Here is a 72,089-nt window from a genome sequence, read left to right as displayed (position 1 = left end):
AAAAGTAGTAAACTATAACGGCTACAACGGCTACAGCTCAAAAAACTATAAGCCTTTCCCTAAAAAATTATTTACCGTCTATTTATAGTGGCCGAAAATTCGCTGACAAAAATGGCCTTCGAGAGGTTCTGCGATCACACAATTCCATGTGCAGTCGACACTTTATTTGGTTTTGTAGGTTGAGGAATTCTGTAGCCACACAATTTGGTCTGCGGCTGCACTTCAGCTTCTACGGCCGCACTTTTCCTTCAGCAGCTGCACTTTTGGCAAGGCTTCACACTTGGTCATTTTGCACACTATCTGAACTTTTTGAATTCTTGTCAGTGCGACCATATTTTGTGGTTGCAAAAATTGTGTGCGGTCGCCACTTGCTTTCATCATCATCTTAGCTTCAACACTACAGCCGCAGAGATAATTCTGCGGTATGCGCTTTCTTCTGCAGCCGCAAAATTACTTCTGCGGACCGCACTTTTGGCCTGATGTACTCCTTCTTGCCTTATGAGCCGAAACACTCATTTTTTAGTTAGATTTCCTCATTAAGGTCCAATTCTCCATCATTTTTGCAATTTACATAATTTTATTTTAATATTTTCGGACTAAAACTAAAGCAAGAAGGTACTAATAAGTGGTTAAAATTCACACTTATCAACTCCCCTAAACTTAAGTCTTTGCTTGTCCTCAAGCAAATAGATTAGTTCCCACCTCCTCAGAGTGAATGGTTATTTCAGAGAGTCAATAATAAGTCATTCATACTCAGTTGGGACCAATAATTACCCACAATACTCATACATTTTCAACAATGTGACAAATCACATATTATGCATATATAGTTCTAATGTGGCATTTGAGCTTCAAGAATTGACTTTACTCATCAAGGACTCTTACTCTATCATGTAGATCATGATGGACTCCAAAATCTTCCTCCTCTACCTTCCATTTGCCAAGCTCACTTCAAGAGTTAGTACTCAATTTTTAGATCAATGAAACGTTCACTCTTCTCTTACAAAAGAATGTCACAAGTAAGGCTTCAAGTACCATAGGCTTTCCCCTCATGTAGATCACCACTAATGTAAGCTTACTTGGTTCAAAATCAAGTAGAACTTTTTTCGGGTTGTAATGAAGGCTTTTGAATTGGGGTAGGATCCCATATGGGTAAGTGGTTACACCCTTCCTTAAGCACTCCACATTTTCATTTCTTGGCTCGCATTTACCAACTCTTATAGGAATTTCCTTTTTCTTGAGGGCTAGAGAAACTTGACATCACTCTTTCTTGTTCATTTCATTCTTTTTTTCCCTTGATGCCCATACTAGAGATGGTTTCCTCTTTTTGATTTCATCAACCCTCCTTTTTATTCTCTTTTTGGCATTTTCTTTTTGTTCCTTTTCTTTTCTTGCCTTCTCTTTTCATAGAGATCATTTCTTTCCTCTTTTTGTTCCTTGATACCTCTTTCAAATTCCTCAACTCCCCCCCCCCAATACTTATGCCTTAAGCCACTTATTTCATAAGAGTGTTAAGGAAGATCCTGGTGCCAAGAGAAGATTACAACAAAACGAGTAAAGGCTTGTAACATGGTTACCAAGTAAGAAAGGCCAAATGCTCAAAAGGGTTTGACTAGGTATAATAACATTGGTTGGAAGTAGAAATATCAAATGGACCAAGGAAAGCCTACAATCATCTTCCAAACCAAGTAAAATTAGGATTTTGCCTTAGAGCTGTAACGACCCGATCGGTCGTTTTGAGAATCAGCGTCCCGTTTGGTGGCTTAAGGTTTCAAGTAGCTTTGTATTTTGTATTACGACTTACGTGCATGGTCGAGTTCGGATTTTGGACGATTCAGGATTGATTTGGAAGAACAATTCTTATCTTAGAAGCTTAAGTGAAAAGAGTTGACCGAAGTTTAAACCTTGTGTAGACGACTCCAGAATATTATTTTAATGATTCCAATAGCTTTTTATGGTGATTTTGGGCTTAGACGTGCGCTCGGATTTGAATTTGGAGGTCTGTAGGTTAATTTGATGCATTTTGGCGAAAATTGAAAAGTTGAAGGTTTGGAAGGTAGAGAGGTTTGACCGGGAGTTGACTTTGTTGATATAGGGTTTGGGCTTCAATTCTGAGAGTTGGAATAGATCCATTATATCATATGGGACTTGCCTGAAAAATTTGATGTCATTCTGGATTGATTCAGCGCGAGTTGTAGAAGTTGAGAGTTCATAGGTTCATTAAGTTCGATTTGTAGTGTGATTTGTAGTTTTGATATTGTTTGATGTGATTTAAGGCCTTGATCAGGTCCGCGTTATGTTATAGAACTTGTTGGTATGTTTGGACAGGGTCTTGGGGGCCCGGGGTGTGTTTCAGACGAGCTTCAAATGATTTGCATGCTTTTGGACAGGTCTGTTTCTGGTGTGTCGTACCTGCGTATTTTGGAGAGCAGGTGCAGGGCCGCTTCTGCGCATTTTGTTTTGTTTTTGTGACGTCGAGGCATGTCAGGAGATTCACTTCTACGTAATTAGGCATGCGGGTGCGATGGTCCTTTCTGCGGCTTAGTGATCGCAGACACGCATGTTTCCGCTTCTCTGGTTGGCTTGGGCACTTCTGTGCTGTCGCAAGTGCGACGATTCTTCCACAGATGTGGAACTTTGTCTGGTAAGCTGTCTTCGTAGATGTGAGCCATAGCTCGCAAATGCGGGCTCGCAGATGCGTGTTTTTGTCCGTAAATGCGGAAGTGCTTGGCAGAAAGGTTTAAATTCGAGGGTTTGATTTCGTTACTCATTTTTGGACCTAGGGAGCTTGGTTAGTGACGACTTTTCGTGGGTTTTTCAAGAAATTCATTGGTGTAAGTGTTCTTTACCCGAATCTTATTATATTTCATGAATTCATTGTTATTTTTATTATTTAATTAGTGATTTAAGTTGGAAATTTGGAAAAAATTAAGAAAACTTCTTAGACTAAACTTTGGAGATTTGAAAGGTGACTTGAGTAATTTTGTATGGTTGGACTCGTTATCAAATGAGTGTTCGTATTTTGTAATTTTGGTCGGGTTCCGAAATACGGGCCTGTGGTTGACTTTTTGAGTTGATTTCTTATTTTTCTTTCAAGATCGAAGCTTTATTATATGAAATTGTTTTCTATGATTTTTTTTATTTATGATGTTAAGTTATTTTAGCTAGATTAGAGCCGTCCGGAGGTTGTTTCACATGAGAAGGTCATTTTAGAGTGTCGTTCAGCTTCTTTGAGGTAAGTATCTTGCCTAACTTTGTGGGGGGGGGGGGAGGGGAAATTACCCCTTAGGATTTGAGTCATTTGTGCTAATTGTGTCATATGAAAACCGTGTACGCGAGGTGACGAGTACATACTCGGACTTATTTGTGGGAATTTGACCGTTTTAGGCTCTTAGGTTCTTATGTTCATTAAATATAAAGTTGTCTTATCATGTTAAATTTTCCATTTACTAAATTACCCTTACGTATCTTATTTGGAGTTGATTGATTCATATTCTACTCTTGTTGCCAAATAAACTCTTATGTGCTTTAATTGAAGTTGTTGCCTCTTTTATTGCCATGTTGTCTTTCCCGTATTTTCTTAATCCTAATTGAAGTTATTGCTATCTTTCCCATAATTTCTTAATCCTAATTGAAGTTATTGCTATCTTTCCCATAATTTCTTAATCCTAATTGAAGTTATTGCAATTTTTTCCGTAATTGTTTAACCTTAATTGAAGTTTTTGTTATCCCTTTCATTGTTGACTTATCCTTAATTAGAAACATTGCTACATGTTATCTCCCTTATCATCAAGTTGTACTTACGTGGAAACATTATTGTGTGTTATCCCTTCCATTGTTGAGCCACTCTTATTGGATATAGTCGTTACACATTATCTTTCCCCTTGTTGCGTTATTCTTGTTTGAAACCATTATTTCTTATTGTTGTTATTGTTGTATTCAGTGATGTTCAGCCGAGGGCTATACGTGGTTGTGGTATTGAAATTGTTTTGAGGAAATATTGTGGCATATGGGCACATGTGGTGAAAGTCATTATATTGTGTTGTTATGTTTTGGCACACGTGGTATTGTTGAGAGGATTATCGGGGTATTCGCACGTGAGTTATCCATGCTATCATTATTATTGATATTTGCACATGCGATATGACAATGTGGGTTATATATGTGGGTTTGTGCATGTGGCAAGACAAGGCGGGAATATTATTATGCGCGTGCGGCGAGACAAGACGGGCATTTACTTTATTGTTGCTCATGTGGCGAGACAAGGTGGGATATGTCGGGAATGATTTGAGATAACTTGTGATGGCTTGGGGGCATTGTTATTGATGATATTTGTGTGGTGGTGTGCCTACCTTGTATGGTTTATACATTGTACTTTTTGTGGTGATTGTTTCCTATGTGCCCTTCATTGTCTCCACTATTACTTGTTGACTTGAGTTGTGATAGAATACTTGCACAAGCATACATGCAATTAATCACCCATATCGGTTTAAGAAGATGAATCCTGATGTTATTGACCATTTACATGTACTCTAGTTTACTTGCCTTCTGTGTGAGAGTTGTCCGTGCGGATATGAGATAATGTCACTCCTTTGGCACGTGAGTCGTCCGTGCGGTTATGAATTGTAATGTGGGCACAAGATGCCAAGTGATTAGGGTTCATGAATTGGGACCCGTGAAATGTGACTATGAGGTGAAGTACATCGGGGAAAATCTTTGATCAAATCTTGTGTGGAAGCGGTTGCTCTTATTGAGTTGTTACTTGTTTTCTTTACTTGGTTTCACCGGACTTAAACTGTGTTCAGCTTACTCCATGACATTATTACCTTGTTGTTCCTTGTTGCTAATTGTTGTTTCTAGTGTTCTATTACGAGTGTTGTTTTGTTATCTTTACCATGCGTAACTTTATATTAACATTATTTCCCTGTTAGATCACATTCATACTTGTATAGTTTGTTTAGTCTGGTAGGTGTCATGACTGTCCCTCGTCACTACTCCATCGAGGTTATTCTTGATACTTACTGGGTACCGGTGTGGTGTACTCATGCGACGCTTTTTGCGCATTGTTTTGTGCCGATCCAGGTACTTCGGAGTCGGTTGATCACTAGCTAGTTGTTCGGGTTTTGCTGTGGAGGCTCAAGGTATACCTGTCGTTGTAATCGCAGGCCTCGGAGTCACATTCTGATATTGTACCTATACTGTTTATTTCTATTCTAGAACAGCTGTACTTAGAGATTTTCCTAGTAAACTTCGTAGAGCTTATTACTTGTACTACCGGTTTTGGGTATTGTATTGTACTCGGGAGTATTGGTTCACTATAGAAATTTTAATTTCATGCTTAATAGTTATTTCTTGTTAAATTCTGCCATTTAATTCAATAATTATTAGGCTTACCTAGTCCTAGTGACTAGGTTCTATCACGACATCCTACGGAGGGAAATTGGGGTCGTGATAGAAGCACATTCGGGGCAAGTTCTAGACCATTCGCACAGATACTTGGATTAGCAACGAAAAATCACCTCACCCCTCACGCAACTAGACCGTAAAAGAGGATAGTGTCTAGAGCCTACAACAATCACAATCAAGTTAAAGATTACTATGGTCCAATAAACAACTTAATGACTATCAAAGTCAACTCAAGAGTCTCAAAGTCACTAACTAAAGCTATTTTCTTTCATAAACCTTGTTTCAAACCATAAGCACGCAGTTAAGTGTGTTGGTGCTAAATGAAGCATGAATAACCTTTTTAGATAATGACTTGACTAAGGCTTTTATTCATTACTATTACTATTATTATTATCTAAACACAAAAACGGACTCATTCCCTTAAGAAGATTATCACACCATCCATCCTCGGGAAAACTCACTCCGTTCACACAAAAGACTACCCTTGGAAAGAACCATTGCATTAAGAAAACAAAGGCTTATTATCTATACTACTATGAAAAACATGAAAGCTACTAACATAAAAAGAAGCTACTAACAAAACAAAAATCAAAGTAAACAATTAAAAAAGCTAATGAAGGCAATAACTAACTAAAGATAGATAAACTAAAAAGAAACAGAATTATCCAATTATTACAGTCCAAATGTATCAAATAAACTCCACCCCCTGAATAAAAGTAAGCATTGTCCCCAATGCTTAACAAAATAAGAATGAGAAGAGAGCGCGAAGAAACTCCCTAAGCATCCTTGTACATCTCAGTGTCCCCAGCAGCATCAACTCTCATTGGCTCAGCCAACTGTATCTCATCGTCATCGTATCTGGGAGTGTCAGGAGTGGCAAACATCACATGCACTGTATCAGCAGTGTCAGCAACAAGGCATGGCTCATCAGATTAGCCAGTTGGTGCAACCTTGTGCGGATAGATCTGGGGCGGACTGGTCTGGTTCAAGCAGCATGGCAAATGGTAAATCCACAATTGTCGCTAATCGGGTCACCTCCTTCTTGAGCTTATCTACTAACTTCTTGCTGGCCTGGGACTTTCTCATCTTCTTCACCTTTTTGGTCAAGTCCTTAATAACTGACCCATATTATACCAAAGTGTCCAAGATCAACTTCTGGTTGTCCAGAATCTTGCGTAGCTTCTCATCAAGCTCAGTAGAATCCTGCAGTGCCTGTGTGGATGACTGCCCTACAATGGTACTAGATATCTCATACAACTTTGAAGTAGCTGCTTGCATCCAGTTTTTGAGACTCATCAATATCTAAGAGACTCGCAGAGCAGAAAGTGGGGTTGTAGGCATGTGCATCAAACTAAAAGCTGGAGTAAGGGCTCCCCTAGGAGCTGTGGATGGAGCTTAAGATGGTGGCGGAGGCATAGCAGCTGCACTAGTAGAGGGCTTAGCTGATGTAGATGGAATATCAGTTGTGTCAGAAACTACCACTGCCGGCTCATCAGACTGGCCTATAATAGTAGAAGGCTGAGCGCTCTTTCTCGGATTGGTCGGATCCTGCAGCGAGTATCACTTAAACAACTTCTTTGGATTTACCTTTGTATCAAATAGCTTTGGCTCTACCTTTGCATCAGCAAGGTACTCTGTGATAGTGTTGGGGCAGGGGTAAGCTGTGTTAGTCTGTTGCACTACCAATGTGATGTTGGCCGACATCACGGCACTCACATTGATCGGGTACCCAGCCATGATATTAGCCAAATGGTTTTAGGAACACTGAGGGGTAAGGTACCTCTACCTCAACCACTAGAAGATTCTCCTCTACCTTTGTTAGTTTAGACGTGGCCTCGCGATCGAACCATTGTCTGTATCAAAACAAAGAGGATTATTAGTTGTAAGTCATCATTCAACACAGTTAAGATTCATGTAGGCAAGGGAGAACATTGTGGACACAGTAGGGTTATAATAGAATAATATGCTGTAGGAAAATGAGAACTGCGATCCGCACAATTCTATTGTGTGGCCGCAGAATGGGAACTGCGGTCCGCACTTTTCTCATGTACGGCCGCACTTCTAACAAAGAAGATCAGAGGCTCTAGTGCCTTCTCTTTGAAGACAGTGCGATGGCCAAAGTGCAGCCGCAAAATTCATCTGCGGTCCACGAAATTATAAGTGCGGCCCGCACTTTTGATTTCTCAAGAGACAAGTATCTGATATCAGTGCGGACCCAAAATGCGGCCTCACCAAAAATTCTGCGGTCCGCACAATTAAAGTACGACCGCAGAATGCACTTGCCTTCACTAGTTACCAAACTCAGCTAACTGTGGACCACACAAATTCAAGTGTGGGCGTAAAATTCAAAAACTTGCGAGCAGTTGTGTTTTTACTAAGATTTTTGCAATTACTTGTTCAAATCTATATGGCAACATGGTATACATACAAAATTCAACTAACCTAACCCATTTGAGCATGTATTAACAACTACCCACTAAGATCTACCCCGCATGGACACGTGGATGAACTCTAATACCAGATGGCCTAAAAAAGAAACTAAATTTCAAAAATTAAACTAACATAAAGATTAACATGAAGTGAAGCATACCAGATAAAGTGAGTGCACTAGGTGTGTAAGCACATATAGGTGTGTGTGGTTGAAAGTGAAAATCTCTCTGTAAAGCTTGTAGAGCAACATTGAAACTCAAGAAGGTGAAAAGTGTAAAATAAGGCCAAAAGTCCTATTTATACTCAGAGTGAATGAGGGGGAAAAGGGTTGAGTGCGGCTGCACAATTCCAAGTGTGGTCTATACTCCTTCACCTGGGCAGCAATGTTCTATACCAACTATGCGCTCCGCATAATTTTGAGTGTTACCGTACAATTCCTTATATGATCGCATAATAGCTCTGCATTGACAGTCTCAAACTTCAGAGAGTTTGCATATTTGACACTTTGTCGAGCTTCCAATTGTGCGGTCCGTATGTGAAATATGCAGCCGCACAAGCTCATCTGTTATGGAACACTTAATTTTGCGGTCTGCACAATTAAGGTGCGGTCCACATTTACTTCAACACTTAGCCATTTTTATGTCCACCCTTCTTACATGTAACACTCAACCCTGTATCACACTTCAAATCAAGTTAGAACAATAAATAACACGTAACAACAAAAGAAAAAGGAAAAGAACATGGGTTGCCTCTCAAGAAACGTCTGATTTAACGTCGCGACACAACGCAATATCAAAGCATATTCAAGTGAAGTAAATGACCGCCACCACATGGCTATCTCCAACCTTTCCCAAGTAGTGCTTCACCTGGTGACCATTGACTCGGAATACTTCATTGTTCTTGTTCTTCAAATCTAATGCACTAAAAGGTGTCACACCAACAATTTCAAACGGACCACTCCACTTGGATTTTAGCTTTCCAGGAAATATCCTCAACCTTGAATTAAACAACAATACAAGATCTCCCACCTTGAACTCTCTGTTCCAAATGTATTTGCCATGAAGATATTTTATTTTTTCTTTGTACAAGGACGAACTCGTATATTCATGGTACCAGAACTCATCCAATTCATTCAAGTGTGCAACCCGCAAATTAGCGGCTACATCCCAATCAAGATTCAATTTCTTTAAAACCCACATTGCCTTGTGCTCTAGTTTCACCGAAAGATGACAAGCTTTCCCGAACACTAACCGGTATGGAGACATTCTGATAGGTGTTTTGTATGTCGTCCAATAAGCCCATAAGGCATCATCAAGTTTCTTGGACCAATCCGTCCTATTAGCATTCACCGTTTTAGATAAGATACTCTTTATCTCCCGGTTGGAGACTTCCACTTGCCCACTAGTTGTGGGTGATAGGGAGTCGTGACCTTGTGAGTAATACCATACTTGCTAAGTAAAGTGTCAAAAGCTTTGTTGCAAAAGTGTAACCCCCCATCGCTTATGATTGCACGTGGAGTACCAAATCTTGTAAAAATATTGTTCTTCAAGAAAACCACTACACTTCTCGCCTCATTGTTGGGTAAGGCGACAGCCTCAACCCATTTGGACACATAATCCACCGTGACCAAGATGTAAGTATTTTCACAAGAACTCACAAAAAGGGCCCATAAATTCAATGCCCCAAACATCGAAAATATCAATCTCCAAGATTATGGTGAGGGGCATCTCATTTTTCTTTGAGATTCCACCGGCCCGTTGATATTCATCATATCTTTTCACTAAATCACGTACATCCTTGTAAAGAGTAGGCCAATAGAAATCACAACTAAGAAATTTGGTCGTCGTTCTTGCTCCACCATGATGACCACCATATGGTGAAGAATGACAACCCCTAAGAATATTGCCTTGCTCTTCTTCCGGTAAATCTTCTAATCACCCCGTCCGTATAAATCCAAAAAATGTATGGTTCATCCCAATAATAATCTTGACAATCTCTCTTGAGCTTCTTCCTTTGGTTTTAAAAGGACTCATCCAGAATGATTCCTCTCACAAGAAAATTTGTGAAGTCCGCAAACCATGGCACACCTTTCGTTGAAATAGCCAAAAGTTGCTCATCAGGGAAGGAGTCATTGATTTCAAGGCCTCATGCGGCCTCCCCTCCTTCAAATGAGACAAGTGGTCCGCCACTTGATTTTCACTAACTTTCCTATCTTAAAAATTAATATCAAATTCTTGAAACAAGAGTACCCATCTCATCAACCGAGATTTAGAATCCTTTTTACTCACTCACATTATCAAATCTCACTCTCCAACAACATAGTCTAAAATCTCCTAAATTTCACCTTAAATTCATATAAACTAGGTGTAATAATCAATTGGTAATCAATATCTAACATCAAAAGTGATTAAACTTTACTTACCTCTTCAATTATGGCAAAGAGTCTCCCAAAAATCGCCATTAGCCGAGCTCCACAAATCCAAAATGAGAAAAATGACCAAACCCTCGTTTTAACACTTCTATCCAGCGACTCTCGCATCTGCGGCTCCCTCAGTCGCACCTGCGACGCTGCTTTTGCGGTAAAAATTTTGCATCTGCGGAAATCACTTATGTCCCGTCCATGCACACCTATGGTCCCCTCTCCGCACCTGCGGAATTACTTCTGTGACCAGCCATCCGCATCGGTGGACTCCCAGGCCTTCATCCAGCTTCGCTTCTGCGCACACTTGCCTGCATCTGCGGGCTTGTAGATGCGGAAAATCCCTCACACGTGCGCTCCTCCCCAGCTACCAACCTCGTTTCTGCGATCACCAGTGATGCAAGATCAAGAAAGCTAAAAATTCAAGAAATTCAAGAAGTCCAAGAATCCATTCAAGATTAGGATTTATTTTCCTTAAAGATTAAGATTTCTTAATTCTTATTTTAGTAGGATTATATTTATAGTTCTAGTCAAACTAGGATTGTTAGTTAGTAGTCCAATCCTACTAGAATTCTTTTTTGTATTTTAGTTAGGATAGGTTTTCTTAGCCTTATTCTAATACTAGTTTAATTAGAATTAGTTTTCCTTAACCTTACCAATTTTACTCATTGTAAAGTCTATTTAAAGGTCTAAATATGCTGAAAATAAATATTGGCGATTAGTTTTTTTTAGCATTAGCTTCAAAAACGTAATTGATCTTTTATTTCATTCTTCTTTCTTTATTCAATGCTTCTTGCAATCTTGCGGGATTGAGGAATGTGTGGGTGAGGTTTCTTTCCATCTTACATTCCTCTAACCTGAGTATGAAGAACACTTTTGCTAGTTTTGTGAAAAACTTTAGCGGGGTGCTTTTGTTTTTCTATCTTCTTGTACTTGAGAGATGCAAAACCTTGAAAGTACATGAATTTGGTATCGGAGCGCAAGTTCCAGGTCCAAATTCTTGATTTTCTACCTTGTTCATCGTATCACCAAACAAGAAAATACTAAGTTCAGGATTCTATTCAATTGATCTTCAATAAGAAGTTCATAAATTAAGAACTAGAATCCTTGAACAAGACAACGAAAAAATTAGAGTGCAGCTAGATGGATTTAAAGTGCAACTAGATGACTTGAAGGAATCAATAGAAAATCTGACTAAATTAGTTGAATGCTTGGTGCTTCAAAACCAGCTACCAAATCTATCACAATGCCTAAATTCTCCACCACCACTACCACCACATAATATACCAGGGCTACAACCACATCTACCACTTCAATATCCACCAATTCAACCGCATAGAGCATGATACATTGAGCAACCTGAAGAGGTTGAAGCTGACCAAGGCACAACAATACCAAGGCAACATGCCTAACATGATAAATATTCAGATAATCAAGGTCGTGAAGAGGACAGAATTGATGAAGGCCATTATCAAAGAGACGAGGAACATACATTGGATCCACAAGATGATGATTTACCACCAAAGTTTTATGATGATCCATTAGAGAACCCAACTATGTGTGTCATTGACTTTTCGCCTTTAAGAGATGCTCAACATAATATTGACTTGATTATTGACTTTATCATTCCAAACAAGTCAGTATATTGCGTTAATCTTAAAGTTCATAAAAATATGCATGTACAAGAGGAAAGATTACCTAAAAAGGAGTGGATAATAGACAGTTTGAAGTATATTGGAGAAACAATATGTCATCACGTCGTAAATATATATGATTTTGGTCAAAGTGACTGTTGGCATACAAGCGTTGCAATTGAAGCATTCTCAAGAAGATCGTTGAACTCCATGCTTAATTTAAAGCTAGACATGGAATTGGTTAAGTTCTATGAAGATCTAACATCAATAACTTCATATTGTAAGTTGAAGTTGGAGAGTCAATATAGAAAGATTTCATGGAGAAGGCTTGGTAGAAAGTTAAAACTTAGAAAGTGGGATTTAGTTCAACCACATGCTATATTTTCTTACAACGCGAATAAGTTCTATGATAAGCTAGCAAAATATAAATTGAAACCTGGTGAGCATTGGGTCCCTACTCTTTACTATAGCAAATCTTGCACCATCTATAGAAGCTATTGGACTCCGGGACAAGTCTTTTTTAATTAGTGGAGAATTATGCAAGATTAAGAAAGCTAAAAATCCAAGAAATTCAAGAAGACAAGAATCCATTCAAGATTAGGATTTCTTTTCCTTCAAGATAAGGATTTATTTTCCTTAAAGATTAGGATTTTTTTATACTTGTTTTAGTAGGATTATATTTATAATTCTAGTCAAATTAGGATTGTTAGTTAGTAGTCTAATCCTACTAGAATTCTTTTTCCTATTTTAGTTAGGAAAGGTTTTCTTAGCCTTATTCTTATCCTAGTTTAATTAGGATTAACTTTTCTTAACCTTATCAATTTTACTCATTGTAAGGCCTATTTAAAGGGCATAATATGCTAAAAATAAATATTGGTGTTTAATTTTTTTGAGCATTAGCAACGTGATTGATCTTTTATTTCATTCTTCTTCCTTTATTCAACGCTTCTTGCAATCTTGTGGGATTGCGGAATGTGTGGGTGAGGTTTCTTTCCATCTTGCATTCTTCTAACGTGAGTTGAAAAACACTTTCGCTAGTTTTGTGAAAATCTTTAGTGGGATACTTTTGTTTATCTCTCTTCTTTGTACTTGAGAGGTGCAAAACCTTGAAAGTAAATCAACCAGGCCGTTTCTGTGGCCTCGCACCTGCGGCCAAATCAGCAATTCCTCTAAGTCCAAACATGATCCGTCAACCATCTAAAATACCCCCGAGGCCCCATGGACCCTATCCAAATATACCAACAAGTCCTAAAATACAATACGATCTTACTCGAAGACTCAAATCACATAAAATAACGGCAAAATCATGAATTGTGAATTAATTCAAGCCTATTGAAACTAATTAACTTTCAACTTCCAAAACTCGTGCCGAACCGTATCAAATCAACTTTGAATGACCTCAAATTTTGCATGCAAATCCCAAATGATACAACGGATCTATTCCATTTCCCAGAACTAAAATTTAACCCGATATCAACAAAGTCAACTCTCGATCAAACCTCTCAACCTTCCAAACCTTCAATTTTCCTACTTTCGCCAAAAAAAAAAATACCAAATTAACCTCCAAACCTCCGAATCAAAATTCGGGCATATGCCTACGTCCAAAATCACCATACGAAGCTATTGAAATCATCAAAATACCATTCCGAAGTCGTCTACACAAAAAATTAAACCCCGTCCAACTCTTTCAACTTAAGTTTTCAACCTTGGAACTAAGTGTCCCAACTCACTCCGAAACTTCCCCGAAATCAATCCAACCACCCCCGTAAATCACATAACCACAAATGAACATAGAAGAGACAATAAATAGGAAAACGGGGCTACAATATACAAAACGGCCAGTTGAATCGTTACATAAACAATTAGCAAGTTATAATATGAGTTATCCCTTTTGAAACATCTGATTAATCCGAAGACACTAGGAATTTGTTATTGTTTATATGGTTCAAATTGCATTGCATAAAAGATGTTTTGGTCATAAATTAATTTACAACAAAAACAAAAACATATTCAGTGTGATCTCATAAGTGAAGCCTGGAGAGGATAGAGGGTATGCAACCTTACTCCTACCTTGTGTGAGGTAAAGAGGTTATTTTCAATCAACTCTTCGCTCAAAAAGATACTTTAATAGGGAAATTTTTATAAGGTAAATTAATAAAGTAATGACAAGTTTGCTGATTACCTAGAATTCATGGTCACTCAAGTGGAGTTGTCGACTTTGATCTAGAAGACTCTTTAAGAGCTTTAGTTAAAATATTGGAATTTCTGTCATGATACTTAACTATATAAATTAATGGCTATAGGTTTTATCTTTTATAGTTTTTTATTGAATTTGTTATTTTCTAAAAGGAAAATTTATAAGGAAAAATAGTAGATTATCTCTTTTTCTAACAGATAAAAAAATTTAAAAATAAATATTTGATCGAATTGTCTTTTCTTTTCAGAATTTGTACCACTTTATAATGTATATAAAATAAAATCGTGAATTATACCAAGGAAATTACTTTTTTTTAAATTTGAATACAAATGAAAGCGTTAGTCAAAATAAAAACATCAATAAAACCAAAAACAAAACTATATATATAACAAGAGAACTCTTCGCCAAATATAACTCTCTGTTGTCGAACAGCAGACCCTAAGAATTAGGGGGGAGGGGGGATGCCAACAATCTTAGAATAGGACAAGAGAGTTTGACAATCACTTATGAAGAGAATTTGGAATTCAACTAGATAAAATATAGTATACTGCAAACTACAAATACAAAGAAAATATATATTTAGAAGAATATGAATATAACACTCTATCAACGAAGGATCTATCATTCAACAATGGAAACTTGAGCAATACCATAGCTTCATTTAAAATTTATGTGAAGGTGACATGAATAAATTGGGCCCATAGTTCCAAACTCAAACATTGTGTAGGCTGATAGCCCAATTTTACTAATTAGAAATTAACCTAATAGTCGTTCATCCAACCACTTAAACTTAAAATAGCCAGTAAAGGTATAATATATGTATAATTTGTGTATTATATGCGTATAATTATGTATTATCAATGTATAATCTATATATGGGGCTAGAATAAGTAAACAATGAATATGACCGGCTATTTATGTAAAGTTTTCACTAATTGGGCTCCTCCGGTACATACCGTCAGGCCCATGAAGAGTACTATGGTTGTTCTCGGTTTCAGCTAGGGTAGTCAAATTTGGCCCAAGCCCAAATGATCCTTCCAATCGGTCCAAAGTTGGGCTAGTTGTTGGCCCACCCATTTATTGAATTCAGTCTATCTTGATCCAACTCATCTCAATTCATTTAAAGTTTGACTGATTTATAGCCCAAATTCATCCATGAGTAACTTTGCCAAAATATATAATATTTTTTGTTTGATATGCTAAAAAAGAAAGTCTTATTTAGTAGTTATATAATTCATAAGAAAATAACACATATTAATTAAAGTTTGGTAAGAGTTGAGCGGGTTAGACTATTACCTAAATTTTAGCTCATCTTGACCCAGTATCTATCTCAACCCAAATAACTTTTGAACGGGTCATTGACCTGACTATTTATTGATTCAATCCATTTTGACCCGTCCAAAATTGATCTAACATGCCCATTTGACACCCCTCGTTTTAGTTGGGGAAGATATCAATTAACAAGTGAAATGGGGGATTTTGTCGGTAGGAAGTTTAATTCCCCAGCAATGACTTTGTGTAGAAGAAAATTGAGTGACATTTTAGCCAGAATTAATACTGTTGAATATGCGGTATGGGGTCCTGGTCCAGAAGCCCTTCCACCAAAGTTGCAGGTCCGCTTCTCCACTAAGAAATTATGGTTGTATATAGGGCGATATCAGAATTTAAAGTTTAAATATTCGATTTATTATTAAATTCATAACTCATTTTAATTATTGAATTTGCAATTAATATTGTAGTTTCGCTCCTCACAAGAGGCGTCGGGTTGTCTCACAAAGTCAAAAACAAACACTCACAAAAAAAATAAACAAATAATTAAAAAAAAATAACAAAACAAAACAAAAGCAAAGCGTTAGTTTACTAATGCAATGACCACTTTTAAATTCAATAGCATTCTCAGACTCTCGAATGAGAGGCTCTGAAACAGTGAAATATAATTAGGGGGTTGGATATTTTCTATCTCCTTTGTTCGCACACTGTCCATATATACTATTGGTATTTATCTGAACAAACAAAATCAATTGGGATACAGCTAATTAGGTAGGTACAATGCGCAATAGTGATATATAGGGCTCTCCTATTTTTTGTCACTAAATTGAAACATGGCTTTGCACCACAACCGTGACCCAACTCCTAAGTGCCAATCCTTATAGATTTGAGAGGGTAGGGACCCCTAAACTGCTTATAATGCTACCACTACGGATGCTTCATTTCATAAAATGTCCCTAGACTTCCATTTCTTCTTTTGTTGCTAATTTTTACCACATAGAATAAATTCAGTGCTAAAGTATATAAATCTCGCGTACAATCAGATAAAACTGATTTACAACAATAGATTAATTTTCAAAACAAGGTAGACAACACACTATAACAAATTGAACGATACTAGTTTTTTTTTACACTATCAGTTAAACATAAGTTAATTATATCCATCCATGTATTAGATTACAATGTAGTATCCTGAAGGTCAGTTTCGTAAATGCAGCTCAAGATTAGGCCACACCTAACCACAGTATTTTCCTTGTGTCAATATTTATATGCATGTGATCATGCAAACATAAAGATAGTGCTTAGTTTTTCTAGTATTTTGGATAGAATTTTTTATATATTGTTGCACACTAGCAGTTCCAACTAAAGTTAAGCTCACTGGCTGCTATCCAATATGGCATCAGCTGCACTTATTCTGTTGCTTCTCCTTGTCGTGCAATTGCCATATTCGAGAAGCTTGTCTTTACAAAGCAGTAGCCCACTTGAAAATCAAGAAAAAGACAATGTTGGGAAGTTAGAGGAATGGATATCTTTGAATGTGAAGCACTACAACAGAAAGAGAGCAGCAAGTTTGAAATGGATGCAAGAATCAGTCAGAAACAGAAAACAACAAGTTCCAGCTAGTAGCCTGGATCCAAAGCTTAGAAATGCGGAGATGAACAAAATGATAATCAGTGTGAGTCAAGACGGAAGTGGCAACTTTAAGACTATTAAAGAAGCTCTTGCTAGCATTCCTGTTTATAACAAGCGTCGGGTCATATTGGACATCAAACATGGAGTTTATTGGTATGTATTTGCTAATTCCTACTCTATCACTGTCACTGACGGTGTAAAAGATATATATACAATCAGATAATTAATAATTGAACTGCATTTAGATACATACACTAAAATATGGATTAGTAATATGAAACTGTAAATTGTTTTTAACTATTACGTTACTTAAAAATTAAATATTGAAAATAACTTTTGATAATAAGCATGAAGTGGTAACATAAGAAAAAAGTGTAACTCGTTTGTTACTGGTGGTAATTAAAACGATATTGATGGTGTAAAACTCTTTTATACTAGTAGTGTATATAACATAAATCCATCGTAAAAATAAAATAACTTGCTATGACCTATTAACCTATACCATAGTAGTAACTAATATCTTTAACCACTCAGCAAATATCAAATTTAAAACTATATTATGACGACGGTAAGTGAATAATTATAGGGAAAAGATTAACATTCCAAGAAGTTTGCCATTTGTGACATTTCGGGGGGATAGTAGCGATCCGCCGAGGATCACAGGCAATGACACAGCTGCGGCTGCTGGAACCGACGGCAGGCCATTGAAGACATTCCAAAGCGCTACTGTTTCTGTGGATGCTGATTATTTTGTGGCCACTAACGTCATTTTTGAGGTAAATCTCTATATTCTTGTCTATGGGTACTGTTTTTTTAAAGCTGTTGACTAGACCAATACGCATATGAAATTATGAATTAAGATATAATTCCCTGTGCATACAATAGGTTCATGATACTGTTATAAGGTCCATTTGTCACATGGATTTTGTTGGGTTCAATCAGTCCAAAGATATTCATAACATCATGTAATACTGTCCGTTTTTTGTCAAGCTCGCATGATCTTTTCTAAGAGGCCTCACATCATTAAAATTATTCCTATGTCTTTTAGGTAGTTTTTTAATCTTTTCAAATACAAATATGAGACTTTTATTCGGATCTCCGACATATTTTTTACAAGTTCTTAGGCGAAGGGGAAATTCTACTGCCATACAAAACATTCCAAAGGATAAAACAGAAATTGAAACAGCGTTAGCATATAAATATTGTTTATATTTAAATATATTAGTATCTCAATCAAAGACAAGGGGAAAATGCAGTTTGCAGGTCGTGCATTGACAAAGTTGTCCTCTGTATTTTGAGCATTTGTAATTGGAGCGCAATAAAAGTTAAATGTATCTTATTATTGGAAACGTTGACATAATTATAAAGTCACTATAGGAGATTGGCAATATATGTACTGCATTTGATAAAGAAAATTAAGGTACGTAGGGTTTTGTAGAATACAGCAGCACATGTGGTAGGGTCGGTGGGAGAACAAGCAGTGGCACTGAGAATATCGGGGAACAAGGCAGCATTTTACGACTGCAGTTTCTACGGAAGTCAAGACACCCTTTACGATCACAAGGGACTTCACTATTTCAATAATTGCTTCATCCAAGGCTCTGTTGATTTCATCTTCGGCTATGGCAGATCCCTCTATGAGGTCAGTTCATCTTTTCTCATTTTTCATAACTTATTACCCCACCGTCCTTCTCTATTGACGAAAAATGAGATGCAAATTTACATTTTCTTGCTAGTAATCAGGCCATTCCAAAGAAGTTGAGTAAATAAAACAACGATAAAAATTTACCCCCATCCGATGTTTACACCAGACCGTATAAAATTACCATAAGTTATTTATCCTTGTAACGAATGTGCTCAATTATTTACAGCTTGTATGGATGGTTGTTGTATATCGTTTCATAATGTATCGTATAGTACTGTATTGTATTGTACTATATCGTTTTGATATATACAATATTTGGATAGATTGTATTGTTTGTCATCGTTTCATGATGTCACGCGCCGACAATATGAAGAATAAACTTGCAATATTACAAATAAAAAGTAAGATACGAGGTAGAATTATTATATAAAAAGGTAGGGTAAATGATAAAATATGATTATTTAAGAATAAAGGTCAAGATGAGACCAAAAAAAATAACGTAACGATGCGACCACACCAAATACGTCATTCCATAAAGTGGCACTTTTCATTGTTCCATAATGACGAATTTAACGATACGATACAATAAAATTTAAACAGCAATCAAAACAAATATTATATTTTGAAGAATTAAGAGAGAGAGAGAGAGAGAGAGAGAGAGAGACAAAGAAGATGACATGCAGAGATAGAGCGAGAAGAGAAGAAGAAGACTCTGTTGTGGAACTGTTTCATTGAAGCTCAAAAAAGAAAAAGAAGTACACGTGACTAATATATACACTATCTATGCTTAGCCGTCACTAACTAATTAACCTCTCCACTAACTACTTACTTAACTGTCACGACCCAAAACTAACCCCTGTCGTGATGGCGCCTATCGTGGAACTAGGCAAGCCGACTCATTTCCAAAACAAACTGATATTTTCATTTTAAAGATAATTTCAAGGTTATTTAACATAAAACCTCCATTTAAAGAGTTCAAATCAAAGAAAAACAGAAGTGCGGAAAAAAAAAAAAGCCCGACATCTGGGTGTCGCTAGTCATGAGCATCTGCTACAATATGTCTAATAATATCAAGGCTAACTCAGCCTGAAAAATAGCTAAATACAACTAGAGGAAGATAAGAGGGAGAAGAGCAGGGGCTGCGATCGCCAGACAGCTACCTTGTTATCTCCAAGAAAATCTGCAACCAGAACACTCAATAACCGCTACCGTGTCCAGCTATACCTGAATTTGCACACAAGGTGCAGGGAGTAACGTGAGTACGCCAACTCAGTAAGTAACAACAATAAATAAAGACTGAGCAGTAGTGACGAGCAATAAAGCATATAACGTTCATATCAGGAAATCTCACTAAAATACCACATGCTTTTAAAATCAGGATTTGAATCAAACATCTCGTTTAAACCCAGTTCCAGTAAAAATCATTTAAAGATATTTTTCCAACAGTTTTTCAAACGAAGGCTCAATGCAAAAGTGAGCAAAAATGATAAAATCATAAATAGCCCCTCGGGCAAAACATCACTCATATACAGTCCCTCGGGAAAAACATCACAGTCACTCGTGCCACTCGGGCATACCTCACAATCACTCTTGTCACTCGGGCATACCTCACAATCACTCATGCCTCCCAGTCACTCGGCACTCGGCACTCGCACTCAGTAGGTACCTGCGCTCACTGGGGGATGTACAGACTCCGGAAGGGCTCCTTCAACCCAAGCGCTATAATCTGCACGGACAACTCACGTGCGATAATAATAAAGTATGCTGCAGGCGGGCAGCCCCGATCCACACTCATCCTCACCAATCAGGCCCTCGGCCTCACTCAGTCATAAGTATGCTGCAGGCGGGCAGCCCCGATCCACACTCATCCTCACAAATCAGGCCCCCGGCCTCACTCAGTCATAAGTAACTCAAGCCTCTCGGCCATTTCAGTAAAATAGGGCATTCGGCCCAAAACATTTATATGCATCAAAATAGAGTCATAAAATTGAGTTATGCGGTAAACAAGTATAAACATGACTGAGTATAGATTTTCAATTGAAAACAATGAGAGGATGGTAAGAAACAGCACCTAAGGGTCCAAACAGCATTGGCGCAAGGCCTAAACATGGCATTCAGCCCAATTTACAGAAATTCTTTCTAAAACATATAAGTATCAAATGGTTTCAACAAAGTATGCAACTTTACAGTTGCTACGGGACGGACCAAGTCACAAATCCCCAATGGTGCACTCCCACACGCCCGTCACCTAGCATGTACGTTACTAAAAATAGTAGAATGATACAAAATTCGGGGTTTCATACCCTCAGGACTAGATTTACAATCGTTACTTACCTCAACTCCCATCAAATCTCTAACCCGCAATGATCTTGCCTCTGGACTCGGCCTCCAAATGCTCCAAATCTATTCACAATCAGTATAATACTATCAATATACGCTAATGGAATGAATTCCACAAGAAAAGCTTCAAAATTAGACCAAGACCCGAAATTGGCTCAAAAATCGCTTGTGAGGCCCATATCTCGAAACCCGACAAAAGTTATAAAATCCGAAAGCCCATTCAACCACAAGTCTACCCATACCAATTTTACCAAAATTCGACCTCAACTTGACCCTCAAATCTACAAATCTTATTTCCAAATTTCTAAGTTCCAATCTCCTATTTACACCTCAAAATCATGTAATCTAGTCGGATTATTCGATGATAATTCAATATTATGGAGTAGAAATGATCACAAGGGACTTACCTCAAGTTTTCCTTGAAAATATATCAAAAATCGTCTCTCTTCAAGTTCCAATCTGTCAAAAATGACAAATGGGACGAAGTCCCTATTTTTATAATTCTGCCCAGACAACCTCGGTTCTGCCTCGATCTTGGCCTTCGATCTTGGTTCTCGATCCTAGGCCTTCAATCATGGCTCTCGATCCTAGGCCTCCGATCATGTCTTCGACCGTGACCCTCGACCCTGGGCTCGATCATGGCTTCGATCGTGGCCCTCGACTCTGGGCTCGATCATGACTTCGATCGTGTCCCTCGACCCTGGGCTCGATCATGGCTTCGATCATGGCTTTGATCGTGGCCCTCGACTCTCAGCTCGATCATGGCTTCGATTGTGGCCCTCGACTCTGGGCTCGATCATGGCTTCGATCGTGGCCCTCGACCCTGGGCTCGATTCTGAGAGATTTCTGGGCTCGAATCTAGTAGAAGAAATTTCCAACATAAGGAAATTGCAGCAGCTGTTGTAGTTCAATTTTTGATCTGTTAACCATCCGAAACTCACCTGAGGCCCTCGGGACCTCAACCAAATATACCAACAAGTCCTAAAATATCATACGAACTTAGTCGAATCCTCAAATCACCTCAAACAACGCTAAAACCGTGAATTACGCCCCAATTCAAGCCTAATGAACTTTGAAATTTCTAATTTCTACAAACAACTCCGGAACCTATCAAATCACGTCCGATTGACCTCAAATTTTGCACACAAGTCCTAAATGACATAACAGAGGTATTTCAATTTTCAGAATTGGATTCCGACCCCGATATCAAAAAGTCAACCCCCGGTTAAATTTCTCAAAAATAAAACTTTCCATTTCAAGCCTAATTCCTCTACGGACTTCCAAATAATATTCCGGACACGCTCTTAAGCCCAAAATCACCATACGGAGCTATTAAAATCATCAAAATTCAAATCTAAGGTCGTTTACACATAGGTCCATATCCGGTCCACTTTTCTAACTTAAAATCTTTAATTATGAGACTAAGTATCTCATTTCACTCCGAGTTCCGTCCGGACTCGAACAAACTAACTCGATATAACATAATATAGCTGAATAACATAAAAAGAAGTAGGAATGGGGAAAATAGGGTTATAACTCTCGAAACGACCGGCCGATTCGTTACATTAACAGACTAACCAACTCATAAATAATACAAAGTACAGCTCTTGCTTTAAGTTTTGTTACTCTCAACACTCCCCCTCAAAATAAGTGGTGCAAACACATTAAGCATCCCTAACTTGGAACAAAGATATCCGTGTTGAACTCTGGTGAGCCCTTTGGTTAGCAAATCTGTTGGTTGCTCTTTGGTGGAAATGTACTCAGTTCTTATCAGCCCCTTTTGTATTTTTTTCTCTTACAAAGTGGCAGTCAATCTCTATATGCGTGGCTCTCTCATGGAACACTGGATTGGCTGCTTTTTGCATTGCTGCTTTGCTGTCAATGTGAACCTCAACTGGAAGTTGCACCTCTATTCCAATTTCTTTGAATAGCCCCAAAATCCATGTTAACTCTGCAGTTGTAGAGGCTAGGCTCCTATATTCTTACTCAGCTGAGCTTCTAGATATGGTGCTTTATTTCTTAGACTTCCAAGATATTAGTGAATCACCAAACTTGACAAGAAAACCTGTTAAAGATTTGCGAGAATATGGACAAGTTGCCTAGTCAGCATCACAGTAGGTTGTGATCCTCTTGTCAGCTTTACTTGACAGAAGTACTCCTTGTCTAGGCTGGGTTTTTTACATACTTGACCACTTTTAGGGCAGCTTCAAAATGTGATATCTTTGGTTGATGCATGAATTGACTTAAGGTTTGCACATTGAATGCAATGTCTGGTCTTGTTATGGTTAAGTAGAGTAGCTTGCGTATAAGCCTTTGATAAGAGCTTGCATCAGACAGTAACTCATCCTCCCCCTGGCTTGGACTAGCCAGGTGATCATCAAACTTTTTTGTAATGAGCCTTGCATTTGTTTCAAGTGGTATATCTGTTGGCTTTGCTACTCCCAGTCCTAGCTCAGAGATAAGTTCTAGAGTGTATTTTCTCTGGTGCATTAAGATTCCCTACTTGGACTTAGCAAATTCAATCCCTAAGAAGTATCTTAACTCTCCTAGGTCCTTCATTTTGAAGGCCTACTGCAAAGAAGAATTGACTTCTCTAATCAATGCTAGATTGTTGTCGGTAATTAGCATATATTCAACATAAACTAAGATGAGTACAACAAGGTTACCTCCTGATCCTTTTATGAACAGAGAATGGTAGTGTTGACTCTGCATGAAACCAAACTATAACACAACCTCTGAAAGCTTTGCATTCCATTGTCTAGGGGCATGCTTGAGACCAAATAAGGATTTGATGAGTCTGCATACCTGCTGCTCCCCCTGACTCGCAAAGCCCTGAGACAGGTCTATGTAGATCTCATCATGAAGATCACCTTGGAGAAAAGCATTTGACACATCCATTTGATGAATGTGCCAGTGTTGTACAACATCAATAGAAAGAATTGTTTTGACTGTAACCATCTTGACAATAGGAGAGAAAGTCTCCTAATAGTCAATGCCTTCTCTCTGGCTATAGCCTTTGGCAACTAGCCTGACTTTGAACTTGTCAATTTCATCATATGCCTTGTACTTTATTTTGTACACCCATTTGCATCCAATGGGTTTCTTGTCAGTCGGTAAGGTCACAACATCCCATTTATGATTATCCTCTAAAGAAGCAATCTTAGATATCATAGCAGCCACCCATCTAGGGTCCTTGATTGTTTCAGCATAAGAGACAAGCTAAACCTCAGAAGAGGCAAAGGCAATGAAAGCCTGATGATGAGGAGACAGGTGAACATAGGACATATAGGTTGTTAGGCCATAGGGAGTGTGTTGATTAGCATGAAGAGAAACAAAGTCCTTCGTCCATAATGGTGGATGCTTGTCTCTGGCTGATCTCCTAAGGGCAGGAAAATCAACTTGAGAGACCTCAACACCTGGTGATGCAGCAGTTGGTAACGAACTTGCATTTGAGTCAGTGCTGCTAGGAGAAGAAGAGGTTGCATGTGGTAAGACTAAAGAGTCATGTGCAGCAGAGTTCTAGTTAGATCCTGCTGAAGCATCTTGAGCATACCATTTCTCAGTAATATGTGGTAAAACAGAAGAAGATGTATCAAGGAACACAAACTATTTGTGAGAGGAGAACTGCTAGAATGGAAAAATATCCTCCCTAAATGTTACATATGTTAACAAAAAAGGAGTTAGTTGACAAGTTAAGAAGAATGTATCCCTTTTAAGAAGAAGAGTAACTCGTGTGGACAGCAATGATAGCTTTTGGTTGGAGCTTATCAGTCTTATTGACAATCCTGGCATAACACAGACAACCTAGGACCCTGAGGTGCACAAGCAAAGGCTTTTTCCTATATAATAACTCATAAAGAGACCTGTGACCTAGCTGTGAAGAGGGCATCCTGTTTATGAGATAAGCAGTTGCCAACACACAGTGCCCCCAAAACTTTTAAGGAATGCAACCTTGAAACCTTAGAGCTCTACACACTTCTAGAATATGCCTATATTTTCTCTCAGCAACTCCATTTTGCTAAGGAGTATAAACACATGCTCTTTCATAGATAATGCCAAGGTTTTTGAACAAAGCATCACAAACAAAATTAACAAATTCAGATCCATTATCAATCCTAACACACTTAACTTATTTGTCAAACTGAGTTTTCACATACATCAGGAAATCATTTAGGATAACACACACATCTGACTTGAGTTTTAAAAGAAAAATCCAAGTCATTCTAGAGTAGTCATCCACTATAGTTAAGAAGTATCTATTACCATTAATAGTTGCAGTGTTATAGGGTCCCCATATATCCAAATGTAGCAAGTCAAAGGAAGCTGCACTTTTATTTGTACTACTAGGAAAAGGTAGTCTAGTCAGTCGAGCACGTGGACAAACAGAACAATCTTTTACAATAGAAATACAGCTCCCCTGCTTTATTGAAAATAGTTTGTTTAGAACTGAGGAAGTCACATGATCAAGTCTTTTGTACCATAGTTTGAGATCCATATTTTGTAGGTGTTCTCTTAGTGTACATATCCTCATTCTGTGTGGCTGCTAGTGATGTTTCTGCAGTATGCTTATTGGTAGTTGATGAGCTCCAAGAGGGTAATATGTAGAGACCTTTATCTTCTCGACCAATCGTCTTCACCCTCCCATTGAAGAGATCCTGAAATATGCAAAAATTGGGATAAAGGGCAACCAAACAATGCAGCTATTTGGTTACCTTTGATATCTCAAGTTAAACTTGAATTATGGTATATGAAGCACATTTTTTATAACACTCTTTTCTAAAATAGCACTAGTACCAACATGCTTAACATATGAAACATCATTATTAGGTAATAATACCTTCTTAGAGTAAGGAGGATCAACTGTATTAAATAAGGTTAACATGCTAAGGTCAGAGACCATATGATCAGTTGCACCTATGTCAATAATCCACTCTTGCACATTATCAGTAGCTAAGAATGCAGTACTTATACATGTAGCAATGGGAGTAGATGAGGAGCAGGATGCCTTATTGAGAAACTGAAGTATTTGATCATACTGATCCCTAGTAAAAGTTAATGGAACCTGTGGAAGTTCCTGATTCATTGATGCAGATGAAGTTGCAGCATTACCTGCAGTATTGCCCTCTGTAGTGTGCATGTGAGATGCTCCTAGAATGCATCATGTAGTCACACACATTTGAGGTGTGAAATTCTTTACAACATTGTTAGTCTCAAAAAATACATTGTAAGCATTACTAGCAGTGGTGGGTGCTCCCCCTTTCTTCTTGTACTTATAGTCAGGTGGATAGCCAATGATCTTATAACAGTTTTCTTTGCTATGTCCCTTAAACTTACAAAACTCACACTGTATGTTATAATTTTTCCTGAATTTCTGACTTCCAATTGGTTTAGAACTATAAAGTGTTGTAGATTCATAGTGACCAACATGTACATTAGGTAGAGGACCTAGAATACCAGATGTGGCTGCTATAACTCTCTGACTTTCATCACTAACTAGCATAGCATAAGCTTGATTTACAGAAGGTATTGGTTTCATCATAAGTATTTGGTTGTGTGCTTGTGAATAGGAATCATTCAAGCCCATGAGAAATTATTAAAGTTTCTGTTTGTGCAAATGCACAATGAAATCCCTAGACTTAACACAGTCACAACCATGACTAAGCACTAGTACCTCAGCTTCATCCCAAAGATTTTTAAGCTTGGAATAATAAACAGAGACAGAGGAGGTACCTTGACTGAGAGTAGCAATTACTTTGTGCAAGTTGTAGCATCAAGTGTCATTTACCTTATAAATCGCTCTTATAGATCCATCTATACTGCATGTGCATTGGTAGCATAAGTGATTCCACTAATTAGGTTTGGAGCAACTGCATTCATTAACCATGAAAGCACAATTGCATTGCACTTTTTCCACTGGTACCAATATTTTTCACGAAATCATTCCTTTTTCCATCTACCATCCACAATTTCGAGCTTATTCTGACCGAGCAAAGCAATTCTCATAGATCGATACCACATCGATAAATTGTCTGTGCCGGTGAGTTAAAAATAGATGAGAGAAATCCCAATGGTATCTGCATGAGCGAGATACGGAAGATAAGTAGCAGTGACTGTAACTCCTTCTTCAAAATCATCATCAGATGAGATTTGAGAATTATCAGTTGTAGTAGCTGTATTTCCTAGCTCCAAATCATCTACCGCCATTGTTAAGCAGATTAGGGCTTCGATGAAGAGAATGCGAAGCAGATGTTAGATCGAATCGATAATGAGCTACAATCCATAGCTCTTTGCTCTGATACTATGAAGAATTAAGAGAGAGAGAGAGAGAGACGAAAAAGATGACATGCAGAGATAGAGCGAGAAGAGAAGAAGAAGACTCTATTGTGCAACTGTTTCATTGAAGCTCAAAAAAGAAAATGAAGTACACGTAACTAATATATACACTATCTATGCTTAGTTGTCATCAACTAATTAACCTCTCTACTAACTACTTACTTAATAGACTAACCAACTCATAAATAATACAAAGTACAACTCTTGCTTTAAATTTTATTACTCTCAACATATTTAACGCAACAATACGATACAATAGGTAACAACCATCCAAACAAGTTGTTAGGCTCAAAACATAACATGATATGGGTGTGATTCGAATTATACTCTTTTTTTATGGGATGTGGAGAGGAACTGGGGTGTAAGAATTACTCATTAAATCATAAGTTAGTACTACCTCTGTTTCAATTTAGATGACACACTTTATTTATTAGTCCGTTCCATAAAGATTGACATATTTCTACAATTGAAAATAATTCAACTTTAAACTCTTCATTTTAGTCATTTTACCCTTAATAAGAATTTTTACAATCACACAAATGTCATGGCCCCACAAAGCTTTTACCCCTTAAGCTTTTAAGACCACAAATTTCAAAAGTCTTCTCTTTTTTCTTAAATTTTTTATCAAGTCAAACTAACTCATCTAAATTGAAACGGATGGAGTACTAATTATTAGCAAAGACTGATCAAGAATTTCAAGTCTAACACATGTAAAGTACTACTATGCTCCCCATCTTTTTGTAACGGTGAGTACAAACTTAATACTACTATTAATTTCTTTTTTCTTTTTTCTTTTTTCTTTGTCTTTTTAATGATATGAATAGAACTGCCACTTGAACTCGGTGGCAAAGAAAGTAGCGTCCCTGACAGCCCAAAAGCGAACAAATTCGTCAATATTAAGTGGATTCTCGTTCAAGAACAGCACCATAACAGGGACAGGTTCGGTTTATTTGGGAAGAGCCTGGGGTGATTATTCCAGAGTAATATTTTCTTACACTTACATGGACAAGATTGTTCTTCCCCTAGGATGGAGCGATTGGGGCAAAACAAGTCGAGACTCGTAAGTCTTTATTATTTTCTGGTTTTGTTGGTCTTTTAAATATCAAATTGGTTTGCCAAAGTATAAAAAACAATGTGAAAAATGGATGTAGGAGAGTTTACTACGGGGAGTACAGGTGCAGTGGACCAGGAGCCAACATGACAGGAAGAGTGCCGTGGGCACGAATACTCACCGATGAAGAGGCCACGCCTTTTATTGGCACCTATTATATTGATGGCAATTCTTGGCTCATACATCCCTAGTACTAGTAAATTTAACTTATCCTATATGTATCCACCACAAATTTTAAGTAGTACCTCTATTATGTGCATCACGTATGAACTTTCTTATTGCATCTACACGTTCACATCTCCGTTGTTGTTTATGTTGCGAGGCAAATAACGAATTTATTAATTTGAATAAAGAATACATTATGTACCGCATTTAATTTGTTGTAAAAGATGCATCTTATAATTTGATTATTTTCTCCAAAATGTTAGCCTCATGGTATTCCCTGCCCTGCTATTCGTATGATATGTTATTCTTCCAAGTTTACTTTTTTCCTGTAGATATACATGTTGAAGTATTAATTTTTGAAGTGCCCTTACCATATTGTTTCTGAAGGGGTTACATTGAGTACCAATAATTCTAGTACAGTTTTTTAAATCAGAATCACAACTTGTGGTCGTTCGAATGGTGTGAGAGGCTGAGTTATTGTAGCTTGATATTTCCATCGAGCTGCCTTCTTGAGTCAGTTACTGCGCTTATACGTCTTAATTCTCTTTAATTTGGGCTCTCATAACGTATTTGATATCAGCCTTTTGAACCAAATCCAAAAATATTTTGCTCAATTCTCAACGACAATTAATCAATCTACAGAGAGAAAGAGATCACGAAGGCAAAGAAGGAGAAGTTCAGAAGAGGAGCAGGAGAAGCCATAGGAGACTAGTATATTTAGGCTGCCCGTTCAATTGACATCACATTCAAATTCATATCATAAAAATTGGCCCTAAGATATGGACAAAGTTGGATATGACTAGGATCCGACTTCCATTTCTTGACAATGACACTAGGATCAGAGCATGAATAAAGAAAAGATTTACATAACATATACTAGCACTGTATATATATATACACTTGGAAATGTTTTGTCTCGCCTAATTAAGGCCAAATACAGCCCTGAGATATGATCTTCCAGCTAGGGACATCCTCAGCCTCAAATATCCAGCCATAATAGTAATAGTAATCCTTGTTACCAAAAACCAAACTAGTGTTACTATTATTGTTGTCTGCTTCTCCATCATCAGTAAACAGCACATCATCTGTTCCTTGCAAATTAATTTCCTTATGAGCTCTGACAATTAGTGCTTCTAGAAGCAACACTAGCGATGCCATTCTTTAATTTGCTAACAAATTGCTGTATCAAAAGACAGAAATAAATATATAGAGAGAGAGAGGGTACAGTTCTAAGTACAATTTCTTCCAATAGTGAAGGGGCTTTAATTTCCTTTCTTTCCAACAAAAAATTAATATACTATTACTACCTATAAGGTTTAATATAGGCTGCCAGAGTTGATCATCAGCACCTCAACTACTCATTTGGCAACACGAAAAGAATTTGGACTTTCATAATATATGTTTCTTTACCTACTTCAGTTAGATAAGTGCAAATCTGCTTTAACAATCCGTAACCAATTATTACCAAGCTAAGCTAGTAACTTGCAAGTGCCCCTTCTTGCATGTAAGTTTTACACTATAAATCTGCTACATGTAATCAATGGTTGATAACCTAGAAAATGAAACTAAAAATATATTGTTGCAGTGGAAATGTAGTTTCTTCTCCTAGCGCGCAGATTTGAGCCGCGTGGCATATGAAAGAATTTTAGAACTTAATTTAGTTTTTCCAAAGTACAAAAAAGAAAAGGTATATATAGAGGTTGAATTACCGCAATATTTCATAGAAACTTTATTGTAAAAATCCAAAGTATGAAAGTGGAAATAATTTGGTTTCATGCAAATCTTACCTTTGAAGCTGTAATAGTAGTTTCTGAGAGAGTTGGTCTATTCACGTATAACGTGAGATATATGAATCAATGGGAGTTCAACAACCCATCAGTAGCCCAATTTCATTAGTCTTTTTCGGCCTAAAGGTATTAAAAAAGTTTCAAAAATAGCCCAATTAGCTATAAGTACAGGAGACCTAATTCGATCACCTAACGTGTTAGTTGCTGATAAGCTTGATTTAAATAAAATTTCATTTTTCATGTACTTTTTTCATTTTCATCAGTATGCATTATCACCTTTTTTTGTAGAACTGCTACACATTTACCCTTCAATTTAGTATTTCTTTTAATAATAACCAAGTCTTCTTTTTAATATAGTTTCTGTCCATTTTGGCTAAGCCATTATAGCAGATTCATTCCTACTAAACTTAATTTGAAAGAGTCCATAGTCATCATGCAAAAGGAAATTCATATGAGGTAGACAATGCTAGCTAGCTTAACTGGAATTCTCCATTCCACTTATACTAATCTTGCACAATATTTCCAAGTTACTAATCACTAAAGATGTGATATATGGCCACTTAGCCAGGATAGATTGTGACTTTCAATAAGCATGCGCAGAAGTAATATCAAAGAGACGGCTGACATAGACAAGTTCCACTTTTTCAGCTTAAAGGGTTTGATGCAATGTGGATTTAACATATTTGTGGTTAAATTGGTAATTAGTCCAGATTGTGCCACAAGAGCTACATATAGGATTAGCTGGTTTCTTTTTATTAGCTGGCTGAAGACACCAAAAAGAATTGCCATCAATTGTCAGAATAAGAATAATGGACCGCGGGTAGAACAAAGGTATGATAAGAAAATAATATAACTTTTATACATTGACAAAGCGCAAAAGATTTTTTACACTAATACACCATCTAAAAATTACTACAAATACCTCCTAACCCTCTAAAAGACTTTTCCTCACATTGAAGTACGCAATAGCTAGGTACTCCTGGAGAGCAAATATAAAAGTTAATAAGCAAAAACAAAGAAGAAAAAAAAAATCATGACAAAGCGAGTTAGCATTCTATTGGGAATTATATCTAGAGCTAGCAGGCGAGACCAACAAGAATTGTGGTATATAAAGTAGTAATTACTCCGTCATCCTTAATTAAAGATCTCGAGTTTAAAATTTAAGTATAGAATCGCCTTTGTTAGAAAGCATTTAACCCGACGTAAGACTTTTTTATCTAAAACCAGTCACCTTAAAAAAAACTTGAGCGGGACAAGGAGGATTGTCATTGGGTGTGATTCTTGAAATGATCGAGACGACTATCAGCAAGACGCAAGGAATATACAATCTGTTTGAACTGACCCCACGTGAAAGGCCTGTAGATATTACTATTATTTGTAGGGATAATACTCTTATTCTTGATTTGAGGAGGAGCACTTATCCAAGCGTCAAGTGCAGGAGCCGCAAAATACATCATTGACATTCTCGTCTTCCATGAATTCATCGCCACCACCCTATGCCTCACGCTTGTAAATCTTCCATTCGTCAAAGCCTGCACCATTATTTTTCCCATTATTAGTCATTGAATTTTAGTTTTGATATATACATGAACATTAGAAATTAATTTTTTACACAATCAAATACGTATAAGATCATTTATACCATTAAAAAAAAATTGACATACATTAATCAATAATTATTTATTATACTGTCAGCGTATATGCAGACCTGAAAGGAGTCCCCGACGAAAACAAAGAACTCATTGGGGTCCGGAGGAACGGGGATCCAGAAACCGTCATGGGAACAGATTTGAAGGCCATTAACGTCATTTGATCGAAGGATGGTCAATATCTGAGGGTCAGTATGCTCTCCAAATCCAATTCTTGATTTTGATCCAACGGTAGGGAGAGGAGAGATGTGGAGTCGTCGATCTTCTTCTACTGGTGATGGGTCCCAATTATGATTGAATTCTTGTTGATGATTAGGTGCAGTGAGTGGTGGATAGTGATTGATCCTGAAGCAAGAGTCATTCTGGGAATCACTTATGAGTTTGCTAAAAATAGACTTGTCTTGGATCCTTAAACCTTCCGCCACCAATTCAAGAATGTCGCAAGCCAGATTCTTAACTGCACTTACGTAATCGTTTGCCACGCAGCTGCAAAATTTACAAGACAAATTGCATATTGACATCAGCTCAAGTACCCAAGAACAAACCGCTACCTCTACTTAATCGCTAAGTAGTTAGATATTATAAGTATTAAACCAATAAAATTAAATCAAATAAAAAACTTCTGACTTTTTCTTGTTAGGTGGTCCTAGGCCTAAGACGTATATGAAAATTTTCCATTACATTATTTTTATTAGCATTGACTTATCCTGTTTCCCGATAGTTACTAGTATTATATTAATATACATTATTCTTGTCAACGCCAAAAAATAAAAGAAAAAAACAGTAAGTAGGAGTATATTTTAGTAATAAAAAATTTCTATTAGAAGAAAACAACAAGTCTAACATATAGATATATATAAAAAAGAAACATATGCTGCAAGTTTGCAGTTGACAGTGCAACTGTTTGGGGATTAGGAAGATGATAATTTGATACACCTAAAATTCGAAAAAAAAAGGTGGTCTGGTCGTGTCTATGTACTTAGCATGCTACTATCTGAAAAGTTTTTTCCATCCAACTAAGGTTACTATATTGACCTAAAAATGGGGTCCATGCACGTACGTGTAAACATATATTTGACTTGAATTATAAACACTTATCAATGGCCTTTCGCTGGTCAATAGTCAGCTGCTAGCTAGCACACAATAAGCATTAGGTAACAGAGATATTTTAATTAATACCTGACAACCTATCTGTTTCTCTGAAAACTGAAAAGGAGTTGCCATCCTTATAAAAAATTACTATTTTTTAGCCTGTTTCCAGGTAACCATTAATTTGATTAGCCTCAAAATAACTAACAAAGTAACAATACGGCTGATGAGATTCCCACTACAGACATTTTATCTTTTTGCTACAATATTTAAAATTGTAGATAGTTTTGATGAAAAGTTTGCTACAGTTTGAGAAGACTTATTAATGTCTCCTCGAAAAATATCTTCAAGAAAGAAGTAAATATTCTTTTCCTCCAGCTTACATATTGATGATGTAACCGGACCAAATTGTATAATATTGTATTACGTGAACATGAGATGAACAATACGAAAATGCGACTTAATTCATAATACTTGGCATGTATACTAAAAATAGATGTTCACTTTTATTTGGCACTTACGCATATCAAGAGAAGACAATAAATTTTTTCTGTTTTGCCCGCGGTATTTATTACCATTTCAAATCATTTTCTCAAATCCAATAAAATATGCATCAATTAATATGGGTAACATGGTAAATTGTGCATTTCATTTATTATTTCTTAAGGGGCGTGAAAAGTCAAAACGTGTCAAGTAAAAGTGAGCGGATGGAGTATTATATAAATACCCACTCGATTTAGTTAAGTGGGGCAAGCATACTAATCAGAAGAACAAATTACGCTTTGTTTCCATGACTTAGACTTAGTCCAATGAACAAAGCTGTAGAAGCTACGCGTTTCATCAGCTTGGTTTATCTACATGCCCGTTGAATTAATGTGCATATGTGATATCAAGGTCTTGTAAAATCAAATCAGAAATGTGATTATTCTTGAAGGAGAAAAGGTAAAAATAAAACTCAAGGCGTAAGACAAAGTGGCTGTCAATCAAGTACGAAGTATTAGAGCTAATTATGATGAACCAGTTACAATTTGGGTTATGGAACAGCTCGTGGAAAATATAATAAAGTAATAAAAACATATTTTTCTAACCGTTTAAATTTTTATATGATAGGTCCTAAATTCAAATCTCGACACCCATTATAAAAAAGAATCTTCTTATGTTTGACTCATGAAAAGAATCAAGCTTGCTCGCATGTAAACTGTGCAGAAGATATAATTAAATAAATCTATTAACTTTTAGATAAAATTATAACACCGAAATAAATTACCTGAAGGTATAAGGGTCTTTAGAGATGGTTTTGGAGCGTTGAGAAAGCGAAAGAGGATTGGCTTCCAAGAGAATATACTCGAGATCACCTTTATCGCCATTGAAGCCAATATTTTTGCAACCATATCCAAACGGAGTTGCAGGTCCAGCACGTCGCTTCTGAGAAACCGGACGTGAAAAGAAGTCCACGGCTTCCCTTTCCATTCTTGCAATTACCTTCTTGTGAACACCGTGGTTTGTTACCTTGAAAAAACCGTAATCTTCGCATGCTTTCACTATCATCTCAGACGCCTTGGACTTCTCCTCAGACAAATCAATTGTTGGAATCCCGAAAGGTGTGGGTTTTTTGTTACCACGCCTCAGTGTATTTGGAGTCGCCACTACCATTTTTTTTTTTTTATAGGAAGAGAAAAGATGATGGCTAGAATTAAAGTGTGGTATTATAAGCTTAATAAGTTGCCTTTGGATAAGTATATGACTTTGAAGAGTGATATAATGGAAGAGTTGATATAGAATGCTCTATTGCTCTAAGCTCTCTCGGACACGCCTATAAATAGATTGGAAAGATGGAAACGAGGGAATTAGCCAATTAGGAGAGGGACCCTCGAAAGGGTATAAAAGGACTAAAAAAAAGAGAGGAACAAGAAAAGGTGAAGTGGGGGCCGTAGGACTAGGAGAAGGGGAGCGTGGGGGTGTTGCCACGACCTTTGACAAACTTTATTTACTGCTTCATTATTATTCAATTTTTTTTAAAATGTGGTCCGCAGCAAAACTTGTACGTAACTTATCTTTTGTTCTTCATTTAAATTTGATGTATTTCTAGGCAAACTTTATTTTGTTCAAGACAAGGGAAAACGGTTGACCCCAACGCCCATATAAGTGAACTTTAAAGACAATGGTATCGCACGTGTATCAAAGAGACTAAATAGCAGTCTATTGCTTTGAAAATGAAAAAATGCATATCCCCCATGTTCCAATAGGACCACTACTAACAGGAGGAAAGTTTGAAGTTAGCACCCTAACTATATTTGGATACGGAAATTGGTGAAACTTCTGGTCAGGAATATTTCCGTCTAATGAGTCAAGTATATTGTTGTATATCATTCTAAATTAGTCCGATCAGTAAAGTTTGAATCTTATGATCAAATAAAAAAATAATGGATTTCATCGCACCAACTCTCATCTCTCAAAAATCTTATTTTACTAGCATACACGGTCAAGGATGGAGCTAGAGCATAGGTAGTATCCAAAGTTCACACTTTATATTTGAAATTCATGGAATAAGTTTAAATTACTAATTTAGAAGTCGTAACTTAAAAGGATTAAATATGAATACATAAATTTTAAATTGTAGCTCCGTCTTGTTCATAGTCCACGCTCAATTCAAAATGATTAAAAAAACTATTAAGGTGTGCGGGGAAAGGGAACAGGGGAAATGGTGAAAGGACGTGGTGATCCATAGGTAGGGGAATGGGAAAATGTATGGATGGGGAAGGGCGGCAAATGGCGGCATTAGGTGAGGGGATGACAATTAAATTTTGGGCCAACCCCTTCTCTGGCTTTGCTGAGACTTTTACAATTGATTTGAGAGCAAATTAAAAATGTGTGCCAGCGGCCATTTGTTTCTTCTGATTGGATTCTTGTGTTCAACACGTTATAATTGACGCGTAATTGCTTACTTTTTTCATGAAATTATTTACGCGGATTTTGACTTCTACTACTTTTTTCTAAATCGCTTCTTCGGTTCTTCCCTCGAAATTTTCCCTCTTTATATGTCGACTAAGATTATTTTATGAGCTATTTATTGCAAAATTTCACGTATACATGTTCATATACTCGATTTATTTAGAGCTTATTTGGATTAGCTAATTAATCTACTGTAGCTGATAAGAATTAAAAACTAAAATTTTTTCTTTTAAATGGTAAACGTGATTTTATTTTATAAATAAGCCGTAACATGCATATTAAATAATTGATATGTGTGATATTTCGAAACTTACAAAAAAATATTAGAAATAAAATGATAAATGACTTAGATAAACCAAAAGTACTTATAACTTTAAGCCATAAATAGTTAAGGACAACCTATGACTTGTGACTGATTCTGTTTATTATATAACTTATCAAAAGCATAATAAGCCAAAAAATAATTACATTCTTTTTTTACTGTCTTTTGTCAATTTATTCTGTTATTAAATGAGAACCTAATTAATGAGAAACATATCTATCTGTTAACCAAAAGATGTTCCCCTTAAAGCCTTGAAGGGGCTTTTCTAAAATAAACTTTTGTAGAAATGCGTCTTAGTCACGGATAACCCTCTTTATGTCCCCTTACGACTTTCTAAGTTTATAATTACCCAATTTTCTTCCTGGATTATTTAATGGTGGAGGTGGAACCGTAGAAGTAACTAACTACTCTTAAGTCTTAATGTTTTAATTTGTTAATCAAAATATAAGAATTATTTTGCAATTTTAGTATTTTACGCAACTGTAGAATTTTCGTTACAAGACTGTCTGCATTTGATACTTAGAATGTGAATATTGTTATGAAAATAATTATATTGTAGATGTTCATTTATTACTCCGCTATAGATAATCTTCCTGAAGAAGATTATCCGTTTGGTACTCTATTGAAGTTTATTTACAAGCAGCTGAGCAACTCAATGAAATGATTTGCACCAGTTTTTTATTAAACATGCAGGTTGCAAGCAGCTTATGCAGACAACTTACAAGCAATTCAAGAAAAACCTCGCAGTTGTTTTCTTTCTTCTATAAATAGAGAAGTTTTCACTTCATTATGTACATCAGTTTGAAATTGAATAATATATCAATCTATACTTGTTTTCGGTTTATTTACTTTACAGTTTTTATTTTATAACACGTTATCAGCACGAACTCTGTCATTTTGAACACTTACTTCGAATTTAAATTTCTATTTCAGTGTTCATCTCCGATATAAGGCGACGCTCTTACGTTCGTGATTAGATCTTGTTCATTCTGAGCATCATAAAGCAAATTATATACTTGAGGTAGTGAGTTTTTCTTGTTAATAGTAGCGATGTAGATATCACTTACGTCTAGAGTGGCCAAATTTGTATAAAGTAATTTGAGCTTTTTGCTTATATTTGGTTTAATATCTTTATCATCAATTGCTCATTTATGTGCTATGTATACAGTACTTATTTTCATTTTCATTTTCATTTTCATCCTAATTATCTTAATAAATGATTACAAAGTGTATAACATTGTTAAATTCACTTAAACTCCAGCAGAATTTGCAAGAAATATACAACCATCAGAAGTGGTTGTGTTTCGTATATCTCATTGTAACTAAATTTGGTAAACCAACAGAAAGGGTATATGCCTATGACCACTAGAAGTGATAATTTAGGCTTGCTATGGTTACAATAAAGATAAGTTATAGAAAAAAAATTTATATTACATACATACCTCAATTTGCTCCTGAAGTAGCAAATATATTAAAAGAGGTCAAACGCCATCACAATTTAATGTAGTTATTGCAAGTTCAAATAATTATATTCCATCTCTTGAAGGAAGAGAACTTTTGATAATATTAATCCATTCCGTGAAGTGAATGTGACAATATTAATAAAGCTTGTAAATATGAACGCGTTCTTAATGTAAATATATTACGATTCACCTCCAGAAGAGGTATTATGATTGAGAGAATATATACTCAATATTTTATATTTTAAATTTGCTCCTGAAATAGTAAAACAATTGAATTTTTCTCCTGAAGTAGGAAAATAATATGAAATTGTGTCTTTCTCTGCTTAAACAAAATAATTAGCTATTCAAAGTTATTTTTGAAGCACATTTTCATTCCAGAGAGTGAATGAAGAAATACCACAACTCGCCTCCTGAAGAGCTAGATTAACAGAGGATATAAATATTATTTTTGTGCCATAAAGATCATTGCAGCATGTACTTGTTGTACGTAAAACATCTTGGATAATTTTATTAAGTATCATTCTAAGGCAAAAGCATTCTTGCAGAATACTTTCTACTACAACCACATTAATATATTATGGTTAGTTATTGAGTCCCCCGAAGGAAATAATAGTTCGTGTATTTTTCCTTAAAGGATGCAATGACTATGTGGTTGCCGAATTTATACAAAATATTCAGATGTTATGGGATTACTCCTTGAAGGAGATTTTGTCACAACGATAGTGGTAGAAATATTGAAATTCTTAATTTTCTTTATTTATAAATTTAGATTTGACTTTATTTTGTTCATTTGATTATGATTTTCTCTCATGACACCATAAGTGTCTAAGCAAATTTGGTAGTACAAAATTTATCAAAAGCTCCCGAAGAGCTAACTGTTTGTCTAGAAGACACATGACACAAGTAGTGTCTGAATGATATTTGATTGTGGACAATAAATTGAAGGCTCCCGAAGAGCTTATTTGTCATTGTTGTGGTCAAAATATATGTTATGATAAACCCGAAGTTTACTAATATAAATGACAATCATACTGAGACTACAAATGCTTGAAAGATTGAAAATCTTCATGTTTCCACAATCATAGGGTATAAATATGTATGTGAGAAGTTACCCGCCTTATTTTTCAATTTGTACTACATCACGTAGTAGTCACAGTAAACTAAAAAATTTTACTGAGGCAAAAGTAGCTACAGAAAATTAGAAATTTACTGGTATAAAAGTAGCCATAGTAAATTGGAAGTTTACTGATATAAAAGTTTATGCCATCGTAAATCAGAAATTTACTAAAAGATAGCACATGCCATAATAAATTGCAAGTTTTTATTTGCCATCTGGTTTAAACATGATGAGCTAATTGAGAATTCTCATAAGCATATATTGAAGAACTAGAAGATTCTTCAAGAATTCTCCTGTGTTTCTTGTTCTCATAATAAATTGATTATGCCAGTTAAAGTTGGGACTACGACCCCTGAATTCTGGAATATATAAAAGGTAAATATGAGCTCATTCACCTATTATGTGAACCACTTATAAATGCATATATGAGATGGTTACATGTGAGTTTATTGTCAACCTGCAGTTTGGCATTTGAAATTGCTTTTCTCAATTAAGAGCATGATTTTCAGATTATGAAATCAAGACAGTTCATCTTGATAACGCTGTTTTATATCCAAGTTGGTTTAGCATTGAATACCTCCTATTAATGGCTAAACTATTGCTTATGAGAACAAAGCTTCATATGTTGGTATAAGATTTTCTAAATTACATACAACAACACTTGTATGCATTAGACCGACAAATATATTATAAGTCTTCCCCTCACAATTGGTTTAGGATCAGAAACTAAATATTTTTACTATATAATAACTTTTGATGCGTAGTATATGATTAATATTTCTACAACAAAGCACAAAGATAGGATTCCCAAAGAAGATTTGGGATATATGTTAATTTTTCTAACATTAGAGGGATAGAATAAGCAGTTGAAAAATATGTTATATGAATCGAATTATCATTAACGTGATCCTCATTCAGAAGATACTTCAATTCAAATGCCATAAGCATTTGTTGATCCAAAATAAAATATCATATTTCAGCTGCAAATGCTCTTATTAAAATTAAAGTCCCTGAAGGATAGAGTTTACTGTTCGCATGAAGCGTGGTAGACCAATCGGTTCCAAAGGTAACAGTCCTTGAAAAGGATAGAAGCAAATGATCAAAATGATCATAATAAGGACGAAATAAGCTCTAGAAGAGCCCATGACATAACATTTCATGAAATTCCAGAAGAAGTTTATGTACCTGAAAATAAAGAAAGTGATGATATCTCAATAAGTTATGTCGCTTGCGAACCGATACGAAATGATCGTTGACGATATATTTGATACAATATAGTGCACAATATTGTAAAAGATTGTGAGGATCGGACCTACAGTCCAAACACCTGAAGATGTCATGCAATTTAAATGCAAGTCATAACCTACATAACTCATTTGATTAAATTTCTATAAAAATCCCCGAAGGATATAAAATACCTGAAGCATATAGTTCAAAGTCTCGAGAAATGTACTCGATCATATTGCAAAGGTCTTTGTACGGTTTAAAGGAATCTGGGCGCATGTGGTATAATCGCCTCAGTGAATATTTGCTGAAAGAAGGTTACATAAGTGATGTTATTTGTCCATGTACTTTTATAATGAAAATGTCATTAGAATTTGTTATACTTATTATTTATGTTGATGACATAAATATTGTTGGAACTCCAAAAGAGCTTCAAAAGGAAATTGAATATCTTGGGAAGACAAAACTTTGTCTTGGTCTGCAAATTGAACATTTAGCAGACGAGATTTTTATCCATCAATCTGCCTATACAAAAAGGGTCTTAAAACGTTTTTACATGGACAAAATGCATCAATTGAGTACACCAATGATTGTTCGATCACTTGAAGTGAATAAGAACCCGTTTCGACCTCTAGAAGAGGATGAGAAACTCATTGATCCTGAAATACCCTATCTTAGTGCAATTGGTGCACTTATATATCTTGCTAATGCTACAAGGCCTAAAATAACATTTTCTGTTAATTTACTAGCAAGATATAGCTCTTCTCCTACACGGAGACATTGGAATGAGATTAAGCATTGGAATGCTACATGGTTATGCAAATGCAGGTTATATATCTGATCCCCACAAAGCTTGGTCTCAAACCGGGTACGTGTTTACATGTGGAGGTATTGTCATATCATGACACTCCACAAAGTAATTTATTGTTGCTACTTCTTCAAATCATGTTGAGATAATAGCTATTCATGAAGTGAGTAGGGAATGCGTATGGTTGAGATCAGTGATTCATTTTATTCAAGAAAAATGATGACATCGATGTGCAACAAATTCGTTCAAGTGACAATCCAGCAAATTTGTTCACTAAATCTTTGCCAACTTTAACTTTTGAAAAGACGGTATACAAGATTGGAATGCGGAGACTCGAATATTTGAAATAAGATTTTTATTTGGGGGAGTGAAATACGTGTTGTACTCTTTTTTTTTCTAAGGTTTTTCCCATGTGGTTTTTCTTGTAAGGTTTTTAATGAGGCAGCTAAAAATGCGTATTACTAAATATATGTGGTCTTTTTGCTTCACTAGGATTTTTTCCACTAGATTTTTTCTAGTAAGGTTTTAACGAGGCACTATCTTTTAATGAACATCCAAGGGGGAGTGTTATGAAAATAATTATATTATGAATATTCATTTATTATTCCGCTATAGATAATCTTCCTTAAGAAGATTATCTGTTTGGTACTCTATTGAATTTTATCTACAAGCAGCTGATACAGGCAGGTTGCAAGCAACTCAATGAAATAATTTGCAGTAGCTTCTTATTAAACAGGCAGGTTGCAAGCAGCTCGTGCAGACAGCTTACAAGCATCTCAAGAAAAGCCTCGCAATTGCTTCCTTTCTTCTATAAATAGAGGCGTTTTCATCTCATTATGTACATCAGTTTGGAATTGAATAATATATCAATCTCTCTATATATACTTATTTTCGTTTTATTTACTTTACAATTTTTATTTTATAACAAATATCACATATTCGGTACATATAAGTTTTAATCGATTCATTACTATGGCTCTATATGTAAAAAGGTAATCCGACACACAAAGCATCTTATATTTACACAGGTTCGGAAAAGAGCCGCACTTCTAACGTTGTAATGGATAGGGGCGGAGCTAAAAGTTCATATATGGGTTCGGCTGAACCAAACAACTTTTGCTCGAACAATATATTTATGTTTAAAAAATTATTTAGTATGTACAAATATTGAATTTAGAACCCCAGTTATTAACACTTGAAATCGTCGTTTTAAAATTTAGAACCCATAAAGTTAAAAGTTTTACTCTGCCTCTAGTAATAAAGACAACATACCTTAATGCAAGTAGTAGTGGCAGGTTCCAGGGATCTAACCCGTGACTTATAGGTCACACAACGACAACATTATCGTGGCTCTTGTATACGAGTAAAAACCAAGCTCATGATACACTCCGGCCTCCAATAGGGTAAAACGAGCTCGAGATATGATTGTGAAGGATTGGAATCGAATCAAATGTCTCATCGAGTCAGAATCCGGGGGCAAGTTGTTTTCCCTCGAGAATATCGGGGTCATGATTCGAGATCGATCCAAATCCTGAAAGACATTGGAGAACATTGTTGGGCAATCAAGCACAACCAACCGAAAGTCGTAATATTCGCGACCGGTCGGATATCACGGCGTGGATCTCACCATGTATCGATGAAGAACCGACAATCAGTTAAACATAAGATTTTTTACCTTTTATGGAGTTGTAATTAGAGTAGGATTCCCCTACTATATAAAGGGGGTATGATAATTCATTAGATACATTGTAACACGCATTCCAAAGCAATATACTACTATTTTCACTACTATTGTAAGCTCTTTCTCTCGTTTATCGATATTTTCCACTGTGAGCCCGGATCGAGGGTGAAAAAGTCACTAAGACCGGAATCATCCTCCTCTCGTGGTTTGAATTTACTGTATCTTTTCTTGTCCATTCTAACTCAATTTACCGTTTTGTATCAAATTAATCTACATATCCTTAAAGCCACTTATAAATTTAATTGTTATCCGATTTTGAGGGTAAACAGTTTGGTGCCCACCGTGGGGCTAAGGATAATAGTGGAAATTTGATACAAATTTTCATAATACACCCTACTTCACACTTGTTCTTTGAAGTGTCTTTGATTTCAGGTCAAAATTTAAAATATCGAACTCCCAATCTGGCCCTCTAAATACGGATGTCGAGTCTGGCCATCATGGCGAGAACAACAATACGGTGCCCGATTACGAGGTACCCCTTGCCGATCCCAGCGGAATTCTGGTCGCGAACCCGATCGACACCAACTCACATGTGGCCATTAACACGAATTTGCCTACCGATCCTGAGAACAACGTCCGCGGGGGAGCTCGATCGGTAGCCCAAAATACTCGTGAAGGTGAAGGAGATGGGATCAACTTATGGGTGATCTTCGAAATACTGCAGGCTCAGTAAGCAGCGATAGCCCAATTGTAGAACCAAAGTCGCGCTCCCAGTAGAGTTGAGCCCGAATCATCCCGGATAAACACTCGCAGAAATGAAGCAGCCACACATAGGCCAAATGAAGTTGAACTCGGGACCAACCCTGAGATAATAAAGATGCTCGAGGAATTTACAAAACGGGTGGAATCTGATAAAAAAGAAAATCGAAGCCAATGACAAGAAGGTGGAGACCTACAGCTTTAGGGTCAACCAAATCCCCGGAGCACCACTGATACTGAAAGACCTAGACTCCAAAAAGTTTGTTCAAAAACCTTTTCTTCCGAGCGCAGCTCCGAAGCCGATCCCAAAGAAGTTCTGCATTCCTGAAATTCCTAAGTGCAATGGGATAACTGATCTAAATGAACATATGACCTCATACACATGCGCCATAAAGGGGAATATCTTGGAAGATGATGAGATCGAATCTGTCCTGCTGAAAAAGTTCGGAGATACCTTGTCAAAATGAGTTATGATATGGTATCACAACTTACCCCCTCCCCCCCCCAATTCTATTGACTCATTTACCATGCTTGCAGATGTTTTTGTAAAGCACACATTGGAGCCATCAAGGTCGAGACCAGGAAGTCAGACCTTTTCAAGTTAAAGCAAAGAGATAACGAGATGCTCAGGGAGTTCGTGTCAAGGTTTCAAGTGGAACGGATAGACCTGTCGCCAGTGGAAAACGATTGGGCCGTTCAGGCCTTAACCCAAGGACTCAATATTCGAAGCTCATTAGCTTCGCATCAGTTGAAACAAAATCTGGTAAAATATACAGCAGTGACTTGCGCCGACGTGCATAACCGATACCAATCAAAAATTAGGGTCGAAGATGATCATCTTGGGGCCCCTTTCAGTTCTGTTTATACCGTCCGAGATATTGACAAATCCAAAAGAGACATTGATCGGGATACAAGGTCAAGGAGAGATCGGTATCAACCGTACAACGGTGATCGTAGGGGTAACGGATCTGGACAAAACCCTGTGAGAAGTGAAAGGAGGAGAGATCGAGGTCAAAATAACCGGGGACTCATGAGCAAAAATGATTTCGACAGGCCCATCAGGCCTAAAGAAGCATCGAGGTTATCGAAGTACAACTTCAACGTCGATGTTTCTTCTATTGTATCTGCCATCTAACGCACCAAAGACACCAAATGGCCTCGACCTCTATAGTCTGATCAAGACCAAAGGGATCCCAACTTAATATGTAAATATCATGGCACTCCCGGACACAGAACTGAAGATTGTCGACAATTGAGAGAAGAAGTAGCTCGGTTATTCAACAACGGACAACTATGGGAGTTCCTGAGCAATCGAACCAAAAACCATATCAGGAATAGAGATTCTAGTAAGCATATAGAGTAGGAGGAGCCTCGACACGTCATTAACATGATCATTAGTAGGGTCGACGTTCCCTAGAGGCCGATGTTAAAGTGCACCAAATTATCCATCACGAGGGAAAATGGACTCGAGATTATGTACCAGAAGGAACCTTGTCTTTCAACGACGAGGATGTTGAAGGCATCATGCATCCCTACAATGATGCACTAGTAGTATTTGTACTTATAAATAAATCTCGAGTTAAGCATGTGTTAATTTATCCAGGTAGCTCAGCCAATTTCATTAGATCGAGTGCAGTGGAATAACTAGGTCTACAAGACCGAATCGTGCATGCAGTCAGAGTTCTAAACGGATTCAACATGGCATGTAAGACCACTAAAGGGGAGATAACATTACCGGTGAACACCGCCGGAACCATTCAGGAAAGAAAGCTCTGCATGATCGAAGGAGACATGAGGTGCAATGCTCTGTTCAGGAGACTATGGATTCACAACATAAGGGTATTACCCTCGACGCTGCATCAGGTGCTGAAATTCCCGATGCTGGGAGAGATTAAAACAGTTTACGGAGAACAACCAGCCGCAAAGGAGATGTTCATGATTGACAAGGTGATCTAGGTATCTGCACTTTTGACATCGAAGGGTCTATGTTCGATGGCCAAAGAATAAACCAAATACCAATTACCGATACCTGCCTTGATCGAACCGGAGAAGCAAAGGACAGATGAGGACGATAACTATAGAGTTCCCAGATCTTTCATAGTCCCAGATGATTCCAACACCACCAAATCAACAGTCGAAGAACTGGAGCAAGTCATATTTATCGAACACTTTCCTGATAGTAAGGTACACCACGGCACGGGGTTAAGTCCCGAGCTCAATAAAAAACTCATTCAATTCCTTATAGCTAACATAAATTATTTTGCTTGGCTCTACCTCGATAGAACAGGGATTCTATCAGAGATAACTACTCGCAATCTAAGCCTAGATCCAAAGTTCTATCTGGTCAAGCAGAAAATAAGGCCTCAGTCCAAACTCAAGCATGCATTCATCAAGGACGAGGTATCTAAACTCCTTAAAATAGAGTCCATACGGGAGGTTAAATACCAGGATTGATTAGCAAACGTAGTAGTAGTCCCTAAAAAGGGGAATAAAATAAGAATATGTGTAGACTATAAAGACTTAAACAAGGCATACCCCAAGGACTCTTTCCCTCTGCCAAACATCAATCGCATAATCAATGCAACGGCCGGCCACGAGATCCTTAGTTTTCTCGACGCCTACTCCAGGTAAAACTAAATTTGGATGGACCCAGAAGACCAGGAAAAAATGTCCTTCATCACTAAATACAGTACCTACTACTATAACGTAATGCCATACGGACTAAAAAATGCAGGTGCCACTTACCAATGCCTAGTAAATCAGATGTTCAAAGAGCAAATAGGAAAATCAATGGAGGTTTACATTGACGATATGTTGGTTAAGTCCCTGCGAGCAAATGACCATTTCAAACATTTGCAGGAAACCTTTAATATATTGAATAAATACAATATGAAGCTAAACCCGGAGAAATGCTCATTCGGAGTCTGGTCCGAGAAATTCCTCGGATTCATGGTGTCCAACCGAGGAATCGAGATTAATCCTAATAAAATCAAGTCCATTGAGGACATCACCGTTGTGGATAATGTCAAGGCCGTTCAAAGGTTAACCGGGCGCATAGCCGCTTTGGGTCGATTCATCTCGAGGTCCTCCGATAAGAGCCATAAGTTCTTCTCACTATTGAAGAATAAGAATAACTTCTCATGGACCCCGGAGTGCTAACAAGCCTTGAAGGAGCTCAAGTGGTACCTCTCGAGCCCACCTTTGCTTCATACCCCGAAGGCAGACGAACAGTTGTACCTGTACTTAGCGGTATCTGAGGTAGCGGTAAGTGGAATCCTGGTCCGAAAAGAGGAAGGTACGTAATTTCCTATCTATTATGTTAGCAGAACTCTAGGCGAAGCCGAAACTAGGTATCCTCACCTAGAAAAATTGATGCTCGCTTTACTAAGCGCCTCTGGGAAGCTAAAACCGTATTTTTAATGCCATCACATATGTGTCGTGAGTACTTAACCATTAAGAAACATAATTCCTAAGCCCGAGCTCTCGGGACGATTGGCCAAATGGGTCGTGGAGATCAGCGGGTACTATATCGAATATCGCCCGAACCGCCATCAAATCTCAAATTTTGGCGGACATCGTGGCCAACTTCACGCCGACCCTAATTCCTCATGTCGAGAAGGAGTTGTTGTTGAACTCGGGGACCTCTTCTGAAATTTGGACCCTCTTTAAGGACGGTGCCTCGAATGCAAAGACGTTCAGGCTTGGCATCGTGTTGAAGTGTAACGACCCCGTGTTATTTTGAGAATTTAAGTCCCGTTCGGCGGCATAAAGTCTTGATCAGCTTCTTATTATGTGTATTGACTTGAGTGCGTAGTTGAATTTAGTTACCAGATGATTCAAAGTCAAATCGAAAGGAAGATTCAAGTTTTGGAAGCTTAAGCGGTAAGAGTTGACCGGAATTCGATTTTTATATAAACAACCCCGGAATAGATTTTGGATGTCCGTAGGTAATTTGGAGCATTTCGGCGAAAGTTGGAATAGTTGAAGTTTTGAAGGTTGAGAGGTTTGACCAATAGTTGACTTTGGTGATATCGGGGTCGGAATGCGATTTTGAGAGTTGGAACAGCTCCGTTATATTATTTGGGATTTGCCTACAAAATTTAACGTCATTCCGGGTTGGTTTGATAGGTTTCGGTGCGAGTTTTTTAAGTTGGAAGATTTGAAAGTTCATAAGTTCGATTCTTGGCGCGATTTGTAGTTTCAGAGTTCTTTTATGTGATTTGAGACATCGAGCGAGATCGTGTTAGGTTATGGAACATGTTGGTATGTTTAGACGGGGTTTTAGGGGCCTCGGGTGAGTTTCGGATGGGCTACGGGCCATTTCTTTCTATTTTTGGACTGCTGTTTTCTGTCATCTGGTTTCCTTAATCGCGTCCGTGTCACTTCCTCCGCGTTCACGTAGTGTAATTTTGGAGGATGAATTATTTGTTCTCCGCTTTCGCATGACTCCTTCCGCGATCGCGGAAGCCTGCCTTCCCCCTTCTTCGTGTTCGCATCCTCCCCATCGCGTTCGCGTAGTAGAAACTAGGAGCTGGGAGCTGGTGACCATTTCCTCTACGCGTTCGCACTGTTCCATCCGCGAACGCGTAAGTGTGACTTTCCCTCCTTCGTGTTCATATGTCGTTTCACGCGTTCACGTAGCCCAGTTCTTCGACCCGCCGACCTCCTAGGGTGGACTTTTTCTTGGCACCTCTAAGTCACCCAATTCGGTAAAATCCTCCAGGACGGATGAGTCTACATCGTCAAAAAAGCCTCGGGGGGGATCATCCGCCCCATGGACCCCTTTATGGGATCGCTCCTTCGTCGTTCGGGCTTCATCAAATATTGATTTGGTGAATGAAGGCGACCCCGAAATATCTATAACGCTGGGTGGGGTAGGGCCGGCGTCTCCCGAGTTCTCGGCCCTTAGTTCGACATCAGCCTCGTGAACCTGAAGGGGATTAGCTTCCGTCGTGTCCCCCTCGGCTGCCACCCATTCCTCGGGGACAGACGGCTCATAAGCCACAAAGATTTCATCCTCCTCGGACTCGTCTCTGAGCCGGATGAGTGAATCTGAGTCAAGCACTCGGGAGATGGAGGTTTCATTTGGCTTACCAACCAGCCTCCTTCTCATTTTCTTTTTCTCCGAGCTCGGGGAACTCAGGGCCCTTTTACTTTTCTTCTTCCCTGTTGTGGCTCCGGGCTGTCGCGAGGCTGAAGAATCGGGGGGTAAGTCCTCGTCCCCACCCAGGGGCCTAAGCTCGCCGGTCTTAGGCAAACCTGCAAAAAAAGTAGTAAGGAAAAAATAATAAGAACGTGATGCTAGAAGAAGAAGCATAGCGCAACCTATTCGGGAAATAGATCTTACCATGGGAACGGGCTTCCCAATGGCCCTTCAAAAGTTTGCACCATGAGCGTTTGAAATAGGGCATCTATGAGACAATGCCTTCGATCCATTCCTTTAACCGAGGAACGGTATTCGGGACTTGAGCAACAGTTGCACCACCACAAACACCAATGAGGAAAAAAGGGGATGAGCATGAAATCAAATTCAAAAAGAAGTTGCACTTACGTGACGCATTCCACTTCTCGGAGAATGGCCTAGATTCGACCGGGATCAAGTCCGAGGTCCTCATTCGGACAAAATGTCCCTGCCAACCTCGATCCCGATCTTCATCGATGTTTGAGAATGGGGCCTTACTAGCCCGCACACAAGCTTTATCAGTCACCCTCAGAAGATTCGGGGACTGTACAAACGGAGTAGATGATCTACGATGAACCGACAGGAGTCAATCTTGTTCACAAAAAAATAATGGATGATTACGATCCTCCATAACTAGGGGTGGATCTGGCCAAGACATACCTCGTACCTCTTACAGAATTCTATGATGACCAGATCCACCGAGCCCAGCGTAAAAGGATAAGTGCAAACACTTAGGTATCCCTCAACGTGTGTAGTAATGGCCTCCTCAGAGTCGGGAACCACTATGTACTTTTCGGACCAGTTGCAGTCCTTTCGGACTAAGGGGAGATCATCTTCTGTGATCGTGCAAATATATCTCGATGCTTCCTCACACCGACCCTGCACCGAAGAGGGTTTCTCGACCTTGAACTCGCCAGCGACCAAACAATGAACATCTTCAAGTGAGGTTCGTGAGCTGGTTCGTCGATGACCACGTTAGCAGCGGATCTCCCGAGGTCAACCACATCGGAAGTGGTTTCATTGGTTCCGGCAGTCGTCTGGGAGGTAGAAGCGACCTTTTGGGGAACAGATTTTGAGATTTTTGCCATTGTTATAGGGGGAAAGCTTGAAGGAGATAGAGAAAGGTTAAAAGTTGGAAGCTCAGTTGTTTTGGCTTGAGTGGATAATGAGTAAAAATTTTGCAAAGGAATATCGAGTAACGGAGATAAAATTGCTAGAATATGAAAAAGAATAATGAAATCCTGAGGGTACGAGGGTGGAAGGTTTGATGTAAAGTAAAAATGAACAAAAGAGGGGTTATTTATAGGGGTTCCGCGACGTTTCGCCTCCAGGGACAACCAACCGGCGGCTGACGCGCATTTTACCCTATCGGGCTTTTCGTCGTTTATGTCACGGCGTATTGAAGAAGGAACCAGAGTGCTCATGGCGTTTCTCGTCAACTTGCTCTCCGAGAAACGAGGGGACTATCTATATACGGGTAAAAATCAAGCTCATGATACACTTCGACCTCCAATAGGGTAAAACGAGCTCGAGATATGATTGCGAAGGATCGGAATCGAAGCAAAGGTCTCATCGAGTCAGAATCCGGGGGCACGTTGCCTACCCTCGAGAATATCTGGGTCATGATTCGGGATCGATCCAAATCCTGAAACACTTCAGAGAACATTGTCGGGCAATCAAGCACGACCAACAGACGGCCGTAATATTCGCGACCGGCCGGATAACAAGGCGTGGATCTCGGCACGTATCGATGAAGAACCGACAATTAGTTAAACAGAATATTTTTTATCTTTTATGGAGTTGTACTTAGAGTAGGATTCTCCTACTATATAAAGGGGGAGGGGGGGGGGATCTGATAATTCATTAGACTCATTGTAACACGCATTCCAAAGCAATATACTACTATTTTCACTGCTATTGTAAGCTCTTTCTCTCGTTCATCGATATTGTCCACTGTGAGCCTCAATCGAGGGTGAAAAAGTCACTAAGGATGGAATCCTCCTCCTCGCGTGGTTTGAATTTACTGTATCTTTACTTGTCTATTCTAACTCAATTTATCGTTTTGTATCAAATTAATCCACATATTCTTAAAATCACTTACAAATTTAATTGTTATCTGATTTTCAGGGTAAACAAGTAACTAGAAAGAAATATTTAAGTCTGAGTTACCAAATCAGTGAACCTGATTCTTTTGTATTTAGGAAATTTCTGTCAACTTAATTAATGCATATAGTCTATATATCTCTCTCTGTGTTAGTCAACCAAATTGTGCAAGTTACTAAAGAATATGGTACGCTTGAACCATCCGTTAATAGTTGTCAATCAAATTTTTAAAGATTTTTTCCAGAAAAAAATAGCTGTAAAGCTTTAAGTAGTAGTCACGGAGTTTTGTAGTAATAGTTGAGACGACTGTTTTTCAACGTTTCATACTACTTTGTCAAAAGATGTATTTGAGAAGTCAAAATCTGAAACTACCGATGTCGATCTCTGTATTATCCCAACGCTTAGTGTTTGTATTTATTATAATTAATTTGGCACCCACTTCAAATTTGTTTCAGAGAAACACAATGTTCCTTTCATATTGCCCTTAACCTAAAGTAAATCTTGCACAGAAAGAAATAATTACTTGACTTCGCATACAATTTGACCGTTTGTCTCCTTCAAGTCAACCTAAAGAATGATGCAAATTCATTCTTCTTTTAAGTAAAGAAAATACAGATAACAAAAGAAAAAAGAAAATTCCTTGTGGTTATGAGGAGGTTGACGCTAATTAAACAAATAGTAGTACTTAATTACCTAATCGAATATGAACGAGAGAATATAATAGGATTAGAATATTATATTCAACTAATTAAGGGTTTGTACTTCTTAGCAAATTGTCAACATAGTTGTTCTCGGACAAACCCAAAAAGGAATATGCTTTATGGTCATCGATCTTGTTTTAATTTTGACTTTGTTCCACACGTATGCCTTCTACTTTAGAGGCAAAAAGAGCATAACTGACGAATTAAGCACATTAGAGGCATTTTTTATTTGCAGGCCTATCATATCCCACATGCTGCTTTCTCTTCTTCGCGTCCATCTCCCAGGAGTAAAGCATATTTTAATAAAGACGATTTTATATTTTCTAATTGATTGAAGATTGTAGGATTGCTTACTATTTCACTACAATAATTGTTGATTATTGTTTTCTCTTTCGGTTAGTATTTAATGCCAAAAAGTTAGTGAGAGTACTCATCTTGCATTATAAAAATCAAGTATATATGGTTGAAAAGAAGTATTAAGATATAAATTGGGAACTCAATTATGCAAGATGAAGTACAAAGAAATAAGTAACATGAAGAAAAGTAGGAGTTGTTAATTAAATAATTGATTACCGAGAGACAAAATGGTCTTAAGGTTCAGTGATTCATCATCACAATCACTTTCAATGCTTGGCATCGTTAAAGTAGAATATATATAGGCATTAATCTATTTATAGACGGACAGGTCCTGTATTTGGATTCTGTTTTCTCTTTTACAATAATAGTCATAGTGAAGATACCTTATACCTGAAAACTGATCAATGAATAGACGTTTAATTTAAGCAAATTAATACGGAGGATAACGTTAGTTTGATCTAAATATAAGACATTACACAATGACGGGGAATAAATTTTTATAATTTATGTAATTAGTTTAATTCAGAAAAACCGCCTACTTAATTACTCGTCAGTACAACTCTTAGTACAACTCTTTCACCTTTTAAATTAAATTCTCTAAAAAGATTCTTTGTACTTTATACACATGCACGCTGGCTAATAAAGAGGTGGGAAGATGTGAAGAGTAGTTGAGGTGGACGCAGTATTGCGGCCAATGGAGAGACCAAACCAGAAAAAGCCATATTATGTTCGGAATTATGTTTAATCTATTGCTTCCTGAGGCGGACCTACCCAAAGGTAGGAGATCACCCTGCCTAAAAATTCGAAAATATATATATATATATATATATATATATATATATATATATATATATATTTTTATTTTATTTTATTTTTAAATAACAAATTTATATTTAAATTGATACTTTAAGGTTTAAATCTTAGTCAGTTACTTTGGTCGATTTGGGGGCACAATTTGACTTTTAGTGTGTTGTTTGAGTTTTATTCCGACTTTAGCATTTGTTTAAATTTTTATTTGACAGTGGTGCTCCCGCCACTTTTAAATCATGGGTTCGCCTCTAATTGCTTCTCCGCCGATTTTTTAACTAATCTAGCCGAGCGTTGTCATTATTTATTACAGTAGCTTTAGTACATCATTTTGTGTCTTTCGTGTATTTTTGTATTTCTGGATTTATGTTATTACATGTTATTGTCTTCGCTTCGATTTTCTAATTGCACTATTTAGTGTTAATTTTGTGTTTTCGCTTGGTTTTCTTATTAGTTTGCTTGTCATTGTCATTGCCCCTTCCCTTTATTTTTCCTAAGCCGAGGGTCTATTGGAAATAATTTTTCTGTTTTCTTAAAGGTAGGGGTAAGGTCTGCGTACACACTACCCTCATCAGACTTCACTTGTATGAATAGTCTGGGTTTGTTGTTTTACTACTATAAGAAATATGTTCAAGCCTTGATAAATTAATTACCTATATTTGCTTGGACATTACACGTTTATCAAAAAAAAAACTAAGAGGGGATATGCGTTTGACCATTGCTGCAAACAAACTCGACGTCTTCGAGTCAAGTTTTTAGCATATCATTAAAATGTTTTACGTAATTTGAATTTATGGTAAATACTATATTTGTGCATATTGCATAAAGACATAATGATTGCAGTGGTATAATTCACTAATTGATTTAAAGTTTAAAAGGTATACTTCTGTGCTATCACGAGAAACAAAGACATGTGCGAGAACAAAAGAGATCGCCAAAAAGGGAGTGAAAGAGAAAGCAGCTTATAATTTTAGAAAAAAGATGGAATAATCCGACCAGACACGTCTGAAACAAACCTTAAAAAATTTATTATTTGTCATTATTCTGTTGATTCCTGAATTTAAGCATTGAATGTGGAAGCATAATTGCCGGCCTTAGCTTCTAATCCTCCCCATTATCCGCAATTTTATTGAATAAAAGTTATACATTGCCAGAAAATTTTATTAAAAGAGAAGAACGGCAAAAGAAAAGGAATTTGTTAGTTGTTGATTAGTTTGGCGGGTAAGAAAGTTGGTCCCCATAATTGTTTAGATACATTTGTTGTACTTTCAGTGCTTTCATGTCCGATATAAAATAGGTAAACTAAATAGAAATATTACTCTTCTTTATGCGATGCGATTATTTGGTTGCAAATGCAAAATTTCTATGCCACTTGAATATTAAAATAATGATCTAACATTTACTAGCCCCATTTATTATTCAAATAAGAAAATGGCACGTTATGTCTCTCTTTTAAATCACTCTATATATTTTCTCCTTACTAGTTTTAGGTTACGTGCGTTACGCGTATACTCAACTCAATTAGTATAAACTTTTTAAAAATCATATAACCATTAGATATATTTTTGTATTTGAATTATAAAATAAAAGCTAAGAAAGTGAAGAATGTTGAATTAATTAATGAAAAGCAATTTAATCAATTTGACTCTTAATATTATAGTATAACTGATCTCTTATTTTTTTGATTTTTTCTGCTGCCGATTCTCTTCTCAAGGGCACAATTTATGTACCCTATTATGTCAATTTTGGAAAATGATTTTTAATGAATTAGTAAAAGAGTTGAATTGGCTTATTTTGCTAATTAGTTAATTCAAAGATTTAATTATTTATCACATAAGAAAATACTTTATTCTCCTGTTGATTCGAATTGTTAATGCTAGCTCATGCCAAATTTTAAATATTTAGTAATTATTAATTTTTTTAATCATATTCTATTTTTAAATGGTAAACCAATTATCACTATTTTATTTTTAGATCTTTGTGTTTAAAAATCGTTAGTGTTATTAATTTCTCAACCACTATTCTCTCTCTATATATATATATATATATATATATATATATATATATATATATATATATATATATATATATATATATTCTTAACGGGTTAACGGATTATCCGTTAAGAAAATTCTATAAGACAGAAATCGATAAAGAAAAAAATATTGATTGAGTAGGAAAGGAGTTCAATTATAATATGAAATTAATTATAGTTTTTGTAGTTTTTGTTGGTTCGAAAATTGACTCGTAAATGATGAAATAAGGAAACTAATAACAATTAGATTAGAACTCAAATCACAAAATTTGAAAGCATAACAGTTACATATTGCAATTCTTTAAAAAGAAATCTTGTTTCTCTTCCTAAGAGTTAGCCCTTTTCCCATGTTCTTTCTCTTATTACTACCTTTTTAGTGGTCATCAATTGTAGTAAATCTTAATTTATATTTAGATTGAATAGCTAAAGATTTTTCTTTAAAAAATAATTCTATGTTGGATAAATTATACTATGCTACAAGATAAAATTATACTAACCGTTAATACATTAAACTTTATATGAGCTAAATATTTAAGATTTTAAAGTTTGTTTTGTGTTTTCCCCTTTTTAACTTTCCTATAATTGACCTTTTCATTCAAAAAGATAAGACTCCATTTCCTTTTGATAAGAAGTCTCGTTGGAGTTAAAGAATGCCCAAATAATTTAATTTTTAGAAAGGTAAAAGTCTTTATTTTTATTGTGAAATGTTAAAAGCTAATCGAGAATAGTAAGTGATTGAGTAGGAATGTTAAAAGGAGTTTATATAAGGGAAATATTTATTGAAAACTTCTTACATAGTTAAATGGAAAGAATTAATAAGTAGAATTTTTGTTATTTTAAAGTCCAAAATAATAGGAATTTAATTCAAATGACAATTATGTCCAATATAAAATTTATTTTTAAAGGATAAAAAAGGCGAATGACATTTCGCTTAGTGCTTTTAATATAGTATAGATTTCTAAAAACTTTGCAAATATAGAGAGCGCAGACAAACACTTTCACTTAGCTTAAAGTACGGCTCCTTAAACTTGTTCAAGTTTTCGTTTTCTCTCGGCGCATGTTAGCTTAATGTGCGACATCCATGGGGAAGAGAATTCGAAATCATTCGATGAAGGCAACAATGGCACAAGAATCAAATGTGTATGGTCTCGCGCAACAAAAGAAGGGATACCAACCCAAATTAAATGTGGAACCAAGTCGCGAATTGGGGGAAACAGTACCAACTGAAATTGATGAAACAGTAGAAATGGATATTGATGAAATAATAGAAACTCCACCACAATTGGACTGGAAGGAGATGATACATGCATCGAGTAGTAAATGCAAGATGTCGTGGGCTAATGAAGTGGAACCAGAAGCTGAACAGGAAACGAGGGCCTCAATTTGGGACAATTTCGACATCTCGAAGGTATCTAATGCTCACTTCAAATTGAAATTTGTTTCACCTACTGTAATTGGTGAATCACATGTTTGCGAAATTGCCTTAGAGGACATCAGTTCTGAAATAGAGTATTGGAAGCATACAACTATTTGTTATGTGCTGGGGGCTCATCCTCCCTTCTCTGTTCTGAATGGTTACAAACAGAGATTATGGGGAAAGCTTGTGTCACGCCCCAAAATCGAGGAGCGCGACAGACGCTCAACCGAGTGAACCCGACCGAGCAAGTGTCACGATCCAAAACTAATCTCTATCGTGATGGCGCCTATCGTGGAACTAGGCAAGCCGACTCATTTCCAAAACAAACTGATATTTTTATTTTAAAGATAATTTTAAGGTTATTTAACATAAAACCTCCATTTAAAGAGTTCAAATCAAAGAAAAATAAAAGTGCGAAAAAGAAAATCCCGACATCGGGGTGTCACTAGTCATGAGCATATACTACAATCTGTCTAACAATATCAAGGCTAACTCAGCCCGAAAAATAGCTAAATACAACTAGAGGAAGATAAAAGGGAGAAGAGTAGGGGCTGCAATCGCCAAACAGCTACCTTGCTATCTCCAAGAAAATCTGCAACCAGAACACTCAATAACCGCTACCGTGTCCAGCTACACCTGGATCTGCACACAAGGTGCAGGGAGTAACGTGAGTACGCCAACTCAGTAAGTAACAACAATAAATAAAGACTGAGCAATAGTGACGAGCAACAAAGCATATAACGTTCATATCAAGAAATCTCAGTAAAATGCCACATGCTCTTAAAAATCAGGATTTGAATCAAACATCTCGTTTAAACCCAGTTCCAGTAAAAAAATCATTTTAAAGACATTTTCCAACAGTTTTTCAAACAAAGGCTCAATGCAAAGGTGAGAAAAAATGATGAAATCATAAATAGCCCCTCGGGCAAAATATCACTCATATACAGCCCCTCGGGCAAACCTCACAGTCACTCGTGTCACTCAGGCGGCATACCTCACAATCACTCTTGCCACTCGGGCATACCTCACAATCACTCTTGCCTCCCAGTCACTCAGCACTCGTCACTCGGCACTCGCACTCACTAGGTACCTGCGCTCACTGGGGGTGTGTACAGACTCCGGAGGGGCTCCTTCAGACCAAGCGTTATAATCTGCATGGACAACTCACGTGCTAAAATAATAAAGTATGCTGCAGGCGAGCAGCCCCGATCCACACTCATCCTCACAAAATCAGGCCCTCGGCCTCACTCAGTCATAAAGTATGTTGCAGGCAGGCAGCCCCGATCCATACTCATCCTCACATATCAGGTCACTCGGGCATTTCAGTAAAACAGGGCATTCGGCCCAAAATATTTATATGCATCAAAATAGAGTCATAAAACTGAGTTATGCGGTAAACAAGTATAAACATGACTGAGTATAGATTTTCAATCGAAAACAGTGAGAGGCTGATAAGAAACAACCCCTAAGGGTCCAAGCAGCATTGGCGCAAGGCCCAAATATGGCATTCAACCCAATTTACAGAAATTCTTTCTAAAACATATAAATATCAAATGGTTTCAACAAAGTATGCAACTTTACAGTTGCTACGGGACGGACCAAGTCACAAATCCCCAACAGTGCACGCCCACACGTCCGTCACCTAACATGTGCATCACTTCAAAATAGTAGAATGATACGAAATGCGGGGTTTCATACCCTCAGTACTAGATTTACAATCGTTACTTACCTCAAACCACGAAATTCTTATTCTGCAATGTCCTTTCCTCATGAATTGGTCTCCAAACGCCTCGAATCTGGTCATAAATAATTCACTTCAGTCAATAAAATTCATTAGAATTAATTCCACAAGATAATAATGATTTTCCATAAAAATCCGAAAATTAGCTCAAAAATTGCCCGTGGGGCCCACATCTCGGAACTCGACAAAAGTTACAAAATCCGGAAGCCCATTCAACCACGATTCTAACCATACCAATTTTATCAAAATTCGATATCGTTTGGTCCTTCAAATCCTCAAATTACTTTTCCAAAATTTCCAAGCCCTAACCCCTCATTTTCACTAATTATCATGATTAAAACAACAGGAATTCGCCATATATACAAGTATTAGGGCTCAAGTAACTTACCTCAACAAAATCCCCTTGACTCCCTCTTCAAACCCCTCCAAAAGCTCCAAAAACCGAGTTGAAATTGTGAAGAATGACCAAAATTCGCGAAGGGTTCTATTTAAGGATTCTGCCCAGGTTTTTCGCACCTACGGCCATTTTCTCGCACCTGCGCTTCCACATCTGCGGACACCGGTGCGCACCTGCGCAACTCACTTAATCACACAGATTTCGTATCTGCGGACCCCTTTCTCGCACCTGCGGACTCGCATCTGCGGTCCCAGGTGCGCATCTGCGAAACCAGTCCAAACGCCTCATATCTGCATCTGCGCTCAAGGCCTCGCGCACCAGCGACTTCGCACCTGCGATCCTTTCTTCCGCAGGTGCGAAAATAGCAGAAGCAGCAGCTCCAGCTGCAATTTCCAACTTCAACGACTCCGTTAACCACCCGGAATCACCCCGAGGCCTTCGGGACCTCAACCAAAAATACCAACATGTCATATATCAACATACAAACTTAGTCGAATCTTCGAATCACTCAAAACAACATCCAAACACCAAATTACCATCGGATTCAAGCCTAAGAACTTCTAAATTTCTAAATTCGGCAACCGATGACAAAACCAACCAAACCACGTCCGAATGACCTCAAATTTTGCACACAAGTCCTAAATGACATAACAGAGGTATTTCAATTTTCAGAATCGGATTCCGACCCTGATATCATAAAGTCAACCCCCGGTCAAACTTCTCAAAAATAAAACTTTCGGCATTTCAAGCATAATTCCTCTACGGACTTCCAAATAATATTCCGGACATGCTCCTAAGCCTAAAATCACCATACAGAGCTATTGGAATCATCAAAATTCAAATTCGAGTTCGTTTACACATAGGTCCATATCCGGTCCACTTTTCTAACTTAAAATTTTCAATTATGAGACTAAGTGTATCATTTCACTCTGAGTTTCTTCCCGACTCGAACCAACTAACTTGATATAACATAATATAGCTGAATAACACAAAAAGAAGCAGGAATGGAAAAAACGGGGTTATAACTCTCGAAACGACCGTCGGGTCGTTACATCCTCCCTCTCTTAAACATCCGTTCGTCCTCGAACGGGTCTAGAAACATAACTGGAGTCTCGAATAGGCGTGGATATCTGCTCCGTATCTCTCGCTCGGCCTCCCAGGTGGCCTCCTCCACAGGATGACCTCTCCATTGCACCTTTACTAAAGCTATATCCTTTGACCTCAACCTTCGAACCTGCCGATCCAAAATAGCCACCGGCTCCACATCATAAGTCATATCACCCTCCAACTGAACCGTGCTGAAATCCAAAACATGGGACGGATCTCCAATATACTTCCGGAGCATGGAAACATGAAACACTAGATGCACACTCGACAAGCTGGGTGGCAAGGCAAGCTTATAAGCCACCTCTCCTATCCTCTGAAGCACTTCAAAAGGCCCAATGAATCGGGGGCTCAACTTGCCCCTCTTCCCAAACCTCATAACACCCTTCACGTGTGATACCTTCAGCAAAACCTTCTCCCCAACCATAAAAGATACATCACGGACCTTCATATCCGCGTAGCTCTTCTGCCTGGACTGCGCCGTGCGAAGCCGCTCCTGAATCAATTTCACCTTATCTAAATACCTCCTCCCATACAAAGCCTCGTACGGAGCCATCTGAATACTCGACCGATAACTATTGTTATATGCAAACTCCGCGAGTGGCAGAAACTGGTCCCATGAACCCCCAAAGTCAATGAAACAAGCACGCAACATGTCTTCCAATATCTGAATAGTGCGCTCGGACTGCCCGTCCGTCTGAGGGTGAAAAGTTATGCTTAACTCAACTTGAGTACCCAACTCTCGCTGCACGGCCCTCCAAAACTGCAATGTGAACTGAGTACCCCTATTTGAAATGATGGAAACTCGGACACCATGCAGGCGAACGATCTCTCGGATGTAAATTTTAGCCAACCTCTCTGAAGAGTAAGTAGTACCAACTGGAATGAAGTGCACGGACTTGGTCAGCCGATCCACAATAACCCAAATAGCGTTGAACTTCCTCGAAGTCCGTGGGAGCCTAACTACAAAGTCCATAGTGATTCGCTCCCACTTCCACTCTGGGATCTCTAACATCTGAAGCAAGCCACCCGGTCTCTGATGCTCATACTTAACTTGCTGACAGTTTAGACACCGAACCACAAACCCAACCATATCCTTCTTCATCCGCCTCCATCAATAGTGTTGCCTCAAATCCTGGTACATATTCGCGGCACCCGGATGGATGGAATACCGCGAGCTGTGGGCCTCCTCAAGAATCAGCTCTCGAAGCCCATCTACATTAGGCACACATATCCGGCCCTACATTCTCAGCACCCCATCACCAATAGTCACATCCCTAGCATCACCTCTCCGAACCCTGTCCTGAAGAACGAACAAGTGAAGGTCATCATACTGATGCTCCCTGATACGGTCATAAAGAGAAGACTTAGAGACCACACAAGCCAATACCCGACTAGGCTCCAAAATATCCAATCTGACAAACTGGCATGCTAAGGTCTGAACATCTAATGCCAAAGGTCTCTCTGTTACTGGAAGATATGCTAAACTCCCCAAACTCTCTGTCCGATGACTCAAAGCATCGGCCACCATATTGGCCTTCCCCGGATGGTACAAAATAGTGATATCATAGTCCTTAAGAAGCTCTAACCATCTCCGCTGATGCAAATTAAGATCCTTCTGCTTTAACAGATACTGTAGACTCCGGTGATCAGTATAGATCTCACAGTGAACCACATACAAATAATGACGCCAAATCTTCAAGGCGTGAACAATGGCTGCTAACTCAAGATCATAGATAGGATAGTTCTTCTCATGGGTCTTCAACTGGCATGAGGCATAGGCAATCACCCTACCCTCCTGCATCAAAACACAACCAATGCCTATCCTCGAGGCATCACAATACACGGTGTAAGAACATGAAGCTGATGGCAGAACTAACACTGGAGTTGTGGTCAAAGCAGTCTTGAGTTTCTGAAAGCTCTTCTCACATTCATCCGACCACCTGAATGGAGCACCCTTTTGGGTCAATTTGGTCAAGGGCGATGCAATAGATGAAAATTCATCCACAAAGCGACGGTAGTAACCCGCCAAACTAAGAAAGCTCCTAATCTCCGTGGCTGAGGACGGTCTGGGCCAACTCTGCATCGCCTCTATCTTCTTCGGATCCACCTGAATACCCTCGCTGGACACCACGTGCCCTAAGAATGCTACTGAACTGAGCCAAAACTCGCATTTGGAGAACTTTGCATAAAGCTTCTCCTCCCTCAATCTCTGTAATACAATCTTTAAATGCTGAGCGTGCTCCTCCTGGCTACGGGAGTACACCAGGATGTCATCAATAAATACAACAACGAATGAGTCTAAATAGGGCTGAAATACACTGTTCATCAAACGTATGAACGCTGCTGGGGCATTGGTCAGCCCAAAAGACATCACCAAGAACTTATAATGGCCATATCGGGTTCTGAAAGCTGTTTTAAGAATATCTGAATCCCGAATCTTCAGCTGGTGATAACCGGACCTCAAATCAATCTTGGAGAACACCCTCGCTCCCTGAAGCTGGTCGAATAAATCATCAATACGAGGCAAAGGATACTTGTTCTTGACCGTGACCTTGTTCAACTGCCTGTAATCAATACACATTCTCATGGAACCATCCTTCTTTTTCACGAATAGAACCGGTGCACACCAAGGTGACACACTAGGTCGAATAAACCCCTTATCAAGGAGTTCCTGAAGCTGTTCTTTCAATTCCTTCAACTCTGTCGGTGCCATACGATACGGTGAAATAGAATTGGGCTGAGTGCCTGGTACCAAATCAATACCAAAGTCAATATCCCTATTAGGCAGCATGCCCGGTAGGTCTGCAGGAAACACATCCGAAAAATCACATACCACCGGAACAGAATAGATGACAGGAGTCTCTGCACTAACATCCCTCACAAAAGCTAAATAAGATAGGCAACCCTTCTCAACCATGCGTTGAGCCTTCAAATATGAAATCACCCTACTTGGTACATAATCTACAGAACCGCTCCACTCAACCCTCGGAATTCCCAGCATAGCCAACATCACCGTCTTAGCGTGACAATCTAGAACAGCATAACATGGAGATAACAACTCCCTGGTGTTGGTGGCTGGCCCTCCTGACCGGTAGTACGAGTCCTCACCATCTGTGAGAGAATAAAACAACATATGTTTAATTACTAGAATCAACAAACTCGCACGACAAGAATCCAAGAATGTGAAGTTTCCTAAAGGTTCTATAGCCTCTCGAAGATAATTACAGACGTCTCCGTACCGATCCGCAAGACTCTACTAAACCCGCTCATGACTCGTGAGACCTATGTAACCTAGGCTCTGATACCAATTTGTCACGACCCAAAACTAACCCCTATCGTAATGGCGCCTATCGTGAAACTAGGCAAGCCAACTCATTTCCAAAACAAACCGATATTTTTATTTTAAAGATAATTTCAAGGTTATTTAACATAAAACCTCCATTTAAAGAGTTCAAATCAAAGAAAAATAGAAGTACGAAAAAGAAAAGCCCGACATCGGGGTGTCACTAGTCATGAGCATATACTACAATATGTCTAACAATATCAAGGCTAACTCAACCCGGTAAATAGCTAAATACAACTAGAGGAAGATAAAAGGGAGAAGAGCAGGGGCTGCAATCGCCAAACAACTACCTTGCTATCTCCAAGAAAATCTGCAACCAGAACACTCAATAACCGCTACCGTGTCCAGCTACACCTGGATCTGCACACAAGGTGCAGGGAGTAACGTAAGTACGCCAACTCAGTAAGTAACAACAATAAATAAAGACTGAGCAGTAGTGACGAGCAATAAAGCATATAACGTTCATATCAGGAAATCTCAGTAAAATACCACATGCTCTTAAAAATCAGGATTTGGATCAAACATCTCGTTTAAACCCAGTTCCAGTAAAAAAAATCATTTTAAAGACATTTTTCCAACAGTTTTTCAAACAAAGGCTCAATGCAAAGGTAAGCAAAAATGATGAAATCATAAACAGCCCCTCGTTCAAAACATCACTCATATGCAGCCCCTCGGGCAAACCTCACAGTCACTCGTGCCACTCGGGCATACCTCACAATCACTCTTGCCACTTGGGCATACCTCACAATCACTCTTGCCACTCGGGCATACCTCACAATCACTCATGCCTCCCAGTCACTCGGCACTCACACTCACTAGATACTTGCGCTCACTGGGGGTGTGTACAGACTCCGGAGGGGCTCCTTCAGCCCAAGCGCTATAATCTGCATGGACAACACACGTGCCAAAATAATAAAGTATGTTGTAGGCGGGCAGCCCCGATCCACACTCATCCTCACAAATCAGGCCACTCAGGCATTTCAGTAAAACAAGGCATTCGGCCCAAAATATTTATATGCATCAAAATAGAGTCATAAAACTGAGTTATGCAGTAAACAAGTATAAACATGACTGAGTATAGATTTTTAATCGAAAACAGTGAGAGAATGATAAGAAAGAGCCCCTAAGGGTCCAAACAGCATTGGCGCAAGGCCCAAACATGGCATTCAGCCCAATTTATAGAAATTCATTCTAAAACATATAAGTATCAAATGGTTTCAACAAAGTATGCAACTTTACAGTTGCTACGGGATGGACGAAGTCAAAAATTTCCAACAGTGTACGCCCACACGCCCGTCACCTAGCATGTGCGTCACTTCAAAATAGTAGAATGATACGAAATTCGGGGTTTCATACCCTCAGTACTAGATTTACAATCGTTACTTACCTCAAACCGTGAAATTCTTATTCTGCAATGTCCTTTCCTCGTGAATTGGTCTCCAAAAGCCTCGAATCTGGTCATAAATAATTCGCTTCAGTCAATAAAATTCATTGGAATTAATTCCACAAGATAATAATGATTTTCCATAAAAATCCGAAAATAAGCTCAAAATTGCCCGTGGGGTCCACGTCTTGGAACTCGACAAAAGTTACAAAAACCGGAAGCCCATTCAACCACGATTCTAACCATACCAATTTTATCAAAATCCGACATCGTTTGGTCCTTCAAATCCTTAAATTACTTTTCCAAAATTTCCAAGCCCTAACCCCTCATTTTCACTAATTACCATGATCAAAACGACGGGAATTCACCATATATTCAAATATTAGGGATCAAGTAACTTACCTCAACGAAATCCCCTTGATTCCCTCTTCAAACCCCTCCAAAAGCTCCAAAAACCGAGTTGAAATTGTGAAGAATGACCAAAATTCGGGAAGGGTTCTATTTAAGGATTATGCCCAGGTTTTTCGCACTTGCGGCCATTTTCTCGCACCTGCGCTTCCGCATCTGCGGACACCGGTGCGCACCTGCGCAACTCACTTAATCACACAGATTCCGCTTCTGCGAACCCCTTCCTCGCATCTGTGGACTCGCATCTGCGGTCCCAGGTGCGCATCTGCGAAACCAGTCCAAACGCCTCATCTCCGCATCTGCGCTCAAGGCCTCGCGCACCAGCGGCCTCGCACCTGTGACCCTTTCTTCCGCAGGTACGGAAATAGCAGAAGCAGCAAGTCCAGCTGCAATTTCCAACTTCAACGACTCCGTTAACCACCCGGAATCACCCCAAGGCCTTCGGGACCTCAACCAAAAATACCAACAAGTCATATATCAACATACAAACTTAGTCGAAACTTCGAATCACTCAAAACAACATCCAAACACCAAATTACCCTCAGATTCAAGCCTAAGAACTTCTAAATTTCTAAATTCGCCAACCGATGACAAAACCAACCAAACCATGTCCGAATGGCCTCAAATTTTGCACACAAGTCCTAAATGACATAACAGAGGTATTCCAATTTTCAGAATCGGATTCCGACCCCGATATCAAAAATTCAACCCCCGATCAAACTTCTCAAAAATAAAACTTCCGGCATTTCAAGCCTAATTCCTCTACGGACTTTCAAATAATATTTCGGACATGCTCCTAAGCCCAAAATCACCATACGGAGCTATTGGAATCATCAAAATTCAAATGCGAGGTCGTTTACATATAGGTCCATATCCGATCCACTTTTCTAACTTAAAATTTTCAATTATGAGACTAAGTGTCTCATTTCACTCTGAGTTCCTTTCGGACTCAAACCAACTAACCCGATATAACATAATATAGCGGAATAACACAAAAAGAAGTAGGAATGGGGAAAACGAGGTTATAACTCTCGAAATAACCAGCCGGGTCGTTACATCAAGCCTGTTATATTTCATTCTACCCAAACTCATCCATGAATAGAGATAATACATATTATCATTAATTAGACGAAAATATGTTCATGTCTACAATACTAATTCATTTCTAATAGTTTCATCATTTTTAAAGTCTCAAATGGACAAGTAATACATCCACAACATAACATAGTTTGTCTTTCTCAAGTACCAATACACAACCCACACTATGTCTACGAAACCTCTATAAATAAAGAAGAGTACAATGATAATGCCGGCAACAAGGCCCCGGCTATTCCTCAAACAGAATACATAAAGTACAAAAGATTCATGACCCCGGAATGAAGTGGGGCTCACCAAGTCAGCTAGGAAGAAGGTGCACTGCTATCACTAATCAATATCTCCTGCTGTGAAACCACCTGCATCCATTTAAAGATGCAGCGCCCCCGGCAAAATGGACGTTAGTACCGTTAAATAGCACTAGTATGTATAACTAAACACTTTCTCAATAGAATGACAAATAATACAACAAGATTATCATAATATCAATGAAAGCCTTAATCAATATAAAACCTCAATTTAGGATCAAGACAGTGTTCAAATTAATTTTCATAACTCACATTGGGAGAATTTTAGTATCGATATACCATTGTTCACAATACCAATGCCACCGTACTTTTTTCACGAAGTCCGATCACAACCCGATCGGCTAGGCTATCTCATTAGAGAATCAACCACAATTACTATCAATATCAATACCACCGTAAATTTAGTACGGAGTCCGATCACGACCCGATCGGCTAGGCTATCTCATTAGAGAATCAACCACAATTGTTGTCAATATCAATACCATCGTAAATTTAGTACGGAATCTGATCATGACCCGATCGGCTAGGCCATCTCATTAGAGACATCAACCACAATTACTATCAATATCAATACCACCGTATATTTAGTACGGAGTCCGATCACGACCCGATCGGTTAGGTCATCTCATTAGAGACATCAACCATAATTACTATCATTACCAATTTCCAGCACAATCACCACCATGTATGCGTCATGGTATCCGATCACGACCAGATCGGCTAGGCTGTCTTATTTGAGACATCAACCTTTTTATATCAATCATCGCATTTTATAATACTTTCACATCTTTTTATTTCATTGGCACTAGTGGCCATAATTATAAGATTATTCTTGGCATGTTGACTATTCAGTATTTCATGCTCACCTTATCAATTTCAAACATCATTATCATCATCAACAATAAATACAATCCAAATCAAGGTGTGTAGTACACATGTGAGCAATTTAGAGTCTAAGGCACATAGAGATATTTTACAAAATTTGGCATAATAGCCTTCATTTGAACTTGACTTAAAGTCGAAATATTATTAATACACAGTCCATATTTTAACACATCCTAAATTGGTAATATAACATGAATAAAGCATTTGGGATGCTTGTTGAACATATATCTTTCAACCCAATCTTACTCGGAATAGCCAGTTTCATAATGAATCACTCGGGACTTACATAATTTACATGAATATCATGGGATTCAATTCTAAGAGAAGAGTTTAGCCATCATACCTCAATTGAGCTTCCTTAAACTCTAAAACGTTCTGAAATTCTTAGCAACTTCAATCTATTTTAGAAATATAACAAATTGAATCAAAATTAGGAAGATGGTCATGGTTCTAGCTCATTTGAGTATTTTATCAAACACTAGGTGTGCACAAGGTTTCAAGGTCTTATTATGGAGGATTCCACCATCCCACGACCCAATCTTTACCATGCTTAGTTCAACAATCTTCCTGCACTCCTTGATATCACATGCATGTAAAATAATTAACTCTCATGTCCAAAAATTATCTTGTTAATTACCCATTTTCAGATGATTTCGAAATTAGGGTTTAGGGTGTAGAATCTTACCTCTAGGATGAAGACCTAATGAGCCTGCCTTCTTAATCTTCCAAAACTTGAGTAAGAATGGAAGAACAATTATTGAAGAACACCTTCTCACTCTAAGGCACTCTCTCTCACTCTAAAATGTCAGATTATATCTCAAAAATGGCCCAAAACATGTATTTAATGAAGTAGGGTCGGGTTTTCAAAACCCAAAAATGGAGCTCCGGAACAAGGTATGCGATCGCATATGTGATCGCATAACTGATATGCGGACCGCATATCGGTCGCATAATTGGTTATAAAATAGCCAAAAGAACTGTCTGTGTATGCGGTCACTATGCGGTTCGCAAAAGGACTTAGTAAGATTGGTAGTTTAATTGAGAAACCATTAATGATTGACCAAAATACTGATAAGAAGGTAGGTCTAAATTTTGCAAGGTTATTGATTGAAGTAGAGGTGATACCAAGTTGCCAGACAAGGTATTTTTTAGGAATGAAAAAGGAATGTTGATTGACCAAAAAATTAGTTGTGATTGGAAGCCAGTACTATACAAATGTTGCCATGAGTATGGACACGCTGAGGAAGATTGTAGAAAGAAGAAAGGAACACAAGTTCTTGTACAACAAAAATAAATATGAAAAATATTAAAAGAGTGGCAAATTATATGTTTGGAGGGTGGCAATAACTAACTAATCTTGACTACCATCATAATGGTAGAGTATGGATAACTTGGAGGCCAGGCTACTTCCAAGTAAATAAAGTAAGAGGTACAACTCAAGCACTTACTTGCCAACTCTATAGTATCACTCGTCAGAAGGAATTCTTACTAACTATGGTGTATGCTCACAATACCAGGGAGGAAAGGAGAACTTTGTGGAGTTATGTAGAGAATGTAGGTAGGGGGAACCAAAGACCTTGGGTGATAATGGGAGATTTCAACGCAGTCTTGAATATTGACAACAGAGTAGGAAGGAATCCAGTTAGCTTAGCAGAGGTAATGGATTTTCAAGAACGTGTGAAAGTATGTGGATGGATAGAATTGTCTCATCAGGATAGCAGATATACATAGAATGATAAGAAAGGAGATAATAGTGTGTTTTCCAAAATTGATTGGGTATTTGTCAACAATGAATGGTTGAATCAGATGCCAGATTTCAATGCTAATTTCCTAATAAAAAGAAATAGTGACCATAGTTCAGTGAAGCTAGCACAACTCAACACACCTAGGAGAGCAAAAACTCCTTTCAAATATTGCAATATGTGATCCACACACACATAGTTCAATAGCATTGTCAAGGAAGGGTTGGAATAAGAGGTGGAAGGATGTGAAATGTTTCAAGTACTAAAGAAACTCAAGGGGTTGAAAAGAAAGCTGAAAAATTGAATGGCCAACACTTTAGGAATATTATATCTTAATCTGATGAGGATAGAGCATTACTATATCTAATCTAACGGGAGATGCATAGCAATCCAAACAATGTAGAGTTGCATCAGAAGGAAAGAGAGTTGCATCCGAAATTAAGGAGATCTTCATATCTAGCTGAAATATTTTTACAACAAAGAAGTAAAGTATCATGGATTAAGCTAGGAGATGATAATACTAGGTATTTTTTCTCTATAATTAAACATAGGAGGCTACAACGGGATATTACATAATTGAAAGACAAGCATGACATATTACAAACAGAACACGATGAGATTGCAAAGGTATTTGTAGAATACTATGAAGAACTTTTGGGGAGAAAGGAAAGGTATAGAAGCAACGCTTGGCCAAGTGTTATGAGATATGGTTGCATGTTATCCATTAACCATCAAATGGAGTCGGTAAGAAGCTATTCAGGAAAGGAAGTGGCGCAAGCTATGTTCAGCATTAACAATACTAAAAGTCCTGGACCGGGTGGCTATGGAAGTGAGTTTTTCAAAGTTGCCTGGAATGTAATTGGCCAGGATGTAACCATAGTAATCTTGGAATATTTTGAAAATGGCAAGTTGTTACAACAGCTTAACACTACTATTATATCCCTGATTTCTAAAGTCCCTGCACCACAGTATGCTAGCTAATTTAGGCCCATTTCCTACTGCAATGTGCTGTATAAATGCGTCTTCAAAATAATATGTGCTAGACTCAAGAAAGTTATTTTACAAGTAGTGGCTGAAAATCAGGCAACATTCAGATCCCTAATACACAATGTATTGATATGTCATGACCTACTTAGGCACTATAATAAGAAAACCTCGCCTAGGTGCCCAATGAAAATTGACTTAATGAAAGCTTATGACATGGTAAGCTGGGAGTTCTTAGAAGAAGTTTTGAGGGGATATGGTTTTCCATATTCTTTTGTCCATATGGTAATGACCCGTATTTCATCAATTAAGTTCTCTATCAAGATCAATGGTAGGGGGTATGTGGATTTTGAAGGAAGAAGAGGACTTAGGCAAAGTGATCTCATGCCACATTTGCTATTTGTCCTAGTTATGAAATACCTATCAAGAACTTTAAGGAAAATGAGTGATTTGCTAGACTTCAAATTACATCCAATGTGCAAGAACACTAAGATAACTCACTTAGATTTTGCTAATGATTTGATAATATTTTGTAAAGGAGATATGAAATGAATTTCTAGAGTTATGGAAGCATTGCAACATTTCAGTAAAGTATCAGGCCTAATTACTAATCTGGATAAATCTAGTATCTTTATAGTTGGTGTAGATGAGGAGGTCAAGCAGAGTATACTGAATAGAACAGGGTTCTCTTTAGGCAGTCTGCCTATGAGGTACCTAGGATTCCCACTATCTTTAAAGAATTGGAGCAAGATGGAATATTACCAGTTGGTGGATAAAATCACTGACATGATAAAAAATGCATAAAAAATGTATACTCCAGATAGTTGTCATATGCTGGTAGATTACAAATAACCAATGCAGTGCTATTTTTAATATATAATTTTTGGGGAGCTGTGTTTATATTACCCCAGGGTGTGCTTAAAGAGGTTGATAGGAGATGCATGGACTACCTATGAGGGAGCTCTGAGGAGAAGAGTAAGTTAGCTTTGGTATCCTGTGAGAAGGTCTGTAATCCAAAAAAGTATGGTTGCCTTAACATAAAGAGTTGCACGGAGTGGAACATTGCATGAGTAGGAAAATTGCTATGGCAGTTAGCTGATAAGCAAGACCTGTTATGGGTAAAATGGGTGCATGGAGATTATATGAAAAACAAAGGCAATATATGGGAGCATAGGCCACTTATAGAATGTAGATGGTATTAGAAGAAGTTGAATGCTTTGAAAACACAAATGCTAAGCGGTATCATATAGGAAAGTACCAATTGACTGATAATGGAGTGTACTCAGTGTCCAGAAGTTATAATGCTTTAAAAAGGAGCCTAGTAAGAGTTAAAGAAGCTGACATTATCTAGAGCTCACTAATGCTGCCAAGACAGAGATTCATAGTATGGGTTGCAAGCCGGGAGAAGCTGTTTACAAAGGAAAGATTACACATGCTCAATATACAAGTGGAAAGTGACGGTTGCTGCTTATGTGAGGAAGGAATTAGGAAAATTTAACACCGTCTGTTTGTTGAATGTAGATAGATCACTAAAGTAGGGAATGCATTGACTTCCTGGGCAGGAACACCAATACAGAAGAAAGGAGTGATGCAATGTATACAATGGATAAAAAGAAGACACTGGAGGCAATTCAAGAAAGAGGTTCTGACAGCAATATGGGGTGCAATGATTTACCATACATGGCAAGCTCGAAACTAGAAGATTTTCAGAAATAAAAATGTAAATACAAATTTTGTCATAGCACAGATTCAAAAGGAGATAAGAGAAAGGATAGGATTAGTGCAACACTCAAAGAAAGCTAGTAGGTCTTATAGTTTGATTCAAAAGTTATGTAATTATTTTGAGGTTTTCTGGATAGTTTTGAGGTCTGGATGTTTATAGAGCCCTTCCTAGAAGGTGGCTATGACACTAGATGCTCCTGAGTTGTATGAAGTTTGTTGTTAATGGTAATTTCACAGGTTATTACCAAAAGCTTGTTCAAGTTTAAGGAGCCGGAACAAGTTTAAGGATCCGTATGTTTATTCCGCCACCCAAATATATACTATTACAGATAACTCAAATCTACCATTCAATAATAAAACTATGATTTGCAGCAATTTCACAAATTCTTACATCGTAACGGCAAACTATATTGCAATCATATGGTTGCAGAGAAAATATTCTCCAATAATATCTTAATTAGTTTGTCTACAGAAGGTTCGTATTCTTATTCAAATGAAATGGACTTTTAAAAGATGTAGCTCGTTAAATGAAGAAGTTACTAAATAGCATGGACAAGACTCAGGAGTACCCTATGGTGCTACAAAACTTGGCAGGAATTGCCCATTTAGTGAAACTCAAGAACAACTTAACAAGATAGATAGAATGAAGATAGTACCAAATTGATTAGTTTGTTTGGCAAAATCTGTTAACAAACGATAGATGCAAGATCTTTTCATCCACCAAAACTTGTGAAGAATTTAACTGATTCGATCAGTAGAATGAAGATAGTATCAATTTGTATCCGTTTAACAAAACTAGTAAACAATTGAATAACCCAAGCGAAATTATGACCAATTCAATAATATTAAATTTTTTTCCATTTGGCAAAACATTTGAACAATTGAACTAGCATAATCTTTCATTCTTCCCGTTGTATGGTGCTATTTTTTGTACTGTCT

General features: G+C 37.8%; 2 protein-coding genes across 2 annotated transcripts; one reads left to right on the top strand and one right to left on the bottom strand.

Moving 5' to 3' along the window:
* Positions 1-16,653: 16,653 nt before the first annotated feature.
* LOC107794007 (putative pectinesterase 53) lies at positions 16,654-28,686 on the top strand. The gene is made up of 5 exons (XM_016616454.2): positions 16,654-17,140; positions 17,574-17,763; positions 18,426-18,629; positions 28,130-28,365; positions 28,457-28,686. The coding sequence occupies exons 1-5, from the start codon at positions 16,749-16,751 to the stop codon at positions 28,605-28,607; spliced, it is 1,173 nt and encodes a 390-aa protein (XP_016471940.1). The 5' UTR covers positions 16,654-16,748; the 3' UTR covers positions 28,608-28,686.
* A 2,516-nt stretch (positions 28,687-31,202) lies between these two features.
* Positions 31,203-34,906, bottom strand: LOC107794008 (gibberellin 2-beta-dioxygenase 2). Its single transcript, XM_016616455.2, has 3 exons — positions 34,374-34,906; positions 32,077-32,503; positions 31,203-31,900 (listed from the first exon to the last, which is right to left on the bottom strand). The coding sequence occupies exons 1-3, from the start codon at positions 34,757-34,759 to the stop codon at positions 31,634-31,636; spliced, it is 1,080 nt and encodes a 359-aa protein (XP_016471941.1). The 5' UTR covers positions 34,760-34,906; the 3' UTR covers positions 31,203-31,633.
* Between the last annotated feature and the right edge of the window lie 37,183 nt (positions 34,907-72,089).

Source organism: Nicotiana tabacum, chromosome 19 (genome assembly GCF_000715075.1).
Source record: "Nicotiana tabacum cultivar K326 chromosome 19, ASM71507v2, whole genome shotgun sequence".
Classification (NCBI taxonomy): Eukaryota; Viridiplantae; Streptophyta; class Magnoliopsida; order Solanales; family Solanaceae; genus Nicotiana; species Nicotiana tabacum.
This window is presented reverse-complemented; position numbering and strand designations above follow the sequence as displayed.

Bases quoted from the DNA above. Each gene is read 5' to 3' on its own strand.
- LOC107794007 (XM_016616454.2), top strand. From the start codon at position 16,749: ATGGCATCAGCTGCACTTATTCTGTTGCTTCTCCTTGTCGTGCAATTG. The intron at 17,141-17,573 runs GTATGTATTTGC...GAATAATTATAG, and splicing joins ATCAAACATGGAGTTTATTG to GGAAAAGATTAACATTCCAA. The intron at 28,366-28,456 runs GTAAGTCTTTAT...AAATGGATGTAG, and splicing joins GGCAAAACAAGTCGAGACTC to GAGAGTTTACTACGGGGAGT.
- LOC107794008 (XM_016616455.2), bottom strand. From the start codon at position 34,759: ATGGTAGTGGCGACTCCAAATACACTGAGGCGTGGTAACAAAAAACCC. The intron at 32,504-34,373 runs GTAATTTATTTC...TAAATTTTGCAG, and splicing joins AAAGACCCTTATACCTTCAG to CTGCGTGGCAAACGATTACG. The intron at 31,901-32,076 runs GTCTGCATATAC...ATAATGGTGCAG, and splicing joins TCGTCGGGGACTCCTTTCAG to GCTTTGACGAATGGAAGATT.